Source organism: Panthera tigris, chromosome B3, assembly GCF_018350195.1.
Source record: "Panthera tigris isolate Pti1 chromosome B3, P.tigris_Pti1_mat1.1, whole genome shotgun sequence".
NCBI classification, from domain to species: Eukaryota; Metazoa; Chordata; class Mammalia; order Carnivora; family Felidae; genus Panthera; species Panthera tigris.
This window is the reverse complement of record NC_056665.1, coordinates 25,085,181-25,157,269: the sequence shown is the minus strand read 5'-3', so window position 1 is coordinate 25,157,269 and position 72,089 is coordinate 25,085,181. Positions and strand designations below refer to the sequence as shown.

Sequence of the window (72,089 nt, the reverse complement as noted above, 5' to 3'; positions counted from 1 at the left end):
AGATTAGCACTAATAAATAAAATCATAAATACTTTGAAAATATTTTATCCACTATCTTTTTTTAAATAAAATTATAGTAGGACTCATTTGACGCTGAATAAATGATCTCTGAGTTTGGCTTCCTTGCCCATTCCCTGCTAAATTCTGGAAAATGGAATATAATCTGAAAACAACTTATGTAAAGAATTAGTACAGAAGTTTAAGGGATTCTAACAATAAAAAAAATCATAGTTGTACCAGAAAGTCAACTTTTAGAGTCTACAGAGAATTTCTCACACACTTTCCCCAAAATATCATAATTTATAGGGGGGAAAAAAGAGAAGAATCCTGGTTCTCCATAACAATGTTCTAAGAGGAAAGTATGTGAAGAAGAAGAAGAAGAAGAAGAAGAAGAAGAAGAAGAAGAAGAAAGAAAGGGAAAGAAAGAAAATTATTTTTGTCCAGGTACTATATTAAACATATTACTTGCATTCTGTATTCCAATCTTTACAATAACCCTGTGTAATAGCTGTTATTTTTACCCTTATTTTATAGATGAACAAACCAAAGATTATACATGTATGCAACTTACCCAAGGCTACACAGAAAATAAATATCTGAGGATGAGATTGACTCTGAACCTGTGCTGTCGGCCAGATTCTGTCTAGGAAAAGGGCCAGGCAGCACTCTATCCACTAAATGTCAGTCCTAGCCTGGTAAATAGCTTGCAGGAAGCAGAGGTGGGTTCCAAGCCCAGGTCTTTTGATACCTGAACCGGTCCCTTTACTGCAAAATGCAGCTAGTTACATTCACTGTGAAATAGAATGAAAAATTCTACTTCTCCTCAACCTAGTCATTTCGTAATATAAAGTGTTATTAATGCCAGGGTATCATTTCCTGACTTCTGTAGTTTTAATTGATTTGCTTAGCAAGACCTTAATGTATATCTAAGAGTTCAAATTCATTATAGTAGAAAAGTCCATTGTAACTTAATTAAAAGTGTTATTATGTCTTAAAATACTCAGCGGATTTTAATGGGCTGCTGATGATACAGAATGTATTTCTTTAAACTGATGCTTTTGCTTTGTTCTTTAATTATAGAGCATTTGTATAATCAGCTACCATTATTGCCAACTTAATGATAAAATAAAATAAAGAGTAATATTCCAAATACTAAAATTACAATTCACAGATAAAAGCAAAAAGACAATGACACCTTGGATTTTTAGAATAATTATGAAAAATAATCGAACCTATGACATTTCTGTGGACTAAAGAAAAAACCTACTTCTCTGATGGGTAAATAGTAACTGAAAGAAGGATTGAAATTATTTTTTCCAAGGAAGCCAAGGAGATGACTTTGAAGAAGGAGGGTCAGGCTTTTGGCTCCAGGTATAATGGTATGTGAGTTTATTTCTGTCCTTTCCTTTATGAAACAGCAACAAAAATTAAAATAAAAGTTACAAACTTCAAGAGATTAAAGTTTATCTGAATCTTTTCTGAGGAGAATGAGAGACCTAAATATATGGAGAGATGTGTCTTACTTGTGGGTTAGAAGATTCAGTACTATTAGTATCCCTACTGTCCCTAAATTGATCTACAGATCCAATGCACTTCCATTCAGAATTTCAGCAGATTTTTTTCATAGACACTGGCAAACTGATTCTAATATGCACATGGAAATGCAGAGGACCTGGGACTGCCTAAACTACAGTTGACCCTTGAACAACAAGGGGATTAGGGATGCCAACACTCTTATCCTCTCTATGCAGTCAAAAAAAATCCATGTATAACTTTTGATAAATGCAACAGTACTTTGAAAGAGAAACAAGGTGGGGGACTAAACTTGATTTGAAGACTTATTACCAAACCACAGTAGTCAAGATAGTATGATATTATCATAAAGAGAGAAAATTGAATCAAAGGAACAGAATAAAGAATCCAATTATATACCCACACATAACTGATTTTTGACAGGTACAAAGGTAATCAGCACAGAAAGGACAGTATTTTTACAAAGATATATCTTCTATATAAAAAATAACTCAAAATCAGTCATAATGTAAAACCTACTATTATAAACTTCTAGAAGGATATATACAAGAAAAATCTTTGTAGTCACATATGTATGGTACCAAAAGGACAATCCATTTTTTTAAAATGAATAAATTGGACTCTATCAAAATTAGCAATTGTGCCCATCAAAAGACAAGTCACAGACTGAGAAAAAATATCTGCAGAGATCATATATCTGATAAAGGACTTGTATCTAGAATATATAAAGAATTATCAAAACTAAATAAGAAAAAAACAACCCAATTTTCTTAAATGTGCCAAATATTTGAACATGCACTGTACGAAGGAACACAAATGCCTGGTAAATTAGGACATGAAAATTAATGCAAATTTAATTTTAAAAGCCACCATGAAACACCATCTCACACACTTACTAGAAAGAGGAAACTTAAAAACAGTGACCATAACAAATGCTAGTAAGGATTAAGAGGAACTAAAACTCTCATACAGTGCTGATAGATACGAAATTATTTTTGGAAAACTGTTCAGTAGTTCATTAAAAAGTTAAAAACTCATCTGCCATACAATTCCTTTGTACTCCTAGGTGGTATTTACCTAAGAGGACTGAGAGTGTACATCCACATAAACGTGTACATGAAGTTTCGAAGTGGTTTTAACCAAATGCTGCAAACAACCCAAATGTCCATCAGCAGAAAAGATGAATGAACTATTTATTCATGCCATGACATAAATGAATGTCAAAATAATTATACTCAATGAAAGAGGTCAAACCAAAAGAAAAAAAAAAAGAGGATATAATCTGATTCCATTTATATAAAATTCTAGAAATTAAAAATGTATTATAGTGACAGGGCAGATGATGACTGTCAGGGCAGATTGGAGACAAATGGGAAGGAGTGCAATGGAGTATAAAGAAATTTGGAGATAATATTGCTATCTTAATTGTGGAGATGGCTTCACAGGTATACACAGATGTCAAAATTTATGAAATTGTATTCCTTGAATATGTGGTTTGTTGCATGTCAATTATAACTCAATAAAGCTCTTTTTAAAATTAAAAATACAGGGCCACCTGGGTGGCTCAGTTGGTTAAGCATCAAACTCTTGATTTTCACTTAGGTCATGATCTCAAGGTCATGAGATAGGCCTGGAATCAGGCTCCACACTGGCTGTGGAGCTTGCTTAACATTCTCTCTCCCTCTCCCTCTCCCTCTCCTTTTCTTCATGCCCCTCCCCCCAACTCATGCTCTCCCTCTGTCAAAATAAATAAATAATTACAGGGCACCTGGGTGGCTCAGTCAGTTATGCATCTGACTCTTGATTTCAGCTCAGGTCATGATCTCAAGGTTCATGATATCAAGCCCATGTCAGGCTCTGTGCTGACAGCACTGAGCCTGCTTGAGATTCTCTCTCCTCACTCTGCCTCTATCACTGCTCATGTGTGATCTCTCTCTCTCTCTTTCTTTCAAAATAAATAAATAAACATTAAAAAAATAATAATAAATAATTAAAGTAAATTAAAAATACAAATCTTGAGTATTAAAGGTAAAGTTTCTCTAGCCCTCACTATTAAAGTGCAGTCCATGTACTGACAGCATCAGCATCACCTGGAAGCCTGTAATAAATTCAGATTCTCAAGCACCATCCAGACCTAGTGAAACAGAATTTGCATTTTCACCAGGTCCCCATCCTTTCAGGCACATATCAAAACTGTAGAAATGCTGCTCCAGATAAAGTGTGTCTCAGGGAAGTCCTGTCCATGAGGGTGTGGGATATGCTGCTGGGCTTCTTTCTTTCCCTGTTGGAGAAACAGGGGTCAATGTATGCCCTTCCACCCCACAATGCAGGAAGCTGTCTCATTAGCTTCATGCTCCTCTTTCCAAAAGCTCTGGCAGCCAGCAGAGCTTGGAGGAGTGGGGAGGTGAGGAGCTGGGATTGAAGGAAGCTGTACACATTAAAATAGCTCCAACCTGGGGCCTACTGTGTTGCATATGAGCTGAACCACAGAAAGGGGTCAATACCCTCTCAGAAAATTGGTTAGACCTAAGCACCATTTACACAGTTCTGGCCTTCCTGTGTCCTTTCTCCTATTTGCTATCTCCTCCCCACACATGTTGCAGCTTTGTGGCAGTGACACAACTATCAAAGGTACCTCTAAAATGATAGTCACCACCAAAATGTTGACTCAGTTGTGCTAGTCACAAACTACTGCCTATCTGTTTAGTCTTTCCTCTTTTACTGAATAACAAAGGCACCTTCACTGGGGCAGGCCTCTTTCTGATGTAGGTCTAAATCTCAAGCGAGCAATACTGATTCTATATTCTTCGGTTTCCAAGGAGTTTTATTATTTGAACACATAGTTGAAAAGATGTTAAGAACAAGACATCAGGGCAAAAGCAAATCTAGTGACTACAAACAAGAAGTTCTGAATAAAAAGTATCATTTGTTGTCCTTCCCAAATTATTTTAACATTAAAGATGGGACATGCCATGGTCCAGAAACTGTACCAAGAATCTGTGTGTGAATCTAATGACTAGAAGACCCTAGAAAGCAGGCACTGTTTTGTTATCACCTACTGTGATGCCTGTCAAGGGATAAGAAGGAAAGAGAAAAGAAAAGAGGGAGAGGAAAGGAGGGGAAGAGAGGTAGGAAGGGAAGGGAAGAATAAAGAGGGTAGAGAAAGTGTGGTACAATAAATAGATGATAGATAGATAGATAGATAGATGATAGAAAAATGTCTACGTAGGTAGAAAAGCCCATCCCTATGCTATGATAAATGACAATGGAAGGAAGACAGCATTAATGATGACAGAATAATGTGTAGACTCATTAAAAAATTCCTTTAAGTCTGCTCCTAAATATGATTTACTAAGCCTGTGATTATGCAGTGTGGTTGATTAGATAAAGGCTTCCTGTATATAAGCTTTATAGCAGTTAAAGTCATACCACAATAGGCTCTTTTATAGTATTTCAGAAGCATTCTTTAATAGATTTAGAGATAGGTTTCTAATATAACAACACTCACCTGGATTCCCTTTCCGTCAAGATTCCTGATTCCAGGGGAACAGATGCCATGAGAACTAAATCTTGTTAATGATTCTGCATGTTGAAAAAAATATGTTCCCTGGAAAGTGTTAAGTTGTCACAAAAATGGCTGTAGAAGGGAAACAATTAATTCATATGTACTTTTTGGTTATTCTCTTTCCTGGTAAGATTAGTGGTATTGATTTTTATTTGTAAGCATAAATCTAGTTCCATTTTTTTTTTTCCTTAGCTGAATAAATGTGTTAGCTACAATTTCCCTACTAGAAAGTCTCAACCCCTGGATGTGAGATCTGGCTATACTGAAGTAGCTATGACTTCCAACAAGTTACTTAGTGTCTCTGAGTGTCTTCTTCACAAAAAAAAAAAAAAAAAAAAAAAAAGCTACCAGGTTTTAAGAATTAAAGTAAATAATGAATGTGAAACGCATTAATAACTGTAAAGTACTAAAAATAGAATCATATTACCTATTATTAATATTTTAATTTCTATTATTTTAAGTAACTAATCTCATGATTAAGCTGACAAAGGAATCTGAACAGGTTTTGACCCACCCACTACCTTTCTGTAAAAACAAATTCTAACAGATCTGTATTGTAGAATGTGCAAGATGGAAATTACAACCTTCAAATATATGCATTGCTTACCTCCAAAGTTTCCTTAAGACTCCAAACAGGTCTTGGGCGCTTGGGTGGCTCAGTCATTAAGCTGCCGACTTCGGCTCAGGTCATGATCTCCCAGTCCGTGAGTTCGAGTCCTGCGTCAGGCTCTGTGCTGTCTGTGCTGACAGCTCAGAGCCTGGAGCCTGTTTCAGATTCTGTCTCCCTCACTCTGACCCTCCCCCGTTCATGCTCTCTCTCTCTCTGTCTCAAAAATAAATAAACGTTAATTTTTTTTAAAAGACTCAAAATAGGTCTGATTTAAGTCCTATTAACTAATTTTCTATTTGTTTACTATAAACCTTAGCATATCTGAGCTTCTCTGTAAGCAAGGATATTGAAAGAGATACTAGATGAACAGGGGACTTTCAAGACAGTACCTATTGGGAGAGAATTCTTAATGGTTTTTCTGCACCTCTTAAGTTAGTTTTTGTTCCATACTCTCATGTCAAGGGTATTTTTATAGCAAACAACTTCAGAAGATAGAGATATTGTCTCTCTTTGAGGCAGAGGGTAGATTTATTTTCTGACCAGGATAATAAAGATGATGTCTCCTTTGTAAGCTCAGGTTTCCTCAACTATGATACAAACTCACTGTCCGCACTGTCCACAGGGGCAAGTGGAACACACATGCACCAGAAGCTCAGGTTGCCTACTGTACTTGTTTCTGACCCAGCAATCATCTTTTGCCAGGAAATAGGACATGGTGGAAGGCTAATTTATTAACCTAAAACTAATATAAAATCTCTTATCCTTCGCAGTTCTTGATAGTAACTTTCTCAGGGTATCTAATGATAATTTCTAAAGCATTTCGGCATCTTTGAAACATCCTGTTATGCAATGATTTGAACAATCCCACCATCACTAAAGTAGACCATCAGACCACATGGATATGTCTGCTAAAGCAGAGCTTCTTAAACTTGAATGAAAATTCAGATTCTCATTCAGTCACTCTAGGGTGGGGCTAAGATTCTGAGTTTCTCACAGCTTCCAGATTATGCTGCACTTGCTTGCCCATGGACCACACTCTGAACAGTGAGGGTCTAAATCATTGTTATTTCAGGTGTGACCACAGGATAATCTAATTCAGATTCAACCCTGGGTGCTTGTTAGAGTTAGTCCTGAGCCATAACCCAGAATGCCTCAGAAGCTCTTGAACAGGACTGCATTTTTAAAAAGCCTTGCAGGAATCCTTTTGCATTTTAGTGCTAGGGAGCTACCATCCCAATTTCCAGTGACTTAGTGAGTGCAGACTTTTGCAGCTGGTTCCATACTGAAAGAAGTTCTGGTTCTCTCCTTTATCATCTATTTTATCAAAGCCCTTAGAGGGTGAGCTGAGGCAAGGAGGCCCCAGGAATGGCATTTACCAGATCACAGGCAGCAGGATTTGGGGGATGATGTTCCAAAGTTGATCTGAAGAATCACATCCTGTGCATCCTGTGTAGGGCCATTGATCCACATAGAATCATGCCTCCTATCCTTGTTCTGAGAGGACTACATGATCACTCACTCACAAAAGCATTTATTTGCCAAGTAGTCACGTGTAGCCTGTGTCAGAGGCAGAAAAATATTGTCTTGCACTGATGTAAGCATGTTCTTCTAGAGAGTTCCATGTAATCTAAAACATCATATAACAGAGCTGGGAGATGGGGTCTGCAGAGCTCTCACTCACCCCTCCCCATTGGGTGGGCTACACTGAGTCACTTGCCCTGGGCTTCAATGATCTGTCTTTAAAATCAAGCTTTGAGGCCATATTTCTAAGAAGGATTTCCTCCAGCTCTCACACTAGATTCTAAATCATGTTCTCAAAATGAAATCTGTCTGTTATGGATTGAATTATGTTCCCTAAAAATTCAAATATTGAAGCCCTAACTCTCAATGCCTCGGTATGTGACTGTGTTTGGAGGTTGGGCCTTTTAAGAGAGGATTAAGCTAAAATGAGGGTGGGTAGGCCTTAATCCAAACTGACAGGTGTCCTTTTTTTTTTCTGTTTGTTTATTTTATTTATTTATTTTGAGATGGAGTGTGTGTGTGAGAGGGGGGAGGGGCAGAGAGAGGAGAGAGAGAATTCCAAACAGGTTCTGCACTGTCAGCATGGAGCCCAATGTGGGTCTTGAGCACACAAACCCAAACCATGACCTCGCTGAAATCAAGAGTCAGGTGCTCAACCAAATGAGCCACCTAAGTCCCCCAAAACTGACAGGCGTCCTTATAAGAAGAGGAAATTTATATGCACACAACACAGACCAAGGGATGGCCATGGAGACTTGAACATAAGATGTACATGCACAAAGACCACATGTGAGGACACAGGGAGAAAATAGGTGTCTGCAAGCCAAGTAGAGATACCTCAGAAGAAACTAACCTGTCAACACCTTGATCTCACAAAACCAGCCTCCAGGATTGTGAATACCTAAATTTCTGTTGTTTAAGTCTCCCAGTCTGTATAGTACTTTGTTACATAGTCCTAACAGACTAGCACACTATCTTACAATTAAAGGAGTTCCCAGAAACAACATTCTCAGTCCTCTCTACAATCCCTATCTAGTATTTTATACTCCTACCAATTGGAAAGTTCTCCTTTAAAGCTTCTCTATATCTCTTCTACTGGGTTGAAGGTTACTTTTCTTGCTTTTCTTTAATAATAATGAGAAAATGCCACCATTCTCCATATAATAGCTTTTCACAAAGATAAGTTCTTTAAATAAATCATCCTTTTCTAGACTGAATAAAGTGAACTCTAGAGCCCCACCAGGAAAAAAGAAAAAAAAAAAAAAGAGAAATCATTCTGGTCTAAAAGTTCACACATTAAAAGAAATGGGGCAGGGGTGATAATGAGAAACAGTGATGCTGATGAAAATGAAGCTGCAGGTCTAATTTCCCCTTTCTTTCCTTCCTATTGCATTTTGCGTTTGGTTTCCATGGAAATCCACATTTGTGGGTGATTTCTCCTCACGGAGCCACAGGCAGATTTTTCAATTTGCATAACACAGTGACTTATGGAGCAGACACGAAGCTAGCAACAGCTTCCCAACAAGGATAGAGGGAGGAAGGTGCAGTGATAATTGGGAGTGGTAGGACAGGCTGACCTGTCACCTTAGAGCCCAAGAGTGCCCTAAAGGAGGGGGTTTAAGTCATGAACCAGTGAGGTGTTTGTGGTGTAAAAAGACACACATTGCCATTTTCTCAGGGAAATTCTCTTTGCAAAATCCAGGGCACCATCAAATCTAGGGAACATCCAGTGATTGCATTTCCATTTGTAATAGCATATAGATGGTATACCAAAGTGCATTCAGGAACACAGCTCATCATCTCCCTGTCTGTTCCAGGTCTTCTGCTCTGAGCTGGCTCTAGGCATTGGGGTCCAGAAACTCTGAGGACCTGATTTCTCATTCAATCCTGGCTTCCCCTTAGAATTACCTGGGGAGCTTTTAAAACTCTCTGCCCCTTCCTCTTCAGACCAAAGACATCAGCCTCCATGGGGACACCTGGAATCTCCCAAGCATTTGGTCTCCAGGTTGGGGGTGTGAGGGACCCAGCCACAGAGGGCATGGTGGGAGAGAGGGCAGGGCTGGGGCATCATGAGTGCTCATTTCCACTGTTCCCCTTCTCCTCCACATTCTCCAATAACTCTGATACTACCACCAGCTCGCCAAGCTGCCTGTGAGACTCCTTTCCTCCTTTGGGGTGTTACTGCAAGCTGTCCTGCATCAGTGCCACCCCAAAGTCTTAGTTTCTAATCCAGAAATCACAGGTTCTAATCCAGTTTTACCACTTTGATCTCCCTGCACCATGGCTTTCCTATGAGAGGTAGGAAACTCTCCAATCTGAAGGATTCTTTCAAGGATGCCAAGGTACCACATGAAGCGCTTAGAATTCCATACAGAGATTTGTGTTAAACTCAGCTGATTGGTCAGATGACCCACAGGAAACCAAGCTCAGCAAGTCCAAGCAGAAGTCCCCCAACTGACTTCTACAGTCCAGCTCTATAATCAGAGATGCCCCCTGCTCTCCATATTCCATTGCTTCAAGCCCTGTCCCTCTTAATGCCCTAACTCCTCTCAAATCCTACCTCTTTCCTCTCCACTGGCCCTGCCCTGGTTCCTGTACTCTCTCCTGCTGAATCAAGGGCAGCCCCAGACCAGGGGCTCCTCATAAGATTGCACCTTCCCCCACAAAGTCACAATTTGCAAGAGCTGCTCTCTCCCTTGCAATGATGTTGAGATCAATGAGACCCATCTTTTCATCTATACATAGTGGTCCCCATGAGGCCAGGACTCTCAAGTCACCTCCAATGAGTGTAATGGCTATTAGGGCAACTGTTCTTGGCCTGCCCCCACTACCCCTCCATTCTTCTCCATAGATGTTAGGACCACCCAAAGATACTAACTATGTCAGGACTGCATTGTTTTACCAGCCCTGCTATCTAGCATATCTGTCTAGCATATAAGCTCCTTAAAGCCAGTGCATTCTGGCTATTTTGTTGCTGAATCCCCAAAACCTGTAACTTTACTAACACCCTTAAAAAATATGCATTAGTTGAATGAACAAATGACTGAAGAACAAAGGAATGAACTATAAACTAATGAATAAACGTCCTCCTAATTTAGGCTGTCTTCCTTTTTACTCCTTTCTACTTATAATCCCTTTTCCAACCAGCAATCACAAGGACCTGTTTGGAATTCAAAACAGATTGCTTCATCTACAGAAGAAAATTGTTTAAGTAATAACTCCTGTGTTTCCTGTGTAACAGTCTGAGGTTAGAATTCAACACAAGGCTTTTCCTGACTTTCTCATGGCTTCCAGACCAGCCTCATTTCTTAGGGCTCTGCATACCTGGACACTTCACTAGCATTTCAGGCTTGTGCTAGGAATATTCTCTCCCACTTTGAGTGTACCTATGTTTTTCAAGACTCAAATCAGGAGCGATTTTCTCCCAGATTTACGCCTTACTTTGCCCTGACCCATAATTGGCTTTCTCCTATGCTAACATTTGTCACAGTGCCCAGCATATGTTTCCCCAAAGACAGTGTAAACTCCTTCAGAACAGACATTGTATACTGGGTCTCTATTCCCTCTATACCAACAAAGCATTGGGCACAAACTAAACACCCAATTTATTTTAGAATACATTGTTAATTAATTTTAATTGATTAACATATGCCAGTTCTACTTCACTAATTAACAAGTCAATCAAGAGGGTGTTTTTATTATTTCAAAATTTTATTAAATAAGAAGTCCTACCATACCAATAAATATTATGCCTATACAGTCAATCTTCATTTTTCACAGATTCTGTATTTGCAAATTCACTTACCAAAGTATATTTGTCAACCAAAAATCAATTCCCAGTCATTTGCAGACATGTGCAGAGCAGCAGAAAGTTTGTGTCACCCAATGCACACCTTCGAAGCTGACATAGGACAAGGTAATGTTCTGCCTTCTTATTTCAGTTCTCATAAAAAAACAAGTGTCCTTTTTGTGAACAGCTTAGTGCCATGTTTTTCACATTTTTGTGCTTTTTGTTGGTGAGTTCACTGTTTAGAACACATAGTTCTGTCTGCACACTACTGTCTAGTGTTCCTAAGTGCAAGAAGGCTGTGATGTGCCTTACAAAGAAAGGTACAAGCTTCATTCAGCTTGTCAGCTAAGCTTCATTCAGTCATGAGTTACAGTGCTGTTGGCTGTGAGTTCAATGTTAATGAATCAACAACAAAGGTTAAATAAGGTGTCTTTAAATAGAAACACACAAAGAACAAGGTTATGTAATGATCAGTTGATAAAAATTGTGGCCAGAGGTTTGTAGGAACCTAGCCCTGTATTTCCACCTGGGAGCAATAATGTTTAGTAGTTACTAATTCCATGTTGATGGTGATTTTATAGAACTTAAAAATGCCTCAAACAATGAGAATTAACTGTATATTCTTTAAACTACTTACACGTACAGATCTTATAAAGGACAGAACTGAAACACACTTGAAAACCCAAGGAACTTTATGCAACTTAGGGGTCATTGGACATGGGTGCAGGAGAGCCAGCAAACTGGTTGATGTTGCCACTGCAGAAGGGTATCAGCAGAAGTAGTCACATAGCCCATTTGTTGTGTCCATTACTATTAGACCAACACACTGTTTTTAATATACCCATATACCATGAGCTAACCGTGCAACTATGTACAAGTACACACTAAGCTTTCCGGTTTTGTGAATTTATCTGAAAATTACAAAGTTTGACCAAATGATTTTAAAAGACACTTCTAGCTTCCAAATGTTATGTTTCTATAGTTATAACACAAAATGTCTCTTTCTTTTTACAAATGGGCCATGTCTAAGGCAGGCCTTCAAGCATTGCACTTCACTGAGTAGAGGGAGTGCATTTCTCACTGGGATGTTTCAAGGATGTTCAAAACGTCCATTGTGAAAATTTTCACTCTCAAGCAACCAAAACAGGTATAGAGCCAAAGCATGCTCATCTTGGGCCAGGTCTTGGCAGCAGGGGGTGAGAGGAGGGGTTCTGTGTGGCTGACCTTCCAGTATGGTTGGGAAGACAAAATATATGCAAATGAAACAAATGGTGAGTGTTCAGGGACTAAGTGGGTGAAGCTCACTATGCTTCAGTGATAGAGATTCTGGAAGCAGAGTTTTCCAAGGGGCTGCCCACTATTGGATTCTCTCTGCATTAAGTGGCTCCACAGTCTGTATATCCTTGCCCAGTGACCCAGCTGTCCCCAGGCCATGGGATTCTAAGGTCTAATATGAAAGGAGAGCTGAAATGATTGATGGCTTCCTGAGTCCATGCTTCCAAACTTACCCTGTGCATTTGACTTTCCATCAGTCTCTAAGAGTCTCAGAAGCTGGAAGAAGACACTTGGGCCTTGGGACCAACAATATCTACTTTGGCAGCTTTGCCCTGTGACTGTGAAACTGTTTTATCACCACAGGTGATCCTTACAATCTTTATAACCCAGGCATTAAGGTCCAAGACAGACTTTGATAATGCTATTTTCTTATGTGGCATGCTAACAAAGAAGCATCCATTCTACCTGGGGATTATAAAAGCCACTTTTTGGTTGGTAAAAGAGGTTTCCTTGGGACTTAGGGCCCTTAAACACATTTTCCATGCTATGCATTCTTTTCTGACATCTGCAAGAGGGTATTTCAAAGTGTGATGATGGGGAAGGTCGTATGTCTCAGGAGAGAGCATCATTTTAGGGGAAGGGACCAGAGTCTTTCCCAGTGATCTTACCATGTTCCCTAAACTTAACGCCACATCTATTCATCAGGGATAACCCTACATTTATCATAGGGCTTTCTCAAGATTTTTGTAAGGATTAAGTGAGGCATAACGTAAGTAAATGTCTAAGACAATGCCTCCCAGCCAATATCCTTGATAGTCATCATTATTTATTAAGCAGAAAACATTTCTTGTTGATCACACAAGTATATGGTTTAAAAATTCAGTTCCAGGGTGCCTGAGTGGCTTAGTCGGTCAAGCGTCTGACTTCAGCTCAGGTAATGATCTTGCGGACCATGAGTTTGAGCCTGCGTCAGGCTCTGTGCTGACAGCTCAGAGCCTGGAGCCTGCTTCGGATTCTGTGTCTCCCTCTCTCTCTGCCCCTCCCCTCCTCATACTCTCTCTCAAAAAATAAATAAACATTTTTTTTTAATTCAGTTCCAATTTAAGCACATCCATGTAATATTAAAACAGGGATTTATTTCCCTCAGGATGCAAAAGCAGAATGCAGTCTCCTGAATGGCAGGTTTCAGCAATAATGTGGCATGCCTGCCCTAGGTTGAACAGAAAGAATGAACCAGCACAGTCACCCTTGCTCAGAACCTCCTCCTATAGCCACAAGCAAAACCCAAATTTGTTTTCCTAAGCAGCCATTGTTTCCCTTAGAAACCTGTCATGAAATTGTGATGACTGACATTATAAAGACAGAATTTCAAAATAAAAGATTAACAAAAATCTTAGTAAACTATGATTTGCAATTCAAGGGGTGTTTCCATTTCAACTTATTCCCATCTCCACTCTGAGTAAATTGAGGTTTGAGAGAAAAGAAGGAAAGAGGAGGAAGGAACTTTTGTTTTCCTCCAATAATCTCTTTGCAGCTTTTGTTCATCAGCTCCTCCTGGGAACAACGGTGTGTTTAGATGGGAGAGCTTCTGTCACCATAGAAACACATGATAAAAGGTCCAGTTATTAAGGAGTAGGGTCTTCTGGTTGCCATAGGCAATGTCTCCCTAATGGATTTTCAAGGCTAGGGATGTGTTTATGGTCTGTGTGACTATTTATTTGTATCAAAGATTACAGCATGCTTTGTATGATCTTTAGCATTTGCTTGCAGTTAGATTTTCCTTTCTTTTGTCTGTCTTCCACTTTGTAAAAACAAATTAATCTCCTAGAACATTATAAACACTGCACACCATCTTCAGTAAGGAATGTTGTCTGTTTTATAAAACCAAATTGTAGAAAAATAAAGCATCATTTCTTCATGTTCAATAGGTATAGGAAGAATGTCCTTTTAGCCCTTGCCCCTCCCCCTGGGATATTTAAGTCTAAGCTAGGTCCCTGAGAAGTAGAATCCCTGGATGCAGTAAATGGGAGGAAATCTTGGGAGACTGCCCAAATCAGACAGGGACTGCCCTCACTTTCTCTAAAAACTTCTGCTTCCATGGTGACTGGCAGGGTGGACAGGGTGCAGGTACTTATTTGTTCATCTATTCATTCACTCATTAATTCATTCAAAAAGCAATTATTGAGCATCCAGCATGTGTAAAGCCCCTGACAGACCATGAAGTGGACACAAGATTAACTCAACATTGTGTTGTTTCACATATGTTCTTGCAGAAAGAGTAATCCAAATCTGGGGGATAGGTTTGGATACATAATATAGTTTTAAATGGCTTATACTACAGTAGTTTTCCTACAGATGACTAAGAAGTATATGCAGTAACTCAGAAATATGAAAAATAATGCCTATCTCTGGCCATATTGAAGATCTCCCTAACTTAGTGGTTACAGAAGAGTGGAAGATTCTTTCACATGACCAGGCAGTATTTAGGGCAGGCTAAACATTACTACGTCTCTTTAGTCACATTTCAATAAGATATTGTATTTGTTGTTAGAAGATGTTGACTGATTTTTGTGTTGTTTTGCCATTATCACACACCTTATGTTGTGTGAGTCTTCTGAGGGTCCTGAATGAGACCTCCAAGGAGCCAAAAGTACTTTGAGGTCTGTCTCTGCAGAGCATCCCTCAGAGGAGTTTGAGAGCTTGTTTTCTGGCAGCATGTCACCTGATCCCAAGAAGACCTTTGGAAGATGGGTTTGCTTCCCACTGTCATCACCTTCCCAGAGCCAAGATAGGGAAGAACCACCTACATGAACTTTACAAATGCAGTCATGACAAGTCACAATGACTACCTCTGGCCATGCTGCCTTAAAGATCAATACAGAGTACTATGGGGAATTCTGTTTGGGGAGACCTGAGAAAACATCAACACATTGTTGTGGTGATCTGTTTTAGGTCACTCTGGGATGTAGCTGTTCTCAAATAGTCTGACTAGAAGGCCCCAGCATGGTACATGCCATGCACATGTGACTGTGTTCTTCAAAGTGTGGGGTTGCATGGGGAACTGCCAGGCATGTCACACCCAAGCCACACTGAAGCAGTGAAAGTTCCCTGGGCTGGAGCACAAGAGATGGATGAGGGACAGACAGCGGGCATCAGAGAACCATCTATGGCATATGAATGATAACCCACAGCAAACAGGTGGTGACTGCCAGTGTGCATGGTGAAGAGTGCCACAATGGGATTCATCCTGGGTTTTGTGACATGAAACCAGCTTATGATCAGAACTTTTAGAAAACTTCATAATTCAGTCTCTAAAGAGGGAGATCTGAGACCAGCTTTCAACAATTTAAAATATTCTCACAAAGTATATTAAGTGAAGAAAGCAAGTTGTAAAACAGCATAAGTTCTATGCAACCATTTTGTTTAAATTAGAAAGAGGAATAAAAAAGAGTACGTGGCTTATAAATACAAAAACAAACACAAACAAGGAAAACAAAATAAAACAAGCATCTCTGAAATGAACAACTAGTGGAGTGAGGAAATGGGAACAGCCAAGGGGAGACTCTCAGACACCCTTTCCATATTTTTGACACATGAATCAGGTTAATGAACTACTATTAAATCTTAAGTAAAGCACTTTTAAAATCTAAATTCATATTGTATGAGTAGGTACAGATGAGGAAGCTACAGATCCAAGAAGTGAAGTCAATCTCTGAGGCCACACCGCTCATTGACAGGCATGATGAGATATGCAGCTTCAGCTGGCTTCCCCAGATGAACTCCTACAGAGCTGCTACACACTGCCTCACTCTACCCATGCCTTGGTCCCCATTGGAGCAGAAAATTGCTGCTACCCTCCTTCTCATTGTACCATATTTAAGTTGCTACTATGTAGTACATGGTATTGTGGTTTCCTGATGATATAATATCTGTCTTCGCATTAAGTATTCCCTTAGAAAGAGCCTAGTATTTATTATTGAATTTAATTTTCACCAAATGTAATAAAGTAGTTCTTAATTCTCCCATTAAAAAATTGAAGATAAGAGTGACTGAAATGGACTGAAAGTTTGTGTCCACCCAAAATTCATATGTAGAAACCCTACCTCTCAATATGATAAGATTTGGAGGTGGAAAATTTAGGAGGTAGTGAGGTCATGGGAGTGGAGTCCCCATGATGGATTAGAGTCCTTATAAGCAGAGGAAGAGACCAGAGCCCTTTATCGTTCCACCAAATGAGGATACATACAACAATATAATCTTCACCAGGAACCTAATCAGCTAGCACCTTGATCTCAGACTTCCCAACCTCCAGAATTGTGGAAAATAAATATCTGTTGTTTAAACCACCTAATCTGTGGCATTTTAATATAGCAGCCCAAGCTACTCTGACACATTTAAGTCAGCATAAGGTCACACAGCTCTTGAGCCTCAGAATTGGATCTGAGTTTAAATAACAGATTCCAGTGTTTATAGCAGCACTCTCAACAATAGCCAAATTATGGAAAGAGCCTAAATGTCCATCAACTGATGAATGGATAAAGAAATTGTGGTTTATATACACAATGGAGTACTATGTGGCAATGAGAAAGAATGGAATATGGCCCTTTGTAACAACGTGGACAGAACTGGAGAATGTTATACTAAGTGAAATAAGCCATACAGAGAAAGACAGATACCATACGTTTTCACTCTTATGTGGATCCTGAGAAACTTAAGAGGAACCCATGGGGGAGGGGAAGGAAAAAAAAAAGAGAGGTTACAGTGGAAGAGAGACAAAGCATAAGAGACTCTTAAAAAATGAGAACAAACTGAGGACTGATGGGGGGTGGGAGGGAGGGGAGGGTGGGTGATGGGTATTGAAGAGGGTATCTTTTGGGATGAGCACTGGGTGTTGTATGGAAACCAATTTGACAATAAATTTCATATATTTAAAAAAAAGCTGTATCACTCTCTGGGCAAGTGTGTAAATCATCATTAAATAAATAAATAAATAAATAAATAAATAAATAACAGATTCCAAATCCCACATTTCCCTCTACATGGTGCTCTTTCCTTACAAGACTGCAAATATGTTAATCTTTGTTTTACCAACACTCTCTAATGCCTGGCAAAAGATACTGGCTGCTATTGTTGTCTGCATGGAAACTGAGGGCAAATTTATGCTGAAGCATATCGATGGAAAATTGTCTTGGAGGTATTTGACAACACTTTCATGATTTTTCTAGCAAGATGACTGTGATGGTCTTAACATTATCTGGCAAAGTTAGATCCTTTCCTGAAATCAGATCTGGGATCCCAAAATAGAGAGATGGATCCATAATCTTAACTAAATTCACCAACTCTAAGAACATTTTTGAAACCAAACCACTTTCCCCTCTAGCACTCCAAGAGATAGAGCCAAAGACGCATTTAATGGTGCTATATCTAAAATCATAATCAGTTCTGGAATGGCTGCCCTTAGGACTGCTGCTGTCTACAGTAAAACAGTGTGCTTTACCCACATACCTTAGCTGTGCACTTCCAGTGTTTGTGTTTCAAATGATAAACCTGCCTGAAGGGACCATAATGAAGTCTTTTTTTCTTTTCTTTCATTAAAGGAACTCAAGTGCACCCAGTCTCTGGGAGCTTTCCTACTTTTTGTTTTACTCCCAGACCAACACTTTACAAAGCATCTAGTGCATTGCATATAGCACATTTATAAATAGGTGCACCGATCCCATCCCCCATGATGGAAAACACAGACCTTCAAGAGACATCAAAATGTTAGACTCCAGACAAAAATACCAATTTTCACCCTGATCTCTGTCTGTCTATATCATACTTGGAAAAGTGTAGTTTAGTGCACACCTAATGGCTGGCCAAAGTCCTTGAGCACAGCCCATTTCACAGCACTTAGCTCCTAATTGAAATTTCACAGTACAATACTTAAGACATAACTCCAAATTGCATTGCCATTTAAGCAAATGTGTTTTCCTACCCATTTAACTGTTTGTGACTTCCTTTCAGCCATATGCTTCTTATGATTTGCTGTTGGTCACTGTTGCAATTAAGACCTTCAGTATTTATTTGAGGATATTCTAGAATGTCCTATTTCTCTGTGAAGTAAATTTAACCCAGTAGTGTATTAATAGCCTCACCCAATTGTGTGCCTTTGGAAAAAAAGAGAACATTTCCATCCTCAGAGGAGATACTAGTTCTTGGCTCTCCCTATCACAGACTTTTCCAAACTATCAGTCCTTATTGGTTTCCTTACTTGTTCTCTCAAGCCTGATTCTAATATGAAATCATGTAGGAATTCAATTCCACAGATAAGAAATACAAGCAGCATTTATATAATATTTGAAAACATAGAAGTCTGTTAATAGAATACAGTAGCAATCCTTTTCTTTCTAGACAGATTTTAAAATTTTATTCTTTCAAATAAGCAAAAGCATAGAATAGTATAATGAATTTCTCATAAACCCATGTTCCAGCTTCAACAATTATCAGTATTTTGTTAATCTCAGTTCATCAACAACACCCACCCTCATTTTTATTTGTTTAATTTTGTGCTAGATTGCTTGCTAGAGAATTTTAGAGATATGCCATATCATGCCATAACTTCACTGAAATCAATATGTCTCTGATAATGGCTTCTTTTTAATATTACCACCATGACATAATTACATTTAACAGAATTAACAGTATGTCCTTAACCTCATCTAACACCTAGTCCATATTTAAATTTTCCCAGTTGTCTCAAAGATGTCCCTCTATCTTTTTATGAAGTTTGGATGTTTTGAATCAGGACATAAATAGATCTACTTATTGCTTTTTTAAATATAACTATTCTTTTATCACATGAGTCCTCCATCCCTTTTCCTCCAGACCTTCCTTGGATCTGTGGGTGAACCTGGTCTCTGAAGTACCCACCCCTTCCCCCAATCCATTGGAGAAGTGGTTTCTCTGTAAGGTCAGGCAATTATTCATCTATGTCTATCCTCTATATTCCCTGATAATTGGTGATAGGTTTGATGGCCTTCTCCTTTCAGGTAGCTTGTTAACAGAAATAGAGATCCTGACTCATTGAACTGCATGACTTACAGGCCTCTCACTTTATCTTCCATCTGATACCTGAGTCTTCTCTACAGTGTGGCTTCCTGGGTGCTTGTCTGGAATCAGACATTGTTTAACCACTTCTTGAATAAATAGGGAGACTTACTCTTCTGAAACATAGCTAAGAAAGAGAATTGGGAAAGAAAGAGAGACTTAAAAAGGGCCTTGTCCAAATCCCAAGGCCCATACAACTCAACTCCTAAAACATCACATTGAAGATTCTTAGTCATGAGGTAGAGCCAGAGACTGATAAAATGGATTGTAAATGAGGCCCTCATAAAATGAAATTTGCTTAATGTGGAAGTCAAGAACCTGGACAGAACCCCTCAAGGGTTTAGGTGGGACCACCAGCAGCTTTTTCAGTTTGCCCATTGAGGTACTGAGGTAGTTTTGAAGCTGGCAAGAAGAAACAAAGCATCCACTCCCCTTGCAACTAAATTTCTCTTCTAAAATAAGAAGATTGAGGGGCACCTAGGTGGCTCAGTCAGTTAAGCATTGGACTCTTGGTTTTGGCTCAGGTCATGATCTCATAGTTCATTAGATGGAGCCCTGAACTGGGGTCCACACTGACAGAACAGAGCTTGCATCAGATTTCTCTCTCCCTCTTTCTCTGCCTCCCTGGCTTTAAATAAATAAATAAATAAGTGGAAATTGATCTTGAACATTTTGTATTCATTTCTGGAGAGCTTTGTGATTATGACTGAATGACTCTAATTCCTGATAGCAGATTTCTCCACACAATTGGCTCTGACAAGGTTGAGGCCAAGCCCTGCATGTGGGGGACTCACTGATAAAGCAGCTTTTGGGGATCTTTTATCCACTAGCAGCTGACCTGTTTTTGAGAAAACATATCCTTAAACATCCATACTTTTTGTTTTCAAATTCTACCGTCATTTATTTTTTAAATCTCTGCTAACACAGAGTCATTTCTCCCTCCATTGTTTCCTTTGGTTCACTTATGCTCATCTCTGTCCCAGACTAGTCAATCCATAATTTAATCTGCTGAAGCAGAACTTTTTTTCCATCATATCATTCACAAATTTGAGGCACTTAAAATGAGGGTTTCTAAATTATTCATGAAAATGTAGAACAGGACAAGGCCAACAACTGAGCTCTGAAGCCCTCCAGTGGGACTTCCCAAAACAGATCCTGATCCAGTAACCAGCAGCCTGAGGAATCATCATTTTCTAGTGGTCAATACATGTCATTTAGCCCAGCTTCCAATTGCCCTTTATCTCAACTTCGTCAACAGAATACTTGGAAATACTTTACAAAAAGCTCAGTTGTGTATTTCATACACTCTGGTAGTTACTAGTCCAAGAAACTAATCTTTTTTTATTAAAAAAAAAAAAAAGTAAAAATAAACTCATTTCACTGTGGAACTCAGTATCATATACTTGTTTCCTTAGGTGTCCTTCTAGTTTCTCCTTGTTGTTGAATGAAAATTCAAATGTGGATTGTTCTCCTCTTCCTGGGAAATTCCTGCCATGAGATTTTTGTCTCTTTTGTCTCTGAATCTTTTAAAATATGTCCTCCTAGGATCTCATGCACATGAATGACTCTCACACACCTATCCTTGTTGGTACACTGACAATACACACCTCACAAAATTAATTTCAAAATGGATTGTATATCTAAATGTAATGCAAAAGTATACATCTCCTAAAAGATAATATTGGAGACTATTTAGATGACCTTGGCTGATAACATTTTAGGTACTACACCAAAGGTACAATCTATGAAAACAAAAATAATTCAAAAGTTGTACTTAAATAAAATTTAAAACTTCTGCTCTATGGAAGATACTGACAAAAGAATGGGCAGGCTAGCCATAGACCGTGAGAAAATAATTGGAAAACACAAATCTGATAAAGAATTGTTATTTCAAATGTACTAAGAAAATTTAAAACTCAATAATAAGAAAATGAACAACCTGATTTAAAAGTGGGCAAAAAATCTGACCAGACACCAAGGAAGATATACATATGGCAAATAAGCATATGAAAAGATGCTCAACATCATATGTCAGTATGGAATTTCAAATTAAAACAAGATACCACTACACCCCCATTAAAATGGATAAAATCCAAAACACTGACAACACCAAATGCTGGCAAAGATGTGGAGCACAGGAACTCTCATTCTTCACTGGTGAGAATGCAGAATGGCATAACTACTTTATAAGACAGTTTGGCAGCTTCTTACAAAACCAAACATACTCTTTCCATGTGTTCCAACAACCACACTCCTTGGTTTTCACCCAAATGAGTTGGAACCTTATGTTCACATAAAAACCAGCACATGGATGTTTAGAACAACTTTATTCATAATTGCAGAAACTTTAAAGCAACATGTTCTTTAGTAGGTGAAGAGGTAAATAAGCTATAGTATATCTAAGCAGTAAAATATTATTCAAGACTAAAAAGAAATTAGTTATGAAGTCACAAAAAGACATTGAGGAAGCTTAAAGGCATATTACTAAGTGAAATAGGCCAATCTGAAAAAGCCACATAGCATATGATTTCAACCTTAATCAGTCAGAGGAAGACAAATATCATATGACTTCATTCATATGTGGAACTTAAGATACAAAACATAAAAACATAGGGGAAGGGAAGCAAAAATAATATAAAAACAGAGAGGGAGAAAAAACACAAGAGACTCTTAAATATAGAGTTGCTGGAGGGGTTTGGGGAAGGGAGATGAGCTAAATGGGCAAGGGGCATTAAGGAGGACACTTGTTCAGATAAACACTGGGTGTTTATGTAGGGGATGAATCACTGGATTCTATTCCTGAAATTGTTATTACATTATATGGTAACTAACTTGGACATAAATTTTTAAATAAATAAATAAATAAATAAATAAATAAATAACTTATGTACACACACACACACACACACACACACACAATCATCTCTAATTCACCTGTTCTTCCCCACCCTTCCTGCAACCTGGCAATCACTGATCTGTAGTCCTGCCTATTTCTTGAATGTCATGTAGCTGGAATCACTAGTTGGCTTCTATCTAGATTGGCCTGTTTCATTTAGCAATATGCATTTAATGTGCCCCATGTCTTTTTGTGACTTGATAGCTTGTTTCTTCTTAGAGCTGAATAATATTTCATTGTATGGATATACTACAGTTTTTTTTAATCCATTCATCTATTTAAAGACGTTTCTATACAATGGGACATTATTCAGCCAAGAGAAATGAAATCCTGCCATTTGCGGCAACATGGATGAAGCTTAAAGGCATTATGCTAAGTGAAATAAGTCATACAGAGAAAGACAAATGCTGCATAATGTCACTTATATGTGGAATCTTAAAAAGCCAAACTCATAAGAACAGAGGGTATAGAGTCATGGTTACCAGGAACTGTGTGGGTGTGTAGAGGAAAAGGAGCGTGTGGTGGGGAAGAGGGTGGAGAGGTGTTAGTCAAAAAGCACAAACTTCCAGTTATAAGATGAATTAGTTCTGAAGATGTAATGCAAAGTTACTATAGTTAATAATACTGTATTATATGCTTGAAATTTGAAAGTAAATCTTAACTGTTCTCACCACAAAAAGAAATGGTAACTATGTGACATGGTGAAGGTGTTAGCTAATTCTATGGTGGCAATCATTTTGAAATATATAAATGTATCAAATCACATTGTATGCCCTAAACTTATAAAATGTCATATGTCAATTATATCTCAAAAAAGCTGGAAAAATAAAACAAAAATTAATTTAAAAAAGAAAGATTTCAGTTTCTTCCAGTTTGGGGCAATTATGAGTAAAGCTGCTATAGACGTTTTTGTACACGTTTTTATGTGGACATACGTTTTCAACTCAGCTGAGTAGATACTTAGGAGCATGATTGCTATATCATATAAGATTGTTTTGATTGGTGACAAACTATCCAACTGTCTTCCTGAGTTGTTGTACTTTATATTCCCACTACCAGTGACAATTCCTGCTTCTCTGCATCCTTGCCAACATTAGATTCTATCAGTGTTTTGGATTTTACCATTCTAATGGTTTTGTAGTGGTATATCTTAATTTTAACTTATCTTTTAATGTTTTAATTGGCAATTCCTTAATGACATACAATGTTGAGCACTTTTTCATATGCTTATTTACCATCTGTATATTGTATTACTTTGCCAGGGCTGCCGTAACAAAATATCACAGACGGGTTGGCTTTGACAACAGAAATTATTTTCCACAGTTCTAGAGGCTTACAAGTCTGAAATCAAGGTATTGGCAGGTTTAATTTCTTCTGAGGCCTCTTTCCTTGGCTTGCAGGCCACCTTCTCACCGTGTTCCCGTGGTCTTTTCTCTGTGCACGTACACATTACATCCAAATCTCCTTTTCTTATAAGGGCACCAGTCACCTTGGTTAGGGCTCACCCTAAAAACTTTAACTTAACTTAATTACCTCTTAAAGACCTTGTCTCCAGGGGTGCCTGGGTGGCTCAGTCATTAAGCCTCCAACTTCAGCGCAGGTCAGAATCTCAGTTTGTGAGTTCAAGCCCTGAATCAGGCTCTGTGCTGACAGTTCAGATTGTGGAACCTGCTTTGGATTCTGTGTCTCCCTCTCTCTCTGCCCCTCCCCCACTCGTGCTCTGTCCCTCTCTCTCTCTCTCTCAAAAGTAAATAAACATAAAAAAAAATTTAAGACTTTATCTCCAAATCAGGTTATATTCTGAGGTACTGATAGTTAGGGCTTAAATACACACATTTTAAGGAACATAATTCAGCTCATTCATAATTCAACTGCTTTGGTGAGGTATCCGTTCAGATCTTTTGCCTATTTTTAATATGATTTTGTGTATTTTTGATATAAGATCTTTATCTGATATGTATTTTGTAAATATTTTCTCCAAGTCTGTGCCTTGCCTTATTATTCTCTTAACAGAGCCTTTTACAGACCAGAAGATTTTAATTTTAATATACTTGTACTTTTATATTTTTTTCACTCACAGATTGTGCTTTTTGTGTTGTACCTAAAAATCCATCACCAGAGGGAGGGAAGACGGCGGCATAGGAGGACGCTGGGCTCACCGCACGTCCTGCCGATCACTTAGATTCCACCTACACCTGCCTAAATAACCCAGAAAACCACCAGAGGATTAGCAGAACAGAGTCTCCGGAGCCAGCGCAGACGAGTGGCCCACGGAAGAGGGTAGGAAGGGCGGCGAGGCGGTGTGCGCTCCACGGACTGGTGGGAGGGAGCCGGGCGGAGGGGCGGCCTGCCAGCCAAGGAGAGCCCCCGAGTCTGGCTGGCAAAAGCGGAGGGGCCTGATGGACTGTGTTCCGACAGCAAGTGCGACTTAGCGTCTGGGAGGATATAAGTTAACAGCTCTGCTCAGAAAGCGGGAAGGCTGGAGGACAAAGGGAGGGAGAGCTGCTGAGTCCCCGGACGACAGAGCTCAGTTTGGTGGGGAACAAAGGCGCTCGCCAGCGCCATCTCCCCCGCCCATCCCCCAGCCAAAATCCCAAAGGGAACCAGTTCCTGCCAGGGAACTTGCTCGCTCCGCGCAAACACCCAACTCTGTGCTTCTGCGGAGCCAAACCTCCGGCAGCGGATCTGACTCCCTCCTGCTGTCACAGGGCCCCTCCTGAAGTGGATCACCTAAGGAGAAGCAAGCTAAGCATGCCCCTCCTGCCCCTGTGCACCTTGCCTACCCACCCCAGCTAATACGCCAGATCCCCAGCACCACAAGCCTGGCAGTGTGCAAGTAGCCCAGATGGGCCACACCACCCCACAGTGAATCCCGCCCCTAGGAGAGGGGAAGAGAAGGCACACACCAGTCTGACTGTGGCCCCAGCAGTGGGCTGGGGGCAAACATCAGGTCGGACTGCGGCCCCGCCCACCAACTCCAGTTATACACCACAGCACAGGGGAAGTGCCCTGCAGGTCCTCACCACTCCAGGGACTATCCAAAATGACCAAACGGAAGAATTCCCCTCAGAAGAATCTCCAGGAAATAACAACAGCGAATGAACTGATCAAAAAGGATTTAAATAATATAACAGAAAGTGAACTTAGAATAATAGTCATAAAATGAATCGCTGGGCTTGAAAACAGTATACAGGACAGCAGAGAATCTCTTGCCACAGAGATCAAGGGACTAAGGAACAGTCACGAGGAGCTGAAAAGCGCTTTAAACGAAATGCAAAACAAAATGGAAACGACGACGGCTCAGATTGAAGAGGCAGAGGAGAGAATAGGTGAACTAGAAGATAAAGTTATGGAAAAAGAGGAAGCTGAGAGAAAGAGAGATAAAAAAATCCAGGAGTATGAGGGGAAAATTAGAGAACTAAGTGATACACTAAAAAGAAATAATATACGTATAATTGGTATCCCAGAGGAGGAAGAGAGAGGGAAAGGTGCTGAAGGAGTACTTGAAGAAATTATAGCTGAGAACTTCCCTGAACTGGGGAAGGAAAAAGGCATTGAAATCCAAGAGGCATAGAGAACTCCATTCAGACGTAACTTGAATCGATCTTCTGCACGACATATCATAGTGAAACTGGCAAAGTACAAGGATAAAGAGAAAATTCTGAAAGCAGCAAGGGATAAACATGCCCTCACATATAAAGGGAGACCTATAAGACTCGTGACTGATCTCTCTTTTGAAACTTGGCAGGCCAGAAAGGCTTGGCACGATATCTTCAGTGTGCTAAACAGAAAAAATATGCAGCCGAGAATACTTTATCCAGCAAGTCTGTCATTTAGAATAGAAGGAGAGATAAAGGTCTTCCCAAACAAACAAAAACTGAAGGAATTTGTCACCACGAAACCAGCCCTACAAGAGATCCTAAGGGGAACCCTGTGAGACAAAGTACCAGAGACATCACTACAAGCATAAAACATACAGACATCACAATGACTCTAAACCCGTATCTTTCTATAATAACACTGAATGTAAATGGATTAAATGCGCCAACCAAAAGACATAGGCTATCAGAATGGATAAAAAAACAAGACCCATCTATTTGCTGTCTACAAGAGACTCATTTTAGACCTGAGGACACCTTTAGATTGAGAGGGAGGGGATGGAGAACTATTTATCATGCTACTGGAAGCCAAAAGAAAGCTGGAGTAGTCATACTTATATCAGACAAACTAGACTTTCAATTAAAGGCTGTAACAAGAGATGAATAAGGGCATTATATAATAATTACAGGGTCTATCCATCAGGAAGAGCTCACAATTATAAATGTCTATGCGCCGAATACTGGAGCCCCCAAATATATAAAACAATTACTCATAAACATAAGCAACCTTATTGATAAGAATGTGGTAATTGCAGGGGACTTTAACACCCCACTTACAGAAATGGGTAGATCATCTAGACACACGGTCAATAAAGAAACAAGGGCCCTGAATGATACACTGGATCAGATGGACTTGACAGATATATTTAGAACTCTGCATCCCAAAGCAACAGAATATACTTTCTTCTCGAGTGCACATGGAACATTCTCCAAGATAGATCATATACTGGGTCACAAAACAGCCCTTCATAAGTTTACAAGAATTGAAATTATACCATGCATACTTTCAGACCACAATACTATGAAGCTTGAAATCAACCACAGGAAAAAGTCTGGAAAACCTCCAAAAGCATGGAGGTTAAAGAACACCCTACTAACGAATGAGTGGGTCAACCAGGCAACAATCCAAACGCTTTGGGACGCAGCGAAGGCAGTCCTGAGAGGAAAATACATTGCAATCCAGGCCTATCTCAAGAAACAAGAAAAATCCCAAATACAAAATCTAACAGCACACCTAAAGGAAATAGAAGCAGAACAGCAAAGGCAGCCTAAACCCAGCAGAAGAAGAGAAATAATAAAGATCAGAGCAGAAATAAACAATATAGACCCTAAAAAAACTGTAGAGCAGATTAATGAAACCAAGAGTTGGTTTTTTGAAAAAATAAACAAAATTGACAAACCTCTAGCCAGGCTTCTCAAAAAGAAAAGGGAGATGACCCAAATAGATAAAATCATGAATGAAAATGGAATTATTACAACCAATCCCTCAGAGATACAAACAATTATCAGGGAATACTATGAAAAATTATAGGCCAACAAATTGGACAACCTGGAAGAAATGGACAAATTCCTAAACACCCACACTCTTCCAAAACTCAATCAGGAAGAAAGAGAAAGCTTGAACAGACCCATAACCAGCGACGAAATTGAATCGGTTATCAAAAATCTCCGAACAAATAAGAGTCCAGGACCAGATGGCTTCGCAGGGGAGTTCTACCAGACGTTTAAAGCAGAGATAATACCTATCCTTCTCAAGCTATTCCAAGAAATAGAAAGGGAAGGAAAACTTACAGACTCATTCTATGAAGCCAGTATTACTTTGATTCCTAAACCAGACAGAGACCCAGTAAAAAAAGAGAACTACAGGCCAATATCCCTGATGAATATGGATGCAAAAATTCTCAATAAGATAATAGCAAATCGAATTCAACAGCATATAAAAAGAATTATTCACCATGATCAAGTGGGATTCATTCCTGGGATGCAGGGCTAGTTCAACATTCGCAAATCAATCAACATGATACATCACATTAACAAAAAAAAAAGAGAACCATATGATCCTGTCAATTGATGCAGAAAAGGCCTTTGACAAAATCCAGCACCCTTTCTTAATAAAAACCCTTGAGAAAGTCGGGATAGAAGGAACATACTTAAAGATCATAAAAGCCATTTATGAAAAGCCCACAGCTAACATCATCCTCAACGGGGAAAAACTGAGAGCTTTTTCCCTGAGATCAGGAACACGACAGGGATGCCCACTCTCACCGCTGTTGTTTAACATAGTGCTGGAAGTTCTAGCTTCAGCAATCAGACAACAAAAGGAAATCAAAGGCATCCAAATTGGCAAAGATGAAGTCAAGCTTTCACTTTTTGCAGATGACATGATAGTATACATGGAAAATCCGATAGACTCCACCAAAAGTCTGCTAGAACTGATACATGAATTCAGCAAAGTTGCAGGATACAAAATCAATGTACAGAAATCAGTTGCATTCTTATACACTAATAATGAAACAACAGAAAGACAAATAAAGAAACTGATCCCATTCACAATTGCACCAAGAAGCATAAAATACCTAGGAATAAACCTAACCAAAGATGTAAAAGATCTGTATGCTGAAAACTATAGAAAGCTTATGAAGGTAATTGAAGAAGATATAAAGAAATGGAAAGACATTCCCTGCTCATGGATTAGAAGAATAAATATTGTCAAAATGTCAATACTACCCAAAGCTATCTACACATTCAATGCAATCCCAATCAAAATTGCACCAGCATTCTTCTCGAAACTAGAACAAGCAATCCTAAAATTCATATGGAACCACAAAAGATCCCGAATAGCCAAAGTAATTTTGAAGAAGAAGACCAAAGCAGGAGGCATCACAATCCCAGACTTTAGCCTCTACTACAAAGCTGTAATCATCAAGACAGCATGGTATTGGCATAAAAACAGACACATAGACCAATGGAATAGAATAGAAACCCCAGAACTAGACCCACAAATGTATGGCCAACTCATCTTTGACAAAGAAGGAAAGAACATCCAATGGAAAAAAGACAGTCTCTTTAACAAATGGTGCTGGGGGAACTGGACAGCAACATGCAAGAAGGTTGAAACTAGACCACTTTCTCACACCATTCACAAAAATAAACTCAAAATGGATAAAGGACCTGAATGTGAGACAGGAAACCATCAAAACCTTAGAGGAGAAAGCAGGAAAAGACCTCTCTGACCTCAGCCGTAGCAATCTCTTACTCGACACATCCCCAAAGGCAAGGGAATTAAAAGCAAAAGTGAATTACTGGGACCTTATGAAGATAAAAAGCTTCTGCACAGCAAAGGAAACAACCAACAAAACTAAAAGGCAACCAACGGAATAGGAAAAGATATTTGCAAATGACATATCAGACAAAGGGCTAGCATCCAAAATCTATAAAGAACTCACCAAACTCCACACCCGAAAAACAAATAACCCAGTGAAGAAATGGGCAGAAAACATGAATAGACACTTCTCTAAAGAAGACATCCGGATGGCCAACAGGCACATGAAAAGATGTTCAACGTCACTCCTTATCAGGGAAATACAAATCAAAATCACACTCAGATATCACCTCACGCCAGTCAGAGTGGCCAAAATGAACAAATCAGGAGACTATAGATGCTGGAGAGGATGTGGAGAAACGGGAACCCTCTTGCACTGTTGGTGGGAATGCAAATTGGTGCAGCCGCTCTGGAAAGCAGTGTGGAGGTTCCTCAGAAAATTAAAAATAGACCTACCCTATGACCCAGCAATAGCACTGCTAGGAATTTATCCAAGGGATACAGGAGTACTGATGCATAGGGGCGCTTGTACCCCAATGTTTATAGCAGCACTCTCAACAATAGCCAAATTATGGAAAGAGCCTAAATGTCCATCAACTGATGAATGGATAAAGAAATTGTGGTTTATATACACAATGGAATACTACGTGGCAATGAGAAAAAATGAAATATGGCCTTTTGTAGCAACGTGGATGGAACTGGAGAGTGTGATGCTAAGTGAAATAAGCCATACAGAGAAAGACAGATACCATATGGTTTCACTCTTATGTGGATCCTGAGAAACGTAACAGAAACCCATGGGGGAGGGGAAGGAAAAAAAAAAAAAGAGGTTAGAGTGGGAGAGAGCCAAAGCATAAGAGACTGTTAAAAACTGAGAACAAACTGAGGGTTGATGGGGGGTGGGAGGGAGGGGAGGGTGGGTGATGGGTATTGAGGAGGGCACCTTTTGGGATGAGCACTGGGTGTTGTATGGAAACCAATTTGACAGTAAATTTCATATATTAAATAAATAAATAAATAAATAAATAAATAAATAAACATTTTAAAAAAATAAATAAAAATCCATCACCAAAGCCAAGGTCATCTACATTTTATGTTATTTTCAAGAACTTTTCTAATTTTGCATTTTTATAGTTAGGTCTATGATCCATTTAAATTACTTTTTGCAGAAGATATAAGGTCTTTGTCTTCATTATTATTATTATTATTTTTTGCATATGGATGTCCAATTGTTCCAGCAGCATTTTTTTTTTTTAAGTAGGCTCCATGCCCAGCGCAGAGCCCAATGCAGGGCTTGAACTCATGACCCTGAGATCAAGACCTGACCTGAGATCAAGAGTCAGACGCTTAAACAACTGAGCCACGCAGGTGCCCCCCAGCAGAGTTTTTTGAAAAGACTATTCTCCATTTAATTATCTCTTCTCCTTTGTCAAAGATTCATTAACTAAATTCACTTGGGTAGATGTCCATAGAATCAGTATTGATCATCTCTCCTTTTCTGATATGAGCAATTTGTGTCTTCTCTACTTTTTTCTTAGTTATTGTGTTAGAGATTTAGAAATTTTATTGATCTTTTTAAAGAATCAGCATTTACTTTTGTTCACTTTTGTTGAGTTTTCCTTACTCTTCGTTTTCCTGTTTTTATGATTTCTATTCTTCTACTTGATTTAGGTTTACATTGCTCAGCTTTCTTACTTTTTTAAGGTGAAAATTCTTTCCAGGCTTCTTCTTTGACCCATGTCACATATAGGTATGTGCTGTTTAATCTCCAGATTAGAATTTTAGAATTTTCCAGCTATCCTTTTGTTATTGATTTTAATTTAATTTTATTGTGGGTTGGAAGCATACTTTGTATGATTTTTATTCTTTGAAATTTGATAAGGTGTGGTTTACAAGCCGGAATGTGGTCTATGTTAGTGAAAATTTTTTATGAATTTAAAGACAATATGTATTCTTCTATTTTTTGATAAAATATTATATAAGTATCAATTAAATCCAGTTAAATTATGATGCTGTTCATTTATTTCAACTATATGCTTGCTGATTTTCTACCCACCAGTTCTGTCAATTACTAATAGAAGGGAGTTGGTGTCTCCAACTATAAAAAGGGATTTGTCTATTTTCCCTTGCAGTTCTATTAGTTTTTGTTTCATGTACTTTGGCGCTCTGTCTTTATGTAGATATATGTTAAAAATTGTTATGTCTTCTTGGAGAGTTTATTTTTTTACTATTATACAATGCCCCTCTTTATCTTTGCTATTTTGTCTCGTTCTAAAGTCTGCTTTGTCTGAAATTAATAAAGATACTCCAGCTTTCTTTTGATTGATTTTACCATTATGTCTTTCTCCATCTACTTTTCCAGTTTACACCCTTAATATGTTAATCATATTTATTTAAAATTCCCTATCTGATAATCCCCAAATTGCTGTCATATATGGTATATGGTCTGGTTTTCATGAATGCTTTGTGTCTTCAGCACTAGTGGGGGAGGGGCAGAAATAGAAAGAAAGAGAGAGTCCCAAGCTGAGAGTGGAGCCCAATGCAGGGCTCAATCTCTTAACCATGAGATCACGACCTAAGCCAAAGTCAAGAGTCAGATGCTTAATGGACTGAGTCATCCAGACACCCCAGACTGTGTTTACTCTTGCCTGTTAGCATACCTTGTAGTTTTTCCTTTGCTGTTGTTGAAAGCTGACATGATGTAACTGGTAATGGGATCTGAAGTAATCAGGTTTCATTGTGAAGTTTCATGGTAATTTAGTTAGGAATTGGGTTGTTTAAGGTTTGTTGTAGCTGGTGATACCAGAGATTTTAGTTTCCCCTGGTTTCCTTGGTGCTTTTTTTCTTTTTCTTCCCATCTTGTTCTTGGTTTTCCCAAGAATTCTTTCTTAGTTTTATCTTGCACTCTCTTAGTTGTGATTTGCTGTTATCCTGGAGCCCTGTTGATGTGATGGTAAGGTATTGGTTAGGGGAGGCATTTTTCAATACATGATTGAATTTCCTGTTTTTAGTGGTCCTGGTCCCTGGGCTCTGACCTCCAGAAACATTCCTTAATCTCATCCCCCACCCCCCTCCTGCCCCATTCCTTTAGGTGAGACAGGACCACAGACAGTCGCTTCTTACCTAATTCTCCTTCCCTCAGATAAGATAAGGCTCTGGCAAAGTAGCTTCCCTTGAGAGCATTCCTTCGTTATGGAAAATTCTCTGTGTTTCTTTCAAATGACTACTTTTTCCCTGCCCTTGCCTGAAGCATGAGGGCATTTTTCTCTGGTTTTCTCTGTGAAAATCTGCTGAAGCTCCTGTGGGTAAAACTGATGAAACTGTGGGGGTCCCCAAGAAGTTTTTAGCTTTCAACCTGGTCTACACTCATCCTTCAGCAATTTGTCAATTTCTACCAGTTATTTGCTCCAGTGACTTTGGCTCCAGGTTAGATGAACACAGTTGCAATGCTCTATATCTGTCCATCTTTCCAGCTTGGGGGATGGCAGTTTGCCCTATGATCTTGGTGAGGTTTTAGGATGATGGGGGAGTTCAGACCTGATGGCCAAAAAGAATTCTTAAAGATGTCTTTGGGATAATAAGATGATTTTATTAAAGCATGGGGACAGAACCTGTGGGCAGAAAGAGCTATATTGGGGTTGTGAAAATTGACTGTTTATATACCACAGGACTGGGGGAAGTAAAGTCAAAAGGAAGTTTCTTAAAAGGATTTTCCATATGCTAACAACTAACAGATTACTGGAGCCTAGCTATTGTCAAGCTAAGATTGTTTTTCCCTCTAGGAAAGCACTAACATTAAACAGTGGAGAGTTTCTGGACATTAGGCTTTTGATAAGATTGTCCTTTTCTTATAATTGTACCAAGATATTTATAAACTGATGGAGATTCTATCAGTTTAACCATTTGTTTTCTGTCCTTTCCTTTGTTCCTGGGTAGCCAGGAGTGCCTGAGGAATGTCACACATATCCCACCTGGGGTGAGAGAGGTGGTAATGCTAGCTTGTGCTTTTCCCCTCAACATGACTTATGCTACCTCATCAGTCTCAATCCTCTGATGGGTCTAAGAAAAGTCTTTGATTTCAGTTTCTTCAGCTTTTTTCTTTTTGTGAGAATGAGAGTGATGACTTCCAAGCTCTTTACATGTTAGAAGTGACACCAAATGTCCATAAATAATTTTTTTTTTTTTTTTTTTCAACGTTTTTTTTTTATTTTTTTTTTTATTTTTGGGACAGAGAGAGACAGAGCATGAACGGGGGAGGGGCAGAGAGAGAGGGAGACACAGAATCGGAAACAGGCTCCAGGCTCCGAGCCATCAGCCCAGAGCCTGACGCGGGGCTCGAACTCACGGACCGCGAGATCGTGACCTGGCTGAAGTCGGACGCTTAACCGACTGCGCCACCCAGGCGCCCCAATAATTTTAAACATATCTACAAAATATAAACCTAGATGACAGAAAACATATAATCAAATAAGTGTCTTGGTATATATGGAGTCTTAGGCCCTACTATCACTTTCCCAGGACACACAGAGATTTTGTCACTTGCTCCATCTTCTGATGTTTTAGGACAATTTCTAGAATTTACAATGTGGCCTGTGGGTAATCTACAAAGCAGGTCACTCTTGCCAACCCATTCTCCCCGAGGCTCCAGGGCACTCACAAAATTTACTCTTTTTTTTTTTTTTTTAAACTTAGTTGTCTTATTATTTAAGTATGGCAAGTCCAGCAGATCAGGGTATGACTGACACTAAAAAGATAGTTGTTGGGGCACCTGAGTGTCTCAGGGTTAAGTATCCAGCTCCTGATTTCCAATCAGGTCATGATCTCATGGTTCATGAGCTCAAGCCCCACATTGAGCTCTGCAGTGACAGCATTGAGCCTGCTTAGGATTCTCTCTCTCTCTCTCTCTCTCTCTCTCTCTCTGTCTCAAAATTAATAAGTAAACATTTAAAAATTAAAATAAAAAGATAGTTATTAAGCTCGAGATCCCAAGAAATACACCTCACCATGGAGAGTTACAAAAAGAAATACCGGGTTTGGTCAGGAGGCAGAGAGAGCAAGGGGGACAAATAATAATATGCAAGAGATTTTATTGTGATTCCCATGTGAAGAAACAGGCAAGGCAGAATTGGCTAGTTTGAATAATTTCAGTAAGCTGTGGGGCATAGGGCTTGTCCCTAGTCCTGGGGAAGTTAAGGCAGAGGATAGTGGCCTGGAGTGTGAGAGCCCAAGGAGGAGGTGGTGGGGGTGTAGAATTCCAATCAGTTGGTATGTTTTTGAAAAGTGAACTCTTAGGAAGAAGAATCTTCCCAAATATAAGAGTGAGGGGTAATGAGGGAGGCAGGAGGCCAATATCAGGAGATTCAGGCATGTCATCATGTGTCAGAACAAACAAGGCAAGTTCAGCATCTCCAGGTAGAGCAAATGTTAAAGCATAAAGTTTACAGAAGCTACAAACATGGTTAATGCAGTTAATGCATTTCTCCACACACCCAAATGTACCTGATGGTGGCAAAAGTGAGAAGGAATCATTTCCCACTTGCTTTACCTAGCATTATAAAATTTGAAAAACAAAAATCCATCCCATCTTGCTTAGCCTTTAAACCCACTTTTCTAAAAATTATTTGGTTCTCATCACAGTTCATCTCTGCTATTGCCCTTGGGATAAATTTGTATTCAAGAATTGAGTGGAAAATGCTTCTCTGTAACAGACTTGTGCATGGGGGAAATTATTGTTGTAGGCATTCATAATTTGAGAACAATCAGTCTCTTCCTTAGGGAGAGAATCTAAGTAATTAAAAATTATGATTATTAATGTAAGAATAATGGAATGGTGCTCCTGCTATTTCCTAACAGCATTAAGACGTCTTTTGCCACAAAAGATTTGTAGGAAGAAAAGTGAATTGACAACCTAAGATAGAAACTAATTTGGAATACAATTAATTTTGGTTCTCTTGAAAAGTAATACATTTTACATTATGGCAAATGGTTGCAACTAATTACTGTCTGAGGAATACTTGTAAATTGGTTATTTGTTCTTTATTTAATATAGTTTCTATGATTGCTTGAACTCTTATTTATGGGAAGGTCTGGTTTTCAATTTAAAATAATTACTAGAAAAAGAAGAGGACACAATTTTGCTATGAAGCAGTGGTCATGTACAAACAGGGACAACTCTGGGAGGCGCTAATGGTTGGCAGAGTTTATCTTCCCTGCCTTCTGCTTCTCATCAGGACATGCCTTCCACCCACCTATACTGTGTACAGTGCTTCTGCATTTATACCCACTGCTTAGACAGCCCACAGGCTCCTCCCTAAAGAACAACCAATAATTAAATAATGAAAGCCTTGCTTGTTATGCACCAAGCTTAAGTTGAATGCTTTACTATTATTACTGCATTAATTTCCAACCAATCTTATAAGGTAAAAGCTGTTTTTATTTGAAAGATGAGGAAACTGAGGCAAAGAGATTCAGTAACTTAGCCAAGATCACCCCAGCTAGTTAAGTATTAGAGCCTTTCAAAGAAGGCATTCTGACTCCAGAAGAGGCTTTAATAGTCAAGTTATCCTGGCTCCCAATATGCCTGTCCCCCATGGTTCATTTTTGCTAATGCAGAAATCTGTGCCAAGCAATGATCATGCTTGTCATTGTACATGCTTCCCCTTTAGCACAGGCTGTATCAGTAGGATCCATTGGTTCTCTACAGGTCTGCCTTAGTCAGGCACATTTAGAGGGACTGAAGGGCCCATATCACTGTCAGGTATTAAAACCACTAACCATGATACAAAAATTAAAATGTGTGGAAACAAAATAAAGCAGCAAACAACTGCCATTGTGGACTTTTTTCCCTCTAGAAACGCAAAAGCTATTGAGGAAAAGTTTATCCCTGAGTAATCTATTTTTTACCCAATATCAAAATTGATATGAATCAATGAGGAGACTGTTCTAATACCAAATAAATACCATGTCATTTTTTAAGCCCACCATGAGCTTGGGGCCCTGACAAAAGATGTCCCTTTTCTCCACTGCCATCTTGCTCCCTCCAGTGCCTCACAATGGAGGGAGTCCACCCTCAGATCACAGAACTGACCCTAACTCTTTAATAACAGGCTGTGTCAATCAATTGCATTAATGGCAATTATTCACTTCTCTTTTCATTCACATTCTGTCATGTGACTTTGCAGCTCCTCTTACTAAGGAAGCAAGGGCTGAAGTGTTTAGTCTATAGAAAGAAAGTGGTGATATCTCAGTTTTGATCCTAGTACTCAAGAATCTTTGCATGTTTCCACTTACTCTCTTTTGCCAATAGCATTTCCATAAAAACACACCCAACCTAGTCTTATGAAGTGTCAGAGTCATGAGGAATGAGCTTACTTCAGTTGACCAGCCAAGGCAAGCCTAGATTTACGAATCATCGGCTGACTCCTCAATTGTTAATAAATCCAACCAAGACAGTGAAACCACCTTGCCAACATGAAAAGTTAATCTCAGGCACAGCAGGTACAGATACATATTATTATGCACTACTAAGATTTTTGTAGTAATTTATTATACAGCATTATTGTGGCAATACATTTTGATGCAGAATTTTTGGTTTTGGTATGAAGTAATAGAATCTTGAATATGCTTTTCATGGGAGCTATGGGCCATTTGAAATTAAATACATTTCAACTTGATCGATCTTAAATAAGGAACTATTTTTCCCCTCACACCCATCCATACTTTTGCATTTTATTTTAATTTTCAGTTTAAAAAAAATCTCAAATCTGTACATTAATGAAATCACAGACAAATTTAACTTTGTATCAAAGATATAAGTAACTCCCCAATATAAACTGAAATTAAGTTTGGAAACTTAAATAGATTAAATTATATGTTGGAACTAGCACCCAATATTTCCCCAAAGTTCTCAAATCTTGACAAAGCAGATTTATCACAATTGTAATAAAAACCTGAAGCTAAGATTTTGTTTTGTTTTATTTTGTTTTTCTCAGAACACTTCTCTTTACTTTCTCTTCTTTTGAGCTTGAATAAGTTAGCCCATCAGTTACTGCTTTGGAGGTTAAAAAATAATGGGACAGATTTCTAGTTTCTGTGTTGTATTTATCAAGTATTTCCTTATTTCTTCAAAACATGGACTCATATTTTTGCATGTCACAAACTAACACTTTCAGTGATAAGCTTAATTACTTTGGATCTTTCTGTCAGAGCTATTTAAAAACCAAAACAGGACTGAGACCTCTCACAGTATACTCTTATACAGGGAAAGTATTCAACTGACTTATCTTTGTGCATTGAAAGCAGAAAAATCTGGGTAAATGGTATCAAATGTTCAGTCACTAATTGGGACAGATATCTTTACCTTTAAGACTATTCCCGTTAAGAGACTTTCCCAAGATGACCAAATCTGCTGAACACAACCACCAGCACCACCCTGAGATGCCACAGCTGTCATTTCTGTTGATACAGCATATACCAAGAAGATTTTTCTAGAAGACAATAACTTTGAATTCTTCATCTCATTCATGAAAAGAAATCAGGCTAGATATGTCCTAAAAGAATATTTTTATGTGGCTTCAAATGGGTTGTTTAGAAGAAGGTCTTGTTTGCATTTCAGTGCTTCTATTTTTAGGGTCCAACAGGACTTCGGGAATGCAGGACAGTGAAAGGCAATTAAAAGTAAATACATTGCTCAGCGTATTTGCAAATCACTGGGAATGATGTGTTTTAGATTAACTCAATTTTTAGTTTACTTCCCCTGGTAGTATTCTTGTGAAACCACCTTAACCCATACTGTCTTCAGTCTCAGACTTTGCCATGACCTCTTGACATCTGCATGCATCTTCTCCTAGAGCTAAAAAGGAACATGAGAGCTTGATGTCACTGTAGGGATCTTTATCACTTGCATTTTCTTCTTTTTTTTTTAATCTCCACATGGCACTTTCACATAGCAGATAGTCAGAAAATACTGACTGACTAAACTCATAGATGCTTTAGTTTCCCTTGTGGTGAAATGGGTTTGTAAACCCTCTCTTGTATTCCAGCACATTGTGTTTACCTATGACAGATAACAGATGCTCCAGAACTGATTGTTGAGTAAATAAACAAAAGGTGCAAAGGGAGTAATAGAGGGAGAGGAGGAGGGGAAGAGAGAAAGAGGGAGGAAGAGAAAGCTGTTCCTCATCAAGCAGGCTGGGTCCTCAAACTCACCACACCTCCAGGAAAATGACATTTTATTTCAATATTTGGACGTTTACAAACTTTCAATCTTGGTCCATGTGCTTAGCCTCTCTAAGCTTTCCTAGTTAATCACCTGTGATTCTAATCTCCAGAAGATGGGGGAATTATGGAAGGAAAGAGTAGAGAGAGGGCAGGAGGAGAAGGATGAAGAGGAAAAGGAAATAAGAAAAAAAATTATGAAAATGTTACAAAAGAAAACAAAATGTCTTTTCTTTTTTTAATATGAAATTTATTGTCAAATTTTTTATATGAAATTTATTGTCAAATTGGTTTCCATGCAACACCCAGTGCTCATCCCAACAGGCGCCCTCCTCAATGCCCATCACCCACCGTCCCCTCCCTCCCACCCCCATCAACCCTCAGTTTATTCTGTTTTTAAGAGTCTCTTATGGTTTGGCTCCCTCCTTCTAGAACTTTTTTTTTCCTTCCCCTCCCCCATGGTCTTCTGTTAAGTTTCTCAGGATCCACATAAGAGTGAAAACATATGGCATCTGTCTTTCTCTGTATGACTTATTTCACTTAGCATGACACTCTCCAGTTCCATCCACATTGCTACAAAAGGCCATATTTCATTCTTTCTGATTGCCAAGTAGTATTCTATTGTGCATATAAACCACAATTTCTTTATCCATTCATCAGTTGATGGACATTTAGGCTCTTTCCATAATTTGGCTATTGTTGAGAGTGCTGCTCTAAACGTTGGGGTACAAGTGCCCCTATGCATCAGTACTCCTGTATCCCTTGGGTAAATTTCTAGCATTGCTATTGCTGGGTCATAGGGTAGTTCTATTTTTAATTTTTAATTTTTTGAGGAACCTCCACACTGTTTTCCAGAGTGGCTGCACCAGTTTGCATTCCCACCAACAGTGCAAGAGGATTCCTGTTTCTCCACATCCTCTCCAGCATCTATAGTCTCCTGATTTGTTCATTTTAGCCACTCTGACTGGTGTGAGGTGATATCTCAGTGTGGTTTTGATTTGTATTTCCCTGATGAGGAGTGATGTTGAGCATCTTTTCATGTGCCTGTTGGCCATCCGGATGTCTTCTTTAGAGAAGAGTCTATTCATGTTTTCTGCCCATTTCTTCACTGGGTTATTTGTTTTTCAAGTGTGGACTTTGGTGAGCTCTTTATAGATTTTGGATACTAGCCCTTTGTCTGATATGTCATTTGCAAATATCTTTTCCCATTCCGTTGGTTGCCTTTTAGTTTTGTTGGTTGTTTCCTTTGCTGTGCAGAAGCTTTTTATCTTCATAAGGTCCCAGTAATTCACTTTTGCTTTTAATTCCCTTGCCTTTGGGGATGTGCCGAGTAAGAGATTGCTACGGCTGAGGTCAGAGAGGTTTTTTCCTGCTTTCTCCTCTAGGGTTTTGATGGTTTCCTGTCTCACATTCAGGTTCTTCATCCACTTTGAGTTTGTTTTTGTGAATGGTGTAAGACAGTGGTCTAGTTTCATCCTTCTGCATGTTGCTGTCCAGTTCTCCCAGCACCATTTGTTAAAAAGACTGCCTTTTTTCCATTGGATATTCTTTCCTGCTTTGTCATAGATTAGTTGCCCAAACTTTTGTGGGTCCAATTCTGGAGTCTCTATTCTATTCCATTGGTCTATGTGTCTGTTTTTGTGCCATACCATGCTGTCTTGATAATCACAGCTTTGTAGTAGAGGCTAAAGTCTGGGATTGTGGTGCCTCCCTCTTTGGTCTTCTTCTCCAATATTATTTTGACTATTCAGGTTCTTTTGTGGTTCCATATGAATTTTAGGATTGCTTGTTCTAGCTTCTAGAAGAATGCTGGTGCAATTTTGATTGGGATTGCATTGAATGTGTAGATAGCTTTGGGTGGGATTGACATTTTAACAAAATTTATTCTTCCAATCCATGAGTACGGAATGTGTTTCCATTTCTTTGTATCTTCTTCAATTTCCTTCATAATCTTTCTGTGGTTTTCAGCATATGGATCTTTTACATCTTTGGTTAGGCTTATTCCCAGGTATTTTATGATTCTTGGTGCAATTTTGAATGGGGTCAGTTTCTTTGTCTTTCTGTTACTTCATTATTAGTGTACAAGAATGAAACTGATTTCTGTACATTGATTTTGCGACTTTGCTGAATTCATGTATCAGTTCTAGCAGACTTTTGGTGGAATCTATCAGGTTTTCCATGTATAATATCATGTCATCTGCAAAATGTCTTTTAAAATAGCATCCAGTCAATCCTGGTCCTTCATTGATTTTATGTCTTTTCACTTTTTTCATATATATTTGAATCTATTTGTTCTTAAGATGCTCTGTGGCATCTGTCTCTATATTGCTACAATCACTGTGGGAAGTCATGAGCTCCCAGTTACGGGTCTGTTGAACTGGAGCAGATGCCAAGGGCACTGCTTGGCACAGTGCTGAGAGGCAGGCATATGAGGTGGAGGGTGAGACCCCCACTCCACTACACAAACATACTGAATTTTTACTACCTTTGGTATTTTGAGGTGACCTTTTTGACCTCTAAGGACTTTTCTCATACCCACATGCCAGCTGCCCATCTCACCAATTGAATGAAATGTGTGAAATGCCTTCTGTCCAAGATGGGCAAACCCTCCCCGAATTTTGGAAAGAAAGAAAAAGTAGGGGACCAAGCAGAGAAGCCTATTATCTAAGCACCTTAGCTTTTACACAGGAAGGATTCTGATGAGTGTCAACAAGCCTAACAACCTCTCAGAGCCTGAAATACCCTCAGTGAAAGCAAACAGGGGCTCCTCCAGCCCAGAGCCTCTCCTACCCTTACCCAGGCCCAGGAGCTTTGTGCTCGCCTCTGCTCTTCCACTCACAGCCACTTTACATGCAGCTCTCCAGACTGCCAGCTTTCTCAGATTAAAAAGAAACAATTCCTTCTGAGGCAGATGGAGATGAGTAAAACTCGGCTTACTGTCCAAGGCCCATCCTTCACAATGAAGGCAATTTTTCTGATGCCCTGTATTTCTTTCATTTTAGTGTTATCAAAGTTCATATTCATGTTCCATACTCTTTGGCCTTTCCAAACATTGAGCATGTGATGTTCTACTCTTGTAATATCACATTTGGCAAAAGGTATAAACAAAATTACAGACCATGAGGTACAAAAGATAATAAAACATACTGGTTTTGAGCAATATGAGATGCTGAATGCAGTCTGCACATTTAGAAACCTGTGAATCTCAAATGCTGCCCTCTGAATCCCCATCATAAATTTTAGTCTTGCTCAGGAAATCTGCTGTAATTCCCTTCCTCTAATTATACAGCCTGAGCAAAAAGAGAACTGTGCTTTTCTTATAAACTCTCACCCTTAACAAAAAGCTTCCTGCAAAAGCCAAGCCCCCATTTTTCTTTCAGATTAACACTGCTATTTGTGTCCTAATATTAAGTGGCCTATTGTCACTCTCATAGAGCAAATAGGTAGGCCAGCAAAAATCATACATTTCAGTCATTAGCTTTTATAGGTAAGTGATGCTCACTCACAAAGATATATATCTTTGTATAAAGAAAAACACTTGAGGTACAAACACCTCCAGTTTATGTCTTAGAAAGGAATTTTGATTTTGAAATCAGCTTTGATCTGGGAGGAGACATATACTCTCTGGCTCATGAGAAACTGATTTCTGTTCCTCCTACTCTCCTACCATATCTCTAATTGAAGGAAAATGCCTGCAGTATCTTAAAGACATGGCACCATTGATTCTACAATTATATATCAGTCTAAAAGTGAATATCCAAAAAAATAAAAATAAAAATAAAGTGAATATCCCTAAGAGAGGTTACAAGCCAATGGATGCAAAAATATTCATAAATAAGCTTTTGTCAAAAATATGGAAATAAGAGGTGTGCCTGGGTGGCTCAGTTGGTTGAGTACGTCACTCCTGATTTCAGCTCAGGTCATGATCTTAGGTTTGTAAGATGCAGCCCCGCATCAGGCTCCATACTGACAGTGTGGAGTCAGCTTGCAATTCTCTCTCTCTCTCCCTCTCCTTCTCTCTATTTCTCTCTTAAAATAAATAGAGAAACATTAAAAAACAGATGGGGTTGCCTGGGTGGCTCAGCTGGTTAAGCGTCTGACTCTTGGTTTTGGTTCAGGTCATGATCTCATGGTTTCATGAGTTCAAGCCCCACATCAGGCTCCACACTGTCAGTGCTTGGAATTCTCTGTCTCCCTCTCTTTCTACCCCTTCCCACTTGTTTCTCTGTCTCTCTCAAAATAAATAAACTTTAAAAAAATAAATAAATAAAAATAAAAAATAAAAAATGGAAACAGGAAAAAACAGACTGTCACAGGACATTTGAAGGTAAGGAGGTAACATGAAAGATGGCATCAACAAAGGGTGTCTGGGATATTAGAGATAAGTATCGCCTATGTTCCTCTAAACCAACTCTTCTAAGACATCTTGTCAGAAGTACATACCCTAGATGGACCTTGCCAAAGGTTGCTGCAAAGAATGATCTTATCCATGTGCATTGGCTGGTTTGTCTGAGCTTCATTACCAAAACATCTCTGTAAGATCCAATGTAAGTAAAATAATCAGTTTACCTTCATGTCTAATATACAGAGATAGATAATGCACATATTTCTAAGACATTTCTGTGGATGTTATATAATTTTTTCTTGCAGATTTATAGAAACACCTATTAATTCAAATAGTCTAAAGATCTCATTTGTTTATTTCAAAGAAAATGTGCCCTTTATGGCCATTTTGTGTGGATGAGCAAGCACCCTCATTCACCATGCCCTTCTCCTGCTAATTCTTGAGATAATCAGGTCATAAACTGCTCCTAAGCCAACTGGGAGGAGAGAGAAAAGGGAAAGAGAAGAATGCCTTCTGAAAATTCCAAGCAAGAGATGAATGATGACCATGCTATGAATAGCTACACATAAATCTCAACACTTTTTAGTCCATTGCTTGCCCTGAATGAAAGAGCTGAGTAAAAACCTCATAGCACCACAGAGAGCTTTAGGCACATTCTATAATTAGCAGTAAATGGCTTCCCCAGAAAATCCCCTCTATGTTATTGACCTTCATCCAGAAATGTATCCTGGCTTTATTTTTTTATTTTTTTTTTTCTCTAACACTGCAAATTAAAGGGCCGCATAAAACAACTGGAACTTTCCCCTGGCCAGTCAGCCCTTATGGTCTCCACATCAAAGGAAAGCCATTGTTTTATCAAATATCCATCAGCTCAATGATCTTGTCTAATCAAATGTTTTAAGATTAAAATATTGGCTCCTTAAACAGCCATGTATCCAATTGGTTGTGTGGAGCATCCATTACCACTGACCAAATGATTTGTTGTTTTTAATTAAATCCAGTAACAGTCATTGCCACTTTTGCACTAATCTTGAATACTGCAGTGTTTTTAGATATGATGAATCTAGTTTCAATAAAGCAATGTGCAAAGTCCCTTTCTTATTAAATTTAAATTAGTTGGAGAATTTAAATAAATCATCACTGAAAAAAAGAGTGAGCAAATATTATCAGCTCAATAAATCTATCCCTATACACTGAAGAAGATAAGCTTATATTAACTGCTAGGCTGCATATGAAAGTTACAGAGAGATGCATCTAGTGAAGTACTTGGGGAAATAACTCATAAATGAAATACTAAGATACCAAGGGAACATTTCTTTTATATTTTATCTTCCAGTGTTCTATTCCAGTTGCACTGCTTCTGCTTTTCCCTCCGACCTCACTCATAGCACTTATAAATTATTGTCAACATGATCTACCATTTTTATGGCAAAAGTAACCCATAAAGCAAAAAGAAAAAAAAGAAAAAGAAGATGATGACTAAAAGGGCTTTAAGTGTATTTTTAAACCCTATATACCACTACACAGTTCACTTCCATAAGAACTTAAAGTTTTTAAAATGTGTTTCCTTCCTGAAAAGAAGGAAAATACAGAAGGCCATAGTTTTAACACAAAAACACTTTAGTAAATTGTAAAGATTTGAAATTGGAAAATAGCACAGTGGTCATGTTGATTTACTATCCTAATAATCTCATCAAACATTATATATTGTCATCTTTATTACACACATCTCTTACTACTCTTTAAAATTCCACAATGCTGCTTATTCTCCCCAAATACACATAGATGCACACACAAACACCAGTAACAGACAATTCTCCCATAATCACATACTCACTCACAGGGATAAAACACTGTGATATTGTGATTTATAAGAAATATGTATTTGCTCATTCAGATAACTAAAATATATATCTCAAATATATTTGCTCTTCATCCATGGTTCCTGGCTCACAGCTCTCATAACCCTAGGAACTTCCTAAGTGTTGAGAGTGGTAACATGTCTTTTGTTATGTTAATGAGATGGTTTTTAGACCCCACCTAAGACTGAGGCCAATTGCCAGGGAGATCAACCAGGTGATTAGAGGGTTGGAATTTTCATTCCCAACAACCCCCATTACCTCCACTTGTAGGGAGAAGAAAGAAAGGGGATCTGGAATTTTAATCACAATGGCCAATGACTTAGTTAATCATAACTACATAAAACCATAAAAACCCCAGAGGACAGGTTTTTGGTCCTTTTTTTGAAGAACTTCCACATTTGAAGAACCAGAATGCTTCTGTGTGCCCCAAAGCTGGACCCAACCTCCACAAGGACAGAAGCTCCTTTGTTCAGGACTTCATCTTCTATCACTTCATCTAGCTGTTAATTGGTATCCTTTACCCTATCAACTAATGAACTAATAACAGTAAGTGTTTCCCTGAGTTCTGTGAGTCATTCTAGCAAATTAATGGAACCAAAGGAAGATGTTGTTGGAACCTGGGACTTTTGACTGGTATCTGAAGTGGGAGGTAAGGGTCAGATAGATAGATAGGTAGATATTGTCAGATATCTAGGTAGATATTGTCAGAATTGAATTGAATTCTCAATCACCCTGCTGGTGTCTAGGAATTGTTTGGTTCCCCATCCCTCAACATTGAAATTGGGTCCCAAACCCTATAAGAAACACAATGCTGATTCCTTTCCATTTTTACTACTTTCTTCAGAGTGGTAAGCATATGCCATGTTCCAATATTCTGTTGAATGTTATAACTGGTAGGAACATTAGAAATGATATAATTTAGGCATGCCTGCATAGGTCAGTTGGTTAAGTCTCCAACTTTCACTCAGGTCATAATCTCGTGGTTTGTGAGTTTATGAGTTCAAGCCCTATGTTAGGCTCTGTGCTGTCAACTCAGAGCCTGGAACCTGTATCTGGAATCTGTGTCTCCCTCAATCTCTGTTCCTCTCCCGCTTGCACTCTGTCTCTGTCTCTTTCAAAAATAAATAAACATTTAAAAAAAGAAGAAATGATATAATTTAAATGTGAGGAAACAAATTCAGAACAGTGAATCAATCACTTGTTAGATCATGGAACCATCAATGATTTCACTATGAGTAGAATCCATATCATTATCTTCCAAGCCAAAATTCTTTCCATTATAGCAAATTATCTGTTTATTACAGGAAGTTTATTGAAAGAAACTAAAAATGAACAGAGAGTGTTAACAAGCCCTTTTGTTCAACTATATATCCCAATAGTTAAAACCAGAAGTAGATAAGACCACTTAACTCATGTTCTAACTCATGCTCTAACTCAAACCCATTGTTCTTATTTGTTATTGCACATTGATGAAGATGTTTTACAATGACTGGAACATTCCAATGACCAGACCAGAAAGCCCTAGTAGCCAAGGAATGCCTAAAAGACCACATCCTACACATCGTATCCCTTGCATATGATCATGTGCTAAACACTACGGACCCCCCACTGGTGATCACATGCTCTCTGCCTACTGTCTTACAGATACCCCCTGGACTTCTCCATATAATACTCTAGGTGTTCATCTTGTAGGCAGAGAGGTTGGTTGTTAAGGCTTGAGCCTGCCACCTCCCCTGCTTGCCTGGCACCCAATATAAATTTCTCCCTTTCTCTTTCAAACACTTGTCTCTTCATTTATTGGCTTCTCTAGCAATTAGTTATTCAAGTTTGTTTGGCAACTGTGTCGGCAAACCCAGACAGGAGCTACACTTTCAATCTTTCCAGTCTCCTCATGATTCCTTGGGACAGAGCAGTTGGCCAAGGCAGCAGGCCAGGGCTTACCCATTTGTTTCCTGAGTTAGTGGTTATGATAGATAGGTAACAAGAGGAGACACCAGGCTCATCCCTCACTTTTTATATCCAGAGTGTATTTGTTAGTACAGAAAGGAAGAGCTTCTAGGTCCAGAGTTTGAGCATGGTAAACTTAGGAAAGGAACAGATGAAAAAGAAACTTGACTTCAAGATATAACTCTAAGATTCACTATCTGTGTGGTGCTGAACAAATCATTTGCCTTCATTTGGCTGCAATTTCTTCATTTAAAGAAGTCTGAATTATCCAGTGAGCTGTTTTCTTATAGTGATAAGCATCTGATAAACAACTGAATAGAAATATTAATTCCAGGGCATACAAATAACAATCATATTATTCTAATATAGCACCATGCATTCCAGTTCCTGAATTAGTCAAATGAAATCTAAAGAGGTTTAAATATCAGAAGTGTTCATTGAAAGTGCCCCACACATATGAAATATAGGATTATTTTATTGCTGGGTTAGTGTTATTTTGCTATGTACTACTAACATCTTTTCCTCTTCATGTATGATAATAATTGTTTCCATTTAAATAATTAATAATCAGGGTCACCTGGGTGGCTCAGTAGGTTAAGTGTCTGACTCTTGATCTCAGCTCAGGTCTTGATCTCTGGGTCATGAGTTCAAGCCCCACCCATGTTGGGCTCCGTGATGGGTGTGAAGACTAATTAAAAATATAATAATAATTATAATATATATACATATACATATATATATATATATATAATCAATTGAAAAATATGGCATTAGAGTGAAAATATAGCCAAGTTACTGCCATGACAGAATATCTCTCAATGTTTTGGGGCACTGAAAAGCAGACAACATAGAGCTGTAATCTTTAAGAAATCCACATGGTGAACTCTGTATTTATCTCAAATTTCTGCTTGGAAATACTTTTCAAATTTCAAAAACAAGAATAAGTGATGAACCACAGGAATCTACCCCCAAAACCAAGAGCACCCTGTACACACTGTATGTTAGCCAATTTGACAATATATTATATTAATTTTTTTTTCAAAAACAAGAAGAGAACTCAAAAGGAAAACTGAGTTCTAAGCCACTAAGGAGGATGGAATTTGCAAAGCAGGATACAGAAGACAAGGGAGCATCACAGAAAGAAAGCTCTATGTATCTACATAAAGAGTCCCTTGACTTTTTGACCAATTTTTAAGCTACTCATGCATATAATGAGGTTCCATAAGTCCTCTCAGAGAACAACTGCTGGGGGTTGTAAGCTGAATGGAGATTTCAAAGTTCCAAACATCCAGAGTAGTGAGACCCTGCTACATATCCCAAGCATTCCACTGAGATTCCAAAAAATCTACCAAGAAGTAATGGCTAGAATGGTGTAGTGTTATTCTAGCCTAATGGTTCTAAATTTGGAGTAATTTTATTCCCCAGGGGAAATTTAGCAATGTTGAGAGCTATTTTGGTTGTCACACCTGTAAGGATGCTATTTGTATCTACTACATAAAGGCTAGGGAGGTTGTTAAACATCCTATAATACACAAGATATCCCTCACCCTTCCTCAGCAAAGAATCATCTAGTCTACAATTCAATAGTGCTGCTGTTGAGAAATACTGATCTAGTCCTGCTATTCCAGGCCTGCTAGTAAGTGATACTCTTGACCTACCCCAAAAAAGCTCAAAAACAAACCTCAATGGCTGCTGCCTAACTACTACTAAATTAACTGCCTATCAGAACAAAACTCAATATTTTTTAAAGTAAATCAGGATAATTCAGACTCACAAGAGAGGGTACACAAATCCAGCATATAATAAAAAATGATTAGACATACAAAGAAGCAATTAAATATCATCCAAAACCAGAAATGTGGGGAAGTAGTCAATATAAATAGACCCAAAGATGATGGATATTGAGTTTTGCAAATAAAGATCTTCAGACACATGTTAAAAATATGCTCAAGAATGTAGAGGAAAAGGTGGACAGAATAAGTAAACAGATGGGCTATCTCAGCAAAGAAATAGAAAGTATAAATTGGAAATTTATAAAACTAAAGTTGGAAATTCTAGAATGGAAAAATTCAATGTCTGAAATAAAAATTAACCATCTGGGCTTAAAAGAAGATTGAACACTGCATAAGAAAATTTTAGTGAACTTGGAAGCCTGGGTGGCTCAGTCAGTTAAGCATCTGACCCTTGATTTCAGCTCAGGTCATGTATGATCTCACAGTTCCTGAGTTTGAGCCCTGCATCAGGCTCTGTACTTACAGCACAGTGCTGTAAGTACAGAGCCTGATTGGGATTCTCTGTCTCCCTCTCTCTCTCTGCACCCCCCCTCAAAAATAAACATTTTTTTAAAAAAAATTTAAAAAGAAAATTTTAGTGAACTTGAAGACAAGTCAATAAAAGTTATCCTAATTAAAGCATGCAGAAAAAAAAAGCACTGAATCAAAACAGTACAGTACTGGTCCAAACATAGACACATAGATCAGTGAAATAGAACAGAATCCAGAAATAAACCCATGCTTTTATGGTCAATTAATCTATGATAAAGATGCAAGACTATACAATGAGAAAAAGTATCTTCAACAAATGGTGTTGGTAAAATTGGACAGCTACATTCAAAATAATGAAACGGGACCACTTTCTTACACCATACACAAAAATAAACTCAAAGTGGATTAAAGTCATAAATGTGAGACCTGAAACCATAAAAATTCTAGAAAATAACACAGGTAGTAATTTCTCTGACATTGGTTACATTTTTTTAGATACGTCTTCTGAGGCAAAGGAAACAAAAGCAAAAGTTAACTATTGAGACTACATCAAAATAAAAAGGAAATAAACCATCAACAATAACAAAAAAAAGACAACTTACTGAAAGGGAGAAGATATTTACAAATGATGTGTCCAATAAGAGGTTAATATCCAAAATATATAAAGAGCTTATACAACTCAACGCACCCAAAACCACAAATAATTCAACTAAAAAATGGGTGGACATGAATAGACATTTTTCTAAGGAAGACATGCAGATGGTGCATGAAGAGATGCTCAATATCACTAATCATCAGGGAAAGGCAAATCAAAACCACAATGAGATATCACTTCATACCTGTCGGACTGGCTAAAATTAAAACACAAGAAATAACAAGTGTTAGCAAAAATGTAGAGAAAAAAGAACCTTTGTACACTGTTGGGGGAAAAGTAAATTGGTGCAGCCACTCTGGAAAACAGTGTGGAAGTTTCTCAAAAAACTAAAAATAGAGTTACTGGGTCACCTGGTGCTCAGTCGGTTGAGCATCTGATTCTTGATTTCAGCTTAGGTCATGATCCGAGGGTTATGAGCTCAAGCCCCATGCCAGGCTCTGCACTGAGCATGAAGCCTGATTAGGATTCTCTCTCTCTCTTTCTGCCCCCTTTCCATGCTCATGCTCTTTTTCTCTCTCTCTAAAATAAAAAAGAATATAATTTAAAAAATAAAAATACAAATAGAATTACCATACAATTCCATTACTGGAATCAGTAATTTATAGAATTGGTAATATATAGAATTACCAATAATTCCACTACTTAGTGCTCACCCCCCAAAAAATAAAAACATGAATTTAAAAAAAAATATATGTACTTATGATTATTGTGGCATTATTTATTTATTATTTTTTTAATGTTTATTTATTTTTGAGACAGAGAGAGACAGAGCATGAATGGGGGAGGGTCAGAGGGAGAGGGAGACACAGAATCTGAAACAGGCTCCAGGCTCTGAGCCATCAGCACAGAGCCTGATGCAGGACTTGAAATCACGAACCATGAGATCATGACCTGAGCCGAAGTCGGACACTTAACTGACTGAGCCACCCAGGCGCCCCATATTGTGGCATTATTTATAACAGACAAGATATGAAAGCAATTTAAGGTCCATGCATAGATGAATAAAGAAGATGTGGTATATATGTACAATGGGATATTATTCAGCCATAAAAAAAGAAAAAACCTTGCCATTTGCAACAACATAGATGTATCTAGAGGGTACAATGTTTTGTTTTTATTTTTTTAATGTTTATTTATTTTTGAGAGAGAGAGAGTGAGAAGGGGTGGGGCAGAAAGAGAGGGAGCACAGAATCTGAAGCAGGCTCCAGGCTCTTGAGCTGTCAGCACAGAGACTGATATGGGGCTTGAACCCACGAATGTGAGATCATGACCTGAGCCAAAGTCAGATGCTTAACTGACTGAGCCACCCAGGTGACCCTAGAGGGTACAATATTAAGTGAAATAAGTCATAAAAAGACAAATACCATATGATTCACTCATATGTAGAATATAAGAAACAGAACAAAGACACATTACCTACAAAGGATAAGCAGTAACAATCACTAATGACATCTTATCAGAAACAATATGGTCCAGAAGACAATGTAATGATACCTTTAAAGTGCTAAAAGAAAAAACTGTCAACCCAGAATTTTATGTCTAGAGAAAATACTCTTCAAAAATAAGTTTTTTTAAGGGATTCCTGGATGGCTCAGTCAGTTAAGTATCCAACTCTTGGTTTTGGTTCAGGTCATGATCTTGTGTTTTGTGAGTTTGAGCCCTGCATCAGGCTCTGTGCTGGCAGCATGAAGCCTGCTTGATATTCTCTCTCTTCTCTCCCCTCACTCTGCCCCTCCCTCACTTGCTCTGCCTCTGTTTCCCTCAAATAAACAAATAAACTTCAAAAATAAGTTTTTAAAACAAAGGGAGACATTTTTAAACAAAGTGCAGCAAAGTTGCCACTATTTCAAGAATTGTTAAAGAGGTTATTTGAGCTGAAGGGAAATGATACCAGAGAAGAATTCAATTACAGGAAAAATGGGAAGCTTGCTGGAAAAGTGAAGTCATTGTTATCTTTTATCTGAAAACATCTTTCTAACTGGTCTCCCTGTGCTTCCTCTTGACTCCACTCAGGCAATTATGAAGGTTGGATTATCACCACAAAGACAAACCATATTAAGCCATCTATTCTGATGTCATAGGTGACCAAGATGTACAGGCAGCTAGAAGGCTACAGCAATCTACCTAATGTGGTTCTCAAAAACAAACTGAGCTTATAAACCAATCCTCACCACAAATCAATGTCTATTTCTGCATGACTGTAAGTTCTATGAGGGCAAAGTCAGGTCTTTGTTTTATCCTCTCACTATTATATCTCAGAGCTTAGTGGGATGTCTGGTCTTGAACAAATATTTGCAGAATAAAAGATTATTAAATACTGAAATAAAGAGGATTAGGGGATAGCTGTTAAAAAATAGAAAACAGGATAAAAATGGTATCACTTGTGATAAGCCTCACATCAGCAAACCAAGACTTATACAGAACCTAACTACAGTTTCACCTTCCCAGAATATAACTTTTAGCCAGTCAACATAGAATTACCTGGGTAGCACTAGTGAAATAATCTGCTCGGTGGACCCTTTCCACTTTCCTTAGGAGGGTGACTTTGCCTGAGACAATGTATTCTCTTCTAATAATTTATTTTTCCAGCCTCCTTTCTGCCTTTAGAAAAACTGCCATTGAGGCACTTGAGTGGCTCAGTTGGTTAAGCATCCAACTCGCTCTGGTCATGATCTCGAGTCCCACGTTGAACTCTGTGCTGACAGCTCAGAGCCAGGAGACTGTGCTTCAGATTCTGGGTCTCTCTGTCATTTTGCCCCTTCCCTGCTCACACTCTGTCTCTGTCTCTCTCAAAAGTAAATAAACATTAAAAAAATTTTTAGTAATCCCCCTACCATTTGTATAGCCTTTGAAAGCTCCCTTCTATTACTAGATAGGATGCTGCCTGATTCATAAAGTGTTGAATAAAACTAATTAGATCTTTGGGGCGCCTGGGTGGCTCAGTCGGTTGAGCGTCTGACTTCGGCTCAGGTCACGATCTCGGGGCTCGTGAGTTCGAGCCCCGCGTCAGGCTCTGGGCTGATGGCTCAGAGCCTGGAGCCTGCTTCCCATTCTGTGTCTCCCTCTCTCTCTGCCCCTCCCCCATTCATGCTCTGTCTCTCTCTGTCTCAAAAATAAATAAACATTAAAAAAAAAATTTAACAAAAAAAAAACCAATTAGATCTTTAAATTTACTCAGTTGAATTTTTGTTATTTAACACAACCAAGTACCCTCTTCCTTTCTGCTGGCATTTGAAGCATGGTGTCCAGCTTAGGAAAGGGGTTCCAGAATGCCAGCCAGGGGCTACACTGGAGGAGATCAATCACTGAAGCTGGATTCTGTGCAGGGAGAATGGGGAATTGCTTTCACAGAAACATTATCTTTGAATTGGAAGAAAGATCCTCACTTATTTTAAATACAACTTAACTAGAAGTGGTGGGGAAGGAGACACACACATCCATAAACATGCATACCTCATACTGCACTGAAAGTTTTAGAAATAGCTGCAGAGTTGATGGCAACCCGCCAATGATTTATATCATTCTTTTCTATTCTTTGGGGAAAACAATTTACATGGATAAAAATTTGAAGAAGGTAATAACGAAAAAGTTAATTCCATTCAGCTGCATCAACTTCTTAATCTTGAAACTAAACCAAGAAAAAGAAAATATTGAGAGACCACCTTGCTGTTCTCAAGAGCAAGTTGCATAATTTACATAGATGTCTGCTGTGAAATTGGATAAGGCCACAAAGTGCCTTTTTCTCCTTTAAAGGTCAAAATATGCATTTCTTTCTCCATATGTAGGAATAACATCAAATTTGCTACTAGCCATACTTCCAACATGTAAAAAATTTCTTTATAAACAGACTCCTGACATGAGTTGTTGAGTGCTTCCTTCATTTCTCATTTTAGAAAGTTTATACACCTCAAAAAAAAAGTGATCACATGCATTTATAGTGACTGACATCTCAATTTTGTAAATTATATGCTAAGGCACAAGAAACACGATTCTCCTGCCTTTGAAAGTATCATTTGGCATATTTTATTCATCCTGCCTTTCATTTTTTTAAAGAGATCTTGCCTAGAGTGTGGAATAAATAGGTCTTTGTTAAGATCATCTTCTATTTTCTGAGACTGTTACAAAGTGTCCTATTCTGCCAGGCCCTATGACTCACTAAGAATTCCAGTGCTCACAAATGACAGAAGACAAGTCTGACACAGGACCTAATCCAGGTCTTCAAGTACACACTTCTTTGTTCTACAGAAGGATGGAGCTCAGACGCTCTTTCTTTCTACCTGCTGCATGGATGTGAACACACATATTAATATTCATGCCCTCAGATGCATATGCACAGAGGTGCATGAGCACACACATACACACACATATACTTGCACACACACACACAAACACACACACACACATTCACCACACATACACATGGGTTAAAGATGCCTCAAAAATAGATTTAGAATAGATTGTAGAATTTCCTTGAAGTAAAGGAGTTCTTTAAGAGAGGTAGGATCTAGGGGTGTCTGGGTGGCTCAGTCAGTTAAGTGTCTGACTTCAGCTCAGGTCATGATCTTATGGTTCATGGGTTCAAGTCCTGTGTCAGCCTCTGTGCTAACAGCTCAGAGCCTGGAGCCTGCTTCAGATTCTGTGTCTCCCTCTCTCTCTCTGTCCCTCCCCTGCTCATGTTCTGTCTCTCTCTGTTTCTCAAAAATAAATAAACGTTAAAAAATAATTAAAAAAAAAAAAGGTAGGATCTAATCTTGATTAGGGCAGTTCAGATATGTTTTAACTAATGTAGTGCAGTGAATAAGTAAACCCTAAAGGTTCCACTTAAATCTATGTTTCTGTGCTATATGTGAGATTGAAATATCTCACATATCTCACAACTTAGCATTGCCAGATAAAATACAGGACTCCAAGCTAAATGTGAAATATTTGGGATATACTAATACTAAAACACTACTTGTCATCTATCTGAAATTCATAAGTAATAGGTGTGCTATATTTTAATTGACAAATCTGTCAGGCAGTCCTATAGTCAATGAACTGAACAGCAAGAAAGCTCTTAACATGAGCCCAAATTCACCTTTATCCTCATAATCCTGAGCTTTTACCTGAATTGGCTACTGTGGGCCCAGCCACAGCTTCCCTCAAGATGGGACAGTGCAGAGGTGCCTGAGTGGCTCAGTCGGTTAAGCGTCTGACTTTGGTTTAGGTCATGATCTCAGGTTTGTGAGTTCGAGCTCCGTGCTTCTGATTCTGTGTCTCATTCTCTTTCTGCCCCTCCCCTGTTAGCACTCTGTCTATCTCTGTCTCTCAAAAATAAATAAATGTAAATTAAAAAAAAATTAAAGATGGGGAAGTGCAGAGAATCCCAGGATAAGGAGTAAGACCCACAGCACTCAGGGACCACATGGCCATAATATATGTGGCTGTCACCACAGCAGAGGGCTGAGCTCATGTTACTCAGCCAGCTAACCTGTGAGGGATATGGAGATGTTACCGCTCATCATGGACCTGGCTATTCACTTGCTCAGTGACCTCTGTTCCTCCATAAGCCTGTAGGCCTTGTCACACCCCCAGGAGCTCCATGCACTGAATGGCTCACAGCAGGAGCCCCCACATCCAAATCCCCAATCTCTCCTCCTCACTTGTTTTCTTCTCAGTGAAGATTCACCACTGAAAATATCAGGGCTAAACTCAGTTTTTGTATACATCGTCTTGAATATTATTACTTAAATTTACCCACATTGACAGTCATTGTGAGAGAAATAGCCATTATCCAGCATTTACAATTGAAGAAACCAAGGTTGTGTCATAAATATATACTATGCTTTCCTGGACTCCATGTGAAAGACACAGAAGACATGACCCCTTGTTTATGGGAGCTGTGATCTAGCATGAGTGCAGAACATTTATATGTTATATGCACTTGTAGGTACACACACAATAGATCAAATGCAATTGTTAAATTCAGTTTGACCCATGAGCTCTTTGGACAAACAGAAATAACCCATACCCTCCTTTAATTTATCTGGGACATCTAAATGAATACTATGACTGGAAACAAATGAAAGCAATAGTAAGTGGAAATATGATTTTTCAAAAAACAAAATCTTCTATCCATATTTCCCTTCGACTCTGTTGAGAATCACAGAGGATGATGTTTTTCCTCTTTTGTAATATGTGTACACAACTACAAGGTTAAAGTTTGGCATTTGCCCAAGTGAATCCTGGCTTTAGGGAATACAGTCACAGAAATTATTCTACAATTATCATTTTTGCTTTGGTTTCTTGATATGTTCTCATGAACAATATCTTGAAACTTGTGGGTATCATTGGCTATGGAGCAGACTTCAAATCCTACAGATAGAGAGGGAGGGAGAGAGAGAACCCCAAGCAGGCTCCACACCATCTGTAAAGAGTGAGACATGGGTCTTGATCCCACAAACTCTTAGATCACCACCTGAGCCAAAATCCAGAGTTGGACACTTAACCCACGGAGCCCCCCAGGCAGCCTGCCTACTCTACACATTTATTATAAATGGAATCATATAAAAATGTGGTCCCTCATGACTGGTTATTTCATTATGTTCAATATATTTCAATATGTTCATTATTTGTGGTTAATGCTTTGAAGTTCGGCATATTGTAGCACATATCAGTATTTCATTCCTTTCTTTCTAAACCTGAGTAATATTCCATTGTATAGATACACCACATTTTTATTCTTCCATCATTTCATGGACATTCAGACTGTTTCCACTTTTGGGGCATTATTAATAATGCTGCCGTAAATATTGGTATGCACATTTTTTGTGGACAGATATATTCAAATCTTAGTCAAATACCTAGGAGTGGAATTGCTGGGTCATGTGGTAACTCTGTTTATCATTTTGAGAAATTGCCAGAATGTTTTCTAAACATTCCCTAAACATTCCCTCTGGCGATGTATGAGAGTTCTCAATACTTCTTAACGTTGATAGAAAAATATGTGTAAACATGTTTGCTAAAAGATTAATGACAAAGCTAGACAAACTAGACACAGGATAAATGAGTTCCAAATCATAATTTAAAGTGAACAAAGAAAAATCTAACAATTAAAGATCTTTAAAAAGAAAATAGGGGCATCTGGGTGGCTCAGTTGGTTGAGTGACCAACTTCAGCTCAGGTCATGATCTCACAGTTCGTGGATTCAGACTCCACATCAGGCTCTGTGCTGACAGTTCAGAGCCTGGAGCTTCAGATTCTGTGTCTCCCTCTCTCTCTCTCCCCTCCCCTACTTGCTCTCTTTCTCTCTCTCCTTCAAAAATAAACATTTAGAAAATAATAATAGTAAATTAAAAAAATGAAAAGAAAATATACAAGGGGTGCCCAGCTGGTTCAGTGAGTACAGCATGCAACTCTTGACCTTGGGATATGATTTCGAGTCCCATGTTGGGCATAGATATTACTTAAAAATAAAATATTTTTTAAAAAGAAATAAAAGTATAAAATTACTAAATTCTTGCATATTTCCAAGTATCAATGAACTGAAACATGGTGGCCATGAGTTCAGTGCATCAAATATTCCCCATTCCAGAGATAGGACTTTATTCCCACCTCCTTGCAGTGAGATGTGGCCACACAGAATTCTTTGACCACCAAAGTGTGAGCAGAAGTGATGTGTATCATTGCTGGGCAGAAGCTTTAAGGATTGATGTGGGATTTACAATGGGCTCTTGCTCCCTGCCACAGAAACCATCCACACTCCAGATGGCACATTCCTGACAGTCTGGGGACCAAAATGACCACAATGTAGAAACCCAACCAATTGTAGACATGTACCATGAAGAAGAAAAAATCTCTACTTCTTTAAACCAAGACATTTTGGAGTTATTACCACAGCAAAACCTAATCTATCACACACACACAAAAATTAGTATCAGGATTGGGGGCATCATGAAAAATTTAGAATATGTGACATTAACTTAGGTGCCAGGCAGCATACTTGTGAGAAAATTGTTATTGAAGGCCAAAAGGATCACAATCTATGTAATACAGTAGCAAAATATCTAGTAAAGCCATTATTTGTAATGACTCAGGAGTCAGATCATAAGCCTAATGAATTTATAGCTCAAGGGGAAGAGGTTGGAAAATGGAACTAGTCTACACTAGTTGTGACAGGTTGCAGTTAGTACATTTTTATGAAAAAATAAAATGAGTGCAGAAATGAAATGGCAGTAGGAATAAAAGAAAATAGAGTCTAAAAAGTCATGAATTTGCAGAGTTGGAAGTGGGAACTTTTTCTCCATTCCAAATGGTAAAAGATAAAACTGAATGGCCTCTTAAGAATTCTGCCCCTCAGTTTAGGGAGGCTTCCAAGATGAGGCGACCTTCAAGCTTCATTTTGAAATATAATCAGTGATCTACCAAGTTGTAAAAACAATGAAGACTGTTCCAAACAGAGAAGATCCATGGACAAGAGAAAATACTTGTGAAGCAACTTGGAGGAAATACAAATAGTCAGTACTGCATCACAATAGTTTCCAAATCCTCCCAAGCTGAGAATACCTTTATTCAATGTCAGGATCTAAAACTGATGAAAGCAGACTTATTCCAGACTCCATAGATCACATTTTAAAATCACCTGAATAAGTTGCCAGTCTTGAAGGGCTATGTCACCTCTCAATGCCAAACCAAGAGAAAACAAGATCAGATCTAGTGGAGGAGTAACAGAAGAGTGAGAAGGGGGTCACTATAGGTAAATTGACCTAATAGTCAGAGCATGAGAGAATGGGGTCCTGAAATTCACAATGGCTCTGAGGATAACTTAGAGGGGATGTATTTCAGAGATATTTAGGAGAGAGACTCAACAGAACTGGACCACTGATTACATGGAGGTAGGCAGAAGGATAGGAAGAAGATAGGGTCAATAATAATTTCCAGATTTCCAATTTGGGGGACAGGATGAGTACAGTTACTAACAACCAATACAGGGAATACAAGGTGAGCAAGGATGGCAATCAGGAGCAAAGGGATTGAGTTTATTTACGAATATGTTGAGTTTGGAAAATCTGCATTATAGCCAGTTTTAAGTGTCCCATTGAAATTTAACACACAAAGAAGTTGGGAACTCTAGGCAGTGCTAAATGTTGGACATTGCTTAAATATCAGAAGAAGATATTTAGCACCACCATCTCACCCCCAACATGTCCCCCCACCAAGAGCCAGCCCCACTCCATTCTTTCTGCCCACAGAAGGGGATCCAGTGTGTTAGTATCCAGAGTCGGCCAATGTTAAATTTGAGCAGCAGAGAACTGTCTGTCACCATCTGGGAAGGAGAGAGGGGGGAGAATTTTTCACTATTTCTCCTTTTATTCCTGCCCCAGAAATCCCTTTATAGATTAAGTAAACCAGTGTTTACAGATGCGTTTGCAGCTCCTATTAGCCAGGGCTCTATCTCAAGGATGGTTAGACACTGATTGTGAAGAAATCAGCAGGGTATTTGATGATTTCAGCTTATCATGGAGATAGACCCCACAAGGACTCCTCTGAGTCAACAGCATGACAAAAAAAAATCCTTAAACAATTCCATTCCAATTACCAGTTGCTGAGAAAATAAAACTAAACCTCCTATTTTTGATTGGTCCAAGTGAGAATCATTTAATGATTATAGAATTACGTGCTCTTAAGGGTTAGGTTTCCTGGGAAACAGACTCTGAGAACTGTGTGTAGGAGGTTCATTGGGAGTGCTCTCAGGAACCACACTGTGAGAGGGAGGAAAGCAAGAAAGGGCAGAGGGAGTGAGTGCACCATGATACCTCAGTCCAGCTCATCTTTGAGGCAAGAGAGCTGGGGCTTTGTATTCCCCTATGGACGAGTCACTGGGTGCAAGTGGCTTCCAGGGAGCAGGTATGATCTAGACATGTCAATTGCCCAGTGTTTTTTTTTTTTTTTATCTGAGTAAATGGTGATGGGTCTCTTTGGGGAAGGACCAGGCATGTCATTATCACATATCCTTCCCATGGTGACATAGGGTCATTTTTCCTGGGTACCCAGCCTCTCTTTTAGTCAATGGGGTTCAGATTCAAGTTTCTAGAATCATTAACTGAAATATAAGCTGAAGATAAGATTTTTTTATGGAGTACTTTGCCTCAGAAATGTATATATTATTTTTAAGAACTCAGATTTTTTTTCAGAGCAATCTCAACATAGAGAATGAAAACTGATGATCTTACATTCAGCACAAGAATTTTTTATATGTTTAAGCCCAGAAAAAGAAGTCTATGCATTACATGTACATGCCTATTAAAGTCTGTGTGCCTGTATATGTGTCTGTGTGTGTGTGTTTCAATTTTTCCCTGATGAAAAATAGTGTTTCTTTATGGAACCCCTGTTAAATTCCAGCTTTTGTTACATGAAACAAATTTCATTTGTTTCTTGCTCACTTCTTTTCCCCCATCATCATTCTAGACCCCAATTTCTATTTGAGTCAACAGGAGCATGTGCACAATGTATCACTCAGCAGACATCACTATCCTGAAATAGACACCCCTAGCTTTTGCCAGTACTGTCCATGGAAGTTATGACAATAATGCAAGGACAACCAGAATCATAGATGATGAATGATGAATTACAAATGTAATTTAAATGATGTAATAAGATTACTACATTAAATACAACAGGCCCAGTTAAATTTAACTTTCAGATCAACTACACACATACACACACACACACACACACACACACATACACTTGTATATCAACTATATATATTATATATATAACTATACATTATATATATATATATATATATATATATTAGTGTAAGTATGCCCTATGCAATATTTGAGACATACACTAAAATTCACTTATTTTTTATTAATATTAATTCAAATTTACTGGACATCTTGTATTTGTTTGTTTTGCAAACTCTGATACACCTACTATATATAATCAGTAGACATAATTCTTCCACATTTCTTACTTTTACTTCTGCCCTTCAGTTTTATCTGTCATTGAAATCCATGTTGCCTTTCCTGCTTGAAGAGAAGTATTAGGATCACAGAAAATACTGAAGATAACAGACAAGGGGGCACATCTGGTTTTACCATTTATATGATAGAAAAGTTGGAACCAAACTGTCTTCTCATCTTAACACTCAAGTTTGTTCAGAAGTTTAAACATTCTTGGCAGAACTTTTCTTTTGAATAACCATCACACACACAGATATACAATACCAGGGTTTTTCTGATCTGCTCTCATGGTATATCATAAAATGAATCATCTCAAATGCTAACACCTCAACCTTTACATAATGCACAATTTTTACTACATTATCCCAAAGTGCTAGGACTTAGAATAATTGTTGATGACTGCTCTTATGTCTTTGTGTCATCTGGTCAGTTCTGGTACCCAGGCCAGACTCAGTGAAGCTTGCCTGCACTTCTCTGGGCAGCTGCTATCAGCAGGCTGTTCAGGGAGGGAGTGGTTGTGCTAGGAAGTGTCACTTGTCTGGGAGCAGGTAGGCTGTTGGCAGAGTGGAAGTAATGGAGACTTCTGTCTCCTGTCACCCATTAGACTAGCTCAGAATTGTCAGGGGTCCAAGAGAGACTCAGCCAAGGCTCTGTGAGGCATAGAGTCAAAATTACCTTTTCTTCTTCTGCATTCTATTAGCCAACACATGTAAAAACCAGACAGGGGGGAAAATGGATTTAATTTTCTGCTGGGAAGAGCTGCAAAAGACATGGATAATGGAAGGGCTAGAGAACTGGATTTATATTTCTAATCAATCTCCCCATCTTTAAATACAATGATGAACATGCAGACATTTTATGGGGGAGAAAAGAGCTTTCTCAGTGAAAAAAACCATGGATTGACTTATATCCTGCCACAAGTTTCTTATTCTGGTACCTGGTCCAGAATAGTTACCTGTCACTGTCACATCAACATCTGAACAACCTCTTATGCAAAACTAAAAAGTTCTAAACCACCTTTGTTAAGTAGGTTATCCTTCATGGCTTCATGCAATTCAGAGCTTGTTGTGTTTATTAATAATAAAGCTGAAAGATTAACTTCTTCCTTCACACCACCACCATATTCAGTTGGACATTTACCAAAGGGCTACTATTATGTTTACATTATCTGTGCTTTCATCAGGAAAAATAGAGAACTATGTCACTAGCTGTACTTGTCATATTGGTGGTACTTCTGTATACTTCTTCCTTCATATTCACCCAGCATTTCCAAGGACTATATCAATACTATTTTTCACAAGTATCACCTTGTAGTCTAACCTCCTAAAGTTCAGCTTTATTAGAAGACAGCAAAGTACTAATGTTTAGATGTGTAATATTAAACATCTGATACTATTGTCTTTAAATTCCATATTTTCTCTAATTCTTTTGTTTTTTGACAAATTCTTCATTTCCTGTGTGAAACCGCCTAAATGTTGTGTTTTTTTCATATTTACACATTTTCTTTCTTTTTGTTTATTTTTTTGTTTATTTTTTCCCCTCAAAATTTCAATGTAATTTATTGTCAAGTTAGCCAACATACAGTGTATACAGTGTGTTCTTGGCTTCAGTAGATTTCCATGATTCATTACTTACATACAACACCCAGTGCTCATCCCAACAAGTGCCCTACTCAATGCCCATCACCCATTTCCCTTCTCCCCCTCCCTCCCGCCCATCAACCCTCAGTTTGTTCTTTGTATTTAAGAACATCTTATGGTTTCTCTCCCTCTATGTTTGAAACTATTTTTCCCCTTCCATTCCCCCATGGTCTGCTGTTAATTTTCTCAAATTACACATTGAGTGAAACATATGATATCTATCTTTCTCTGACTGGCTTATTTCACTTAGCATAATACCCTCCAGTTTCATCCATGTTGCTGCAAATGGCAAGATTTCATTCTTTCTCATTGCCAAGTAGTATTCCATTGTTTATATAAACCACATCTTCTTTATTCATTCATCTGTTGATGGACATTGGGCTCTTTCCATAATTTGGCTCTTGTTGAAAGTGCTGCTATAAACATTGGGGTACATGTGCACCTATGAATCAGCACTCCTGTATCCTTTGGATAAATCCCTAGTAATGCTATTGCTGAGTTGTCAGGTAATTCTATTTTTAGTTTTTTTGAGGAACCTCCGCACTGGTTTCCAGAGTGGCTGCACAAGTTTGCATTCCTACCAACACTGAAAGAGGGTCCCTTTTTCTCCACATGCTAGTCAACATCTGATGTTTCCTAAGTTGTTAATTTTAGCCATTCTGACTGGTGTGAGGTGGTATCACAATGTGGTTTTGATTTGTATTTCCCTGATGATGAGTGATGTTGAGCATCATTTCTTGTGCCTGTTGGCCATCTAGATATCTTCTTTGGAAAAATGTCTATTCATGTCTTCTGCCCATTTCCTCACTGTATTATTTGTTTTTTGGGTGTGGAGTTTGGTGAGTTCTTTATAGATTTTGGATACTAACCCTTTATCCAATATGTCATTTGCAAATATCTTCTCCCATTCTGTACATTACCTTTTGGTTTTCTTGATGGTTTCTTTTTCAGTTCAGAAGCTTTTTATCTTGATGAGGTCCCAATAGTTCATTTTTACTTTTATTTCCCTTGCCTTCAGAGATGTGTCGAGCAAGAAATTGTTGCTGCTGTGGTCAAAGAGGTTGTTGCCTGTTTTTTCCTCTAGGCTTTTGATGGTTTCCTGTCTCACATTTAGGTTTTTCATCATTTTGAGTTTATTTTTGTGTATGGTGTAATAAAGTGGTCTAGTTTCATTCTTCTGCATGCTGCTGTCCAATTCTCCCAGCACCATTTGCTAAAGAGAGTGAATTTTTTCCATTGGATACTCTCTCCTGCTTTGTCAAAGATTAGTTGACCATACATTTGTGGGTCCAATTCTGGGTTCTCTATTCTATTCCACTGGTCTATGTGTCTGTCCTTGTGCCAAAACCATACTTTCTTGGTGATTACAGCTTTTTAGTAAAGGCTAAAGTCCTCTACTCTAGGACTGTGATGCCTCCTGTTTTGGTTTTCTTTTTCAACATTACTTTGGCTATTTGGGATCTTTTGTGTTTCCATACAAATTTCAGTGTTGTTTGTTCTATCTCTGAGAAGAATATCAGTGCAATTTTTATTAGGATTTCATGTAGATTGCTTTGGGTAGTATTGGCATTTTTACAATATTTATTCTTCCAATCCATGAACATGGAATGTTTTTCCATTTCTTTGTGTCTTCTTCAATTTCTTCCATAAGTTTCCTATAGTTTTCATAATACAGATCTTTTACATCTCTGGTTAGGTTTATTCTTAGGTATCTTATGGTTCTTGGTGCAATTATAAATGGGATAGAAACCACTTACATTTTGAATGTGTCTTAGCTTCACTAGTCAGTGTATCTCTACAAATAAGACACCAGGGGTTTCCTCTCTCACTTTCAACCACAGCCATAAAAGCAAATTCAGATTGCACAACATTATGAAGTGAATTGTACTCTGTAAAATGGTTACTTTTATGTTAGGTGAATTTCACCTCAATTTTTAAAAAAAAACTTTTAAAAAATCACAAATTCAGTACAAGATAAATAGTACTTCTGAGTAATTTGAGGGCAAACCTATTTGGTCTTCATTTTCTCAGATCACTGCCATTGTCACCAGTTGGTTTACAATGTGTGTCTTTTCTTTTTTTTATTTAAAAAAAACTTTAATGTTTATTTTTGAGAGAGAGAGAAAGAGTGTGAGTCAGGGAGGGGCAGAGAGAGAGAGAGAGAGAGTGAGGGAGATGCAGAATCCGAAGCAGGCTCCAGACTCTTGAGCTGTCAGCATAGAGCCAGACATGGGGCTTGAAACCGTGAGATCATGACCTGAGCCAAAGTTGGATGCTTAACTGACTGAGCCACGCAGGCACCCACAATGTGTGTCTTTTCTTAAGAAATAATCCAATAAAATTTGTTCCACTTTCAGTAAATTAGGATTAAAAATAAGTAATATGAATTTCACTTAGTTATGTTAACGCTAGCTTGATTTTAAATTACAATGATTGTGGTTAATGTTTTGGCAGATTCAAGAGGGAAGTATAGGTATCAGCTGCTTAGGTCTCCATGACCCTGAAGATGCAGGAAGGAGTACCTGACCTTCAAGGTGTCCCATTTAGGCAACACTAAATGAATGCCTTCAGACTTCTCCAAAAAACACTGACTGAGACACAAGCCATGTCACCATGGTTGTGGCTGAGCTGGAGAAGATCTTAAGCAGCTGCCCAGGTGAGGAATCCGTGGTCAGCCTTCTGGATGGCACAGTGGAAAAACTGAGCATCCCCAAGGCAGGTGGTGGAGTCCATCCAAGTGAAGGAGGAGAGTACCAAGCTGTGCAAGCACAGAATCTAGCACCTTAAGGGGCATAGCAGCAACCAGACCCTGGCAGCCAGCATGAGGAAGAGAAAGCACATGGACCATACAATGGCGGGGCACCTGTTTTGCTGTGGCTACATCTCAGTGAATTAGCACACCAGAGTGGCATAGAGAGCTGGTTGGACCCAGCCAAGGTGGCTGATGCTGAGCCAGAAGTTCCAGTACAACTACCACCTGCACCAGCTGGGGGACAATTCTGTGTTCACCATCACACCAACCTCTCAGCCATAAGGACACCACAATATTCCAAGGGGGACAGCAGCTTCAAGAGCCCCCACTGGCCCATGTGCAGCCACTTTCTGAACAAGCAGGCATAGCCCCTGCCCTTGGCCCACTGCACCAACTCCCACCTGCTCTGCAGACCTCAGACATCTCAATGATGGAGAACAACCGGCCCCCGAGGCTGCCCAACAGCTATAGCTACAACCCTTTGCTGTCTGTCCACCAAGAACCAAAGAAGTGTTGCACTTCTCACAATCCAAGAAAGTGTACATCATGTAGGCACCCCACACACACCTGTGTGCCCCATGCCTTCGCACTCCAGCCTGGCCTGCCAACCTGTGTTTCTGTTTCTTGTGACCCAAGATCAGTGAGCGATGGTAACTACTCCTAGAAAGAGAGGAGTCAGATCAAGAGCACATCTGTGCTTGGAGGTATGTTTCCACTGGTAGAATTCTGAAGCACGTGTGAGCTACTTGATGCCTTCCCTTTCAGAGAGAGACTTTCCTGCCCGGGAGCTTCCACCACTCCAGAAACAAAAGTCGGTTATTTCCTGCACCCCTGACCCTTGTGTCCTCCTTCTGTCGGCCCCTCCTTCCCATCACCAACCAACATGCCAGGAAGGGTGGCAGCCATGCCCAACGAGCATGCCCTGTAGAGGCATCCAGCAGAGTTGCGTCCTTGGGACCTGGCTTTGGGTGTTCCAGGTTCAATGTCAGGTCATTCGTGCCACCTTATCTCCTCCTTGAGAATGTGTTCACATGGAAATCCACTGGGCCAAGTTCTGCAGAGAACTTTCCTGCCTATGGTTCCCTAACTGTAGATCTAATGCTGATCCTTACAGTAACTTGTAGTTCAATTGAAGTAAACACCTGTGACTTTTCAAATCAAATGATCTACTGTAGTTTACAAAAAACCATACGGTAGAGGTTTGTATTTAGCACTTATTTTTGCATGTTGATGTTGATTAGTTAATAAACTGTAAATGTAAAGCATAATAAAAATATTTTCTATTTCTTGAAAAAATAAACTACAATGACAGTAAAAAAAAACAAATGTTATGGACAAAATGTTTCCATTTTCTCAGATGCATAAACATGCATTGTAGTTGAAAAATCACCATTAAAGTTCGCACACTGTAATATGATCCCTATGTACATGGCTAGTCTGAAGCTCACACTGTAAGCAACTTATCCCCAACTCCTGAACTGGTCAATACCTACTCACTGAGACAATCCCCTGAATACACATAGGGTTGTTGGGAAACATAGTGTCACGTTTCCATAAAAATTTCTAAATATATATATTCCATTTCTATGCTTATATCCTCACTTGGAAATAACAGTTACCAGACTTTGAGTAGAACTTGATAAATGGTCTAAATAAAACTTGAAATGGTCTAAATAGAACTTGAAACTGATCTAAATAAACTGCTTTGGAGGAGGTGCCTGGGTGGCTTGGTCAATTGAGCAACCGACTCTTTATTTCAGCTCAGGTCATGATTCAGGGTTGGTGGGTTTGTGCCGTATATGGAGCCCCCCAGTTGGGCTCTGCACTAACAACACAGAGCCTGCTTGAGAGTCTCTCTCCCCCTCTCTCTCTCTCTGCCTCTCCCCTGTTCACTCTCTCCCTCTCTCTCTCTCAAAATAAACAAATAAACTTTTATAAAAAAACAAACTGCTTTGTGAATACCTTAGTAGGTCCCTTTGCTGAGGAATTCTCAGTCTTTAACAAATTACCAAACATTGGAAATCTGCAAGAGAAAAATGGAACATGGAACATCTCTCACATTTATTCAACCCCAGGATTTTATTTTTCACTGAGCATCTCACACTACTAAGTTTTCTATGCAACAGACATCGGGAGGTAACACGTAGTCATGTTCAACCCAGACATGGAGTCCAAAAACCCCTGAATCCCATTGCTCACTGCTGCTTGCTCTCTCTCCAGGCAAGCCAACTTTATTCCAGAAGATAAAATGGAAACAAGGTACTGCCACTGAGTGTCTCAAAACTGATTAGAAGTTTGTCTGACTTTCTTCATTTGTGTGTTCAATCCAGCCAGTCATGTATACGGACACCACTGGTTTTTCCATTTGTGAGTAGGATGGGTTTTTTTTTTCTGGTTACTTGCATTATGTATCGCCTCCTTGGTGGCTCCAACAAAGTAACACAACTTAATTTTCCTTGTCTGTGGTATGCCACTTACACCCACTTAGTTATGCTTGTGTCATTTGATTAAATTGAACATCCTTGCTGTCTCTATACATAATAGTGATGGGTAATCACATAAAAGCCTCTTTCACAATCAGACTTAGATATAAAAAAGCAACATGTTTAATAAGATCCATTGGATTTAATAAAATAAAAAATAGTGGGAGCCTTCGATATTATAAAGGCCTTACTTTGCAAATGAGAACAATGAAGAGTAGAAAGATGAAGGGCTTTGTGCAGGATCACCAGCTGGCTGTTGGCAGAACGGAGCCTGTACCCTGCAAGTATCTTGATATTTTATAGTTTCTCAAAGAGCTATAATGATTTAAAACAATATGTAATAATCATTTGACATTTCCAAGTTGGTCACATGTACTTTCTTCCTTCTGACAGTTTCCAGGTGCTTGGCAATTTAATAAAGTATGATAATATTTAGCAAAATGTCCTGCAGCTTGCCAAGCATCATATATTTTCATAATAAAGTACTTGTTTCCAAATTAAATTTCTATTGTTTACTTATTTAATGTAAGTTGTCCACTGTTGGGGCATCAGTCCCACAAAACAGAAAATCTTCTGGACATAGATGTTGCAATATGGGACTTCATTCACTTCATCAATTCATTCATTTATTCACTTGTTCATCATTGAACTGAAATCAATAAATCTAATCAACATTTTGAATGCCCATTGTATACTTGACAAAACCATATTTGTAAAAGGCATAATCCCATCACAAAGAATCTCAGTTTAGTTGGAAGACAGGTACATAAATAGCACAGAGAGGGACCCTGAGCCTAACATGGGTACCAGGTGACCAGAATGCCAGAGCATGGCCTGAAATGAATTGCAAAGACTGTAGGAGGCATTTGTTCCTGCAAAACACAAAGGTAAGACATGAGAGAGGGAAAAGAAAGGAAAACACAAGCAGAAGAGCCTGCAGGGCACAGGCATGAGAGAAGACCCAGCAGGTACCCATTTGTGGAAACTACAAGCAAATCCATGTCACTGACATAAAAGGCAAAGGTGTGAACCAGTTCACAGAAAGCAATTATCTTGGGCACCATGTGGGCTTTATTCTAGATCAGAGATCTAGATCTAGATCAGGGCTGGATTGATGTGGGGACCATCTTGTGCATTGTAGGATGTTTAGCAGCACCTCTGGGTTCTACCCGCAAGATGCTTACAGCAACTTAGCCCTCAAAAATGTCTCCAGACACTGCCAAGTATCCTCTTGGGGAGGGGAGGGAGGGAATCATCCCTAGTTGAAGACTACTATTCTAGGTAAAAGAGAGCCATTCCAGTGTTTTCTGAAAGGAATGACAAGGTTGCATCTGTCTGAGACTGGGGCAGGGAGTCTTGGCAGAGGTCTGTGGTAGCATCCTGAGAGATCTGGGACAGGTGGGAGCATGGGTGGATAGTAGCATCACCCAGAGTAATGTTTGAGGCCAATTGAAAGTGAAAGTAGGAGACTGTCACACTGAGGGAAAGATGAGTTTAGTGGAGAAAGATAGCAAATACCTTTGGGAGCATGTCCCATTTGAGGTGAAAGTATGGCATTTAACTGATGATGGAAATTTTCAACACAAACCAGGAGGGAAGAGGATGATCTGGAGGTTTCTATTTGGGCACCACTGCCATGTCGACAGTCTCTCAAACCCTGAAAATGACTAGAACCTCTCCAGGAAAAAGCTTAGAATAAGCAGCAGGGTAGGAAGAGTTTGTGTTTAGAGAGAGTAAGAAAGGGCACAGTCAGAGACAGTCGGGGAGCTCAAGAAGAGCTTGCTATCCTGGAGGCCACCAGCATGAAGAGTGTCTGGGAAGACTTGATCAGCAATCCAGGCAGGGAAGTAGGCATTCGGAAGACTGAGTTGATTAAAACAGCCTGAAGAGGAATACAGTGAGCATGGCTTTTTTTAAGAGCTCCACCCAAATCAAAAGGGCAGCTAGAGCCAGGACATTTAACCTCCCAGGACTTCTAGAACCCAAATGCCTAGGTATGTTAACTAATGTTACCAATTCTATTGTTTTTATTTGTCTTATTACCTGGTCTCCAAATTTGTTTTTTTTTTCTTTCAACTTCCTTATTCATAGTTCTATCACTGTTCTTCTACTCGTAAGCACCATGCCCCAGCATTCCTTTCAATCTCTCTCCTCCCACAGTGGGGAGACAGGAAAGCCTGGGGGGAAGACCGGCAGGGAGAGAGAGTGAGTTTTAAGTCCAGTAGATAATTTTTGTCCAATGTCTCAACTTGGCTCCTTCCTATGTATCACTAAGTCACTGCCCTTAAAAAGCCATCTGTGGATCCCCTATGGGCACAGAACAAAATCTAATCACTTTATCTTGACATCTAAGACCCTCCTCCATATTACTTTTACCAGTCTTATTTCCAACTAATTCCTGCACCTAGCCTGTGTTCATGGGCTCCATGGTCCCTGGAAAGACACACACTGAGGATGAGAACACAAAAGGTAGGTTCTGTCAAATGAGAAATGAGTGAATTTCCTTCTCTCTGTATGAGGTCTATGCCTCAGAATCTCGAGTGGTTTGGGGAAGTTGCCAGAAGGTGAGATGTTATGATTTATATTAACAAATACATGTATGGGGATGCCTGGGTGGTTCAGTTGCTTAAGTGTCTGAATCTTGATTTCAGCTAAGGTCATGATCTCACAGTTCATGAGTTCAAGCCCTGCATCAGGCTCTGCACTGACAGCATGAAGCCTCCTTGGGATTCTCTCGCTCCCTCTCTCTCTCTGACCCTCTGTGCTTGCTCTCTCTCTCCCAAAATAAATAAATAAAAGAAAAAAAGAAATATATGTACAGTTTTTGTTCTGTTCTTAGAACAAAGCTCCTAAAACACCTGGAATTTTCAAGAGTTAAGCACTATAAAGGTATATTTTGTTATGTTAATAAAATGACTTTTGAAACATCCCTAAGTTCCCTAAGGATAGGGACTGGTCACCAGAAGAACCAACCAAGTGATTAGGGGGTTGGAACTTTTAGTACCACCTTTCCAACCTCAGGGTAGAGGAGAGTGATGAGATAAATTAATTAATTATTTAATTTAAATAGCCAAGGCACCTGGCTGGTTCAATAGGTAGAGCATGTGACATTTGATCTTGGGGTTGTGAGTTCAAGCTCCATGTTGAATGTAGAGGTTACTTAAAAAATAAAATCTTTACAAAATAGAAATAATTAATAGCCAATTGAAAATAATTTAATCAGTTGTGCATATCTAATAAAGCCTCCATAAGAACCCAAAAGAATGATGTTCAGGAGCTTCTGGGTTGGTGAACATATGGAGGTGCTGGTGAGTGGCACTCCCAGAAAGAACATGTAAGCTCCGTGACCCTTCCCCATACATTGCTTTATGCATCTCTTCCGCCTGTCTGTTCTTGAATTATATCCTTTTATAATAAACAGTAATCTAGTAAGTAAAATGTTTCTCAAAGTTCTGTGAGCCACTTTAGCAAATTAATCAAACCTAAGGAAGGGGTCATGGGAACCTCTGATTTTTAATGGATCAGTCAGAGGCACAGGTGATAATCTGGACTTGAAACTGACAAATTGACATCTGAGGTGGGGGCAGTCTTATGGCACTGAGCCTTTAACTTGTGATATCTGTTGCTATCCCAGGTAGATAGTATCTGAATTTGGGTTAAATTGTAGGACAGCCAGCTAGTGTCGGAGAATTGCTCAGTAGTATGGGGAAACTCCCTGCACCACATCAGAATTGGTGATCAAAACTGTAGATTCCACCTGAATGTCAGGCAGAGCTGGGGTACTAGGGCCATGCCAGAGTGGACCCTCACAGCAGGGTCAAGTAAGGTAGGTCTCAAAGGACAATGGGAATCCCAGACTCATCCTGGGCACTCTGGATCTCTGGCCTAGTTGGTGACAGACCACCCTAGGGGTGGGCTGGGGGGTTTTCTTGGGTCACCATATCCCAGAGCAAGATTGATTTACCTGCTACCTCACAGGGTCTGCTTTGGACCTGAGATGGGCTGCCTGCCAACGTGGGGCAGCAGGTGACATTCCCCTGGCTTTGCAGGTAAGGAAAGCTCTATCTCAGAGAGGTCCACAGTCAGATAGGTCTACAGTCAGTCAGTCCAGGCCTTGGCCCAGCCCTGCCATCTCTGTTCACCAGACTAGTCCAGAGGAAAAGATGCTTAAGCCACAGTTGTGTGATTTGTGTCATTTTTTTCCCCTTTGCTCAACTTTTCTATCACTGTCTGCTATAAAAAATCCCACATGTGGCAAAGTGCTTTCCATCAAAGTCCCTTTTTAAGATGCCAGTCACCATGCAAACTTTTAATGATAGAAAGCCATGCACGGGGTGAATTTTTATACCTTTTCATTCAAAGGAAAAGCTATGGGTGAACTCAGTCAGTAAGAGGTTTATGACAAGAAAAAAAAAAAAAGAAAATAGAAAGACTCAGAAACTACAAGGCCAGGTCTCCCTGAAAATTGAATTGTCTTTGTCAAAAAGCTAAACCCATGACTCCATACAAATATAGAATGGACATGTGTTAAAGATTTATCTACCCAACAGTGACAGTTCCAGCAGGACAGCAAAACTGGTTCAAAGAGGGTTCATTCGATGAGGTCTAGAGCATCACTCAAGAAGAAAGAAGGAAAAAGCCATGGAAATAAGTCTGCCAAGTTAGAGACAAATGTCCTAATGGGGCAAAGTTAAAAAAAAGAAAAACACTAAAGAC

General features: G+C 38.9%; 1 protein-coding gene across 1 annotated transcript; it reads left to right on the top strand.

The window, feature by feature from the left end:
* The first annotated feature begins 58,489 nt into the window (after nt 1-58,489).
* On the top strand, nt 58,490-65,321 carry LOC107181263 (macrophage erythroblast attacher, E3 ubiquitin ligase). Its single transcript, XM_015545118.2, is given in 7 exon segments — nt 58,490-58,528; nt 64,612-64,686; nt 64,689-64,846; nt 64,848-65,023; nt 65,026-65,072; nt 65,074-65,152; nt 65,155-65,321. Coding segments are annotated over 7 exon segments (741 nt in total).
* Nucleotides 65,322-72,089: the final 6,768 nt, after the last annotated feature.